At 41.5% G+C, this 72,089-nt stretch overlaps 5 protein-coding genes across 5 annotated transcripts in view; 2 read left to right on the top strand and 3 right to left on the bottom strand.

Annotated features, from left to right (window-relative positions):
- Positions 1-1,116, bottom strand: part of tmem230b (transmembrane protein 230b) — a 2,782-nt gene extending 1,666 nt beyond the window's left edge. Inside the window, exon 1 of the mRNA XM_080765981.1 lies at positions 721-1,116. Coding sequence (XP_080622107.1) covers positions 721-816 — 96 coding nt within the window. The 5' untranslated portion in view covers positions 817-1,116. The remainder of the gene's footprint in view (positions 1-720) is intronic.
- An 852-nt stretch (positions 1,117-1,968) lies between these two features.
- Positions 1,969-4,620, top strand: neflb (neurofilament light chain b; the record flags this gene model as incomplete). Its single annotated transcript, XM_080765762.1, has 4 exons — positions 1,969-3,358; positions 3,583-3,707; positions 3,881-4,242; positions 4,409-4,620. Exons 1-4 carry the CDS (start codon positions 2,327-2,329, stop codon positions 4,618-4,620), a joined length of 1,731 nt encoding a protein of 576 aa, XP_080621888.1. The 5' UTR covers positions 1,969-2,326.
- Positions 4,621-12,554: 7,934 nt separating this feature from the next.
- On the top strand, positions 12,555-61,783 carry dock5 (dedicator of cytokinesis 5). The gene is made up of 50 exons (XM_080766284.1): positions 12,555-12,696; positions 23,315-23,398; positions 23,860-23,900; positions 24,061-24,116; positions 24,402-24,498; positions 24,656-24,804; positions 24,918-25,053; positions 25,163-25,320; positions 25,550-25,631; positions 26,281-26,410; positions 27,447-27,519; positions 30,012-30,154; positions 30,323-30,448; positions 30,710-30,834; positions 31,071-31,169; positions 31,400-31,472; positions 31,742-31,845; positions 32,119-32,299; positions 33,129-33,226; positions 33,315-33,404; positions 33,664-33,764; positions 34,325-34,459; positions 34,741-34,852; positions 35,045-35,115; positions 38,026-38,132; positions 38,672-38,808; positions 39,510-39,605; positions 39,761-39,859; positions 42,017-42,187; positions 42,669-42,769; positions 42,902-42,960; positions 43,745-43,899; positions 44,542-44,763; positions 45,517-45,557; positions 46,964-47,054; positions 48,089-48,208; positions 48,846-48,935; positions 50,231-50,335; positions 50,679-50,820; positions 51,603-51,684; positions 52,335-52,419; positions 52,600-52,686; positions 52,960-53,136; positions 54,143-54,226; positions 54,757-54,894; positions 55,144-55,319; positions 56,172-56,316; positions 57,343-57,493; positions 57,758-57,876; positions 58,026-61,783. Exons 1-50 carry the CDS (start codon positions 12,654-12,656, stop codon positions 58,131-58,133), a joined length of 5,595 nt encoding a protein of 1,864 aa, XP_080622410.1. The 5' UTR covers positions 12,555-12,653; the 3' UTR covers positions 58,134-61,783.
- Positions 61,784-64,467: 2,684 nt separating this feature from the next.
- tas2r202 (taste receptor, type 2, member 202) lies at positions 64,468-66,795 on the bottom strand. The gene is made up of 2 exons (XM_080765761.1): positions 65,294-66,795; positions 64,468-64,969 (listed from the first exon to the last, which is right to left on the bottom strand). The coding sequence occupies exons 1-2, from the start codon at positions 66,051-66,053 to the stop codon at positions 64,476-64,478; spliced, it is 1,254 nt and encodes a 417-aa protein (XP_080621887.1). The 5' UTR covers positions 66,054-66,795; the 3' UTR covers positions 64,468-64,475.
- A 4,083-nt stretch (positions 66,796-70,878) lies between these two features.
- vsig8b (V-set and immunoglobulin domain containing 8b) overlaps positions 70,879-72,089 on the bottom strand; it is a 5,886-nt gene continuing 4,675 nt past the window's right edge. Inside the window, exons 7-8 of the mRNA XM_080766714.1 lie at positions 72,015-72,089; positions 70,879-71,486 (exon numbers count right to left, since the gene is read on the bottom strand). The exon at positions 72,015-72,089 is cut by the window's right edge and continues 64 nt beyond it. Coding sequence (XP_080622840.1) covers positions 71,237-71,486; positions 72,015-72,089 — 325 coding nt within the window. The 3' untranslated portion in view covers positions 70,879-71,236. The remainder of the gene's footprint in view (positions 71,487-72,014) is intronic.

Below are 72,089 nucleotides of genomic sequence, written 5' to 3'. Positions count from 1 at the left end.
TATTTCACTTGTTTGTGTTTTATGTTTTATTCTCCCCTCCTAGTTTCTTGTGTAAAGACTGTATTGGCTATATAGTCTACCGTCTAATGGAACAACATGGACAAAGTGAAGTCCTGTGACTACCTCATACTGCATGACATTAATTCCTCTTATAGCAGTCACTCACTCGTGATCATTCATTTCACTTAATCGATTATTCGCCCTCAGTGATTGGCTACATAGGCTAGAGTTTTTGTTGTTCTTCTATTTTACTTGACTTGTCTAGTACTGTATTTACTATTTATTATTGATTTTATATTTCTGTACAAACAGCACAACACAGCACTCAAATCAGTTTACGAGTTTACATTCTCACTTGAAATAAGCTTGTCTCAAGCTTTGTTGAGTTTGAATCCTTCTGACATATTTGAACAAATATGTTCATATGATTTTTTGTCAATACAAATTACAATCAATCAATCAATCAAACAAACTCTATGATGTGTGTGCGTGTGTCTCTCCAACCAACAGGGGTAGACCATCTCAAGATCAACAATCTAAACAATGGAGAATAATTATTTCCATGGTTACACTGACTCACACATACATGTAGCCTATTCCAACTAAAGGTTTCAAATACATGTACGGTATGCAATATAGGTTTAAAATACATGCATGCACAATTAAGTTTCAAATACATACAGGATAACAACATTTAAAACTTCATTCCCCCAGCCTTACCTGTAAATCAATGTAGCCGTCATCATCACTCGATAATCTGGAATATCTAACATTACTATGAGGAAACTCATTTGACACAATGTTACGAGCTGGCATTGTAATAGCTTTAACGGAAACGGATCACAATGTTATGTTAGCAATCATGTTGCACCTGCCCGTGTTGGAACTTGGATGCCTCGGTTGTGTAGCCAGAAACTTGTGAACTTTAATATATCACGGAGTCATAGAAAGCATAAATCAGCTGAAACGCTTGAAATAACGTTGAAAATGAACCAAATCAATCACAGTTTAATAATGTTGACTACTCCTAATCTTCCGCGTTATTGCCAAGGAGTATTTTGAAGAAGGAGTGGTCACCGAGAAGGCTCTGGTAAGGTTCTATCTATCTAGTCAAGTACAGCCTGGCACTCAGCCTGAATTTTCATTTCGTTTCATTAAGATAAAACATATATGTTTTTAAGGGCGAGGCTAGCGATTCGGAGGCGTGTGACTGTATGTGACGTTTATGACCACTCCTTGGTTATCGATCACCACTGTCCCACGCTATGGTCCCACGCGCTTGCGCGACTTGTTCGCTTCTTGTTCTTCCGCTGAGTTTGGTTTGTTTCCATTTCATTTACCGCCATCTATTGGAACCTTAGAGTATAATAAGGTTGCTGCAGGGCAGGCAACAGTGTGCTCGCGAGCACGGGTCGAGGTTATATTTGACCAGCAGGTCAAGCAGCCCTACACCCCCAGTTTGATCATGTGCATTAGGGATTAGGCCACGGACCCCAATCCCCCCCAGCGTAGCTGTTATCAGTGTTGATTAAACGTGTCAACCAAAACACGGGTGAAGAAAAGAAGGCTACTATACTATACATCTGTAATGTATTCAAGGTACAATCAATCTGATGATTGTTGCAAGTTTGTGCACTGCGGAAGATTTTCTCCTGCAGGACCTGCACAATACATAGACAACCACCAGGGGGCAAAATGTTCCTAATAATGAGTATTTGTCCAGGAAACTGCAAACTATTTTACTGATCTCAGTACAGTGGTTTTAAATACATCTGCATTCTGCATACAGATACATATATTTGATGATGGTGTGATATATTTATTTGTAGTAATTTGTAACTATGGAATTACTTATTCTGCATAGGCTATACATAAAATGGTGCAGGGCTGTGTCTTTTTGGCAGAAACATCATGGTAATTTATTTCTCAGATCAATTCAAAATGTTTTGCATAGAGGTACATGGTAGAGATATGCCTAAGTATTTAAGCTAACAACTTTCAAAATGTATTCTGTTTTATGGAAAAGAATCTTGTTGTATCAGATATGGTTTTGTCCTCACTGACCCTGCTTTTTGCAGTCCCTTGTTGCTACACTGCTTATCCCTCCTCCCCATCCTCCCATGCCCCACCCATCCCCATCTTCCCATTTCCTCTCTCTCAGACTGGCTGGCTGGCACCATTATTGATTCTTTCAGTCAGCATGCCTCCAAAAAATAGCTTACGTCACGGTCATTATGGGCACTATAAAAGCCAGTGTAATGCAGATTCCATAGTGCAGTCAACCCAGCTGCATTCTTGGACGCAGAGCTGTCTTGTCCGTTGAATCATGACTTCCATTGGCTTTGAACATTACTTCCCTTCCTCTTACAAGAGGAAAGTGGTGGTACGCGGAGGAATAGGATCCAGGTCCATATATTCCAGCCATTCTGCCCCGCTAACATCCTATGGATCGTCACGTAGAAGTTATCCAACCTACAGCCGAGCCATCTCAGCTGCTCCGTTGTCCTCTGCTGCTGCCGAACTCAACTTCAGCCAGGCAGCGCAAGTCAGTTCTGAGTTCAAAACTGTAAGGACCCAAGAGAAAGCCCAGCTGCAGGACCTGAATGATCGTTTTGCCAGCTTCATCGATAGGGTCCATGAACTGGAGCAGCAGAATAAGTTGCTGGAGACTGAACTCCTGGTCCTCAGACAGAGGCATGTAGAGCCATCTAACCTCCGGGGCCTGTATGAGCAGGAGATCCGCCAACTCCGTGCTGCTGTGGAGGAGGCCCGTCACGAGAAGCAGGCTGCCCAGAACCACAGGGACCAGATGGAAGACGTGCTGCAGAACCTGCAGGGGCGCTACGAGGAGGAAGTGCTTGCCAGGGAGGAGGCGGAAGGCAGGCTCATGGATGTCAGGAAGGAGGCGGACGAAGCTGCCCTTGGCCAGGCCGAGCTTGAGAAAAGAGTGGAAAGCCTACTGGATGAGCTGACCTTCCTGAAGCGGCTCCACGATAGTGAGATCACAGAGCTGCAGGCCCAGATACAGTACAGCACCCAGGTGTCAGTGGAGATGGAGGTGGCTAAACCCGACCTGTCCACTGCTCTCCGTGATATCCGAGGCCAGTATGAGAAGTTGGCGCACCGCAACCTCCAGTCAGCTGAAGAATGGTTCTGCACCAAGATGAATGTTATGACAGTAGACACTGCCCGTAATACAGACAGCGCGCGTAATGCCAAAGATGAGGCTGGTGAGTATCGCCGGCTGATCAAGGCCAAGACCCTGGAGATTGAGGCCTGTCGTGGGATGAATCAGGCCCTGGAGAACCAGCTGCAGGAAGTAGAGGAGAAGCAGAGTGATGAGATCTCAGCACTACAGGTAAGAACCCAAACAGCATGAAATACACCACATGGTTTTATTTACCTATGTGACATTTCTTTCCTCAGTTCCTAATAATTTATAACCTGTAATTCAAATATAAACAAGAGTGTAGGAGTGTCAATTTATCCATAGTTTTGATTCCTAAATCAAATGCTGATGATGTATTTCACATTTAGAATCATAGGTTTCCACTAATGTGCCAGTTTATTCCTTCTTTACAGGATACAATCAATGAATTGGAAGATGAGTTGAGGACTAATAAGAATGATATGGCCCGCTACATGAGGGACTATCAGGACCTTTTGAATGTGAAGATGGCTTTGGATATTGAGATTGCAGCTTACAGGTCAGAGGTTTCTCAAATATTACTAACTAATAGTAATAATAATAATAATAATAATAATAAATAAAAACAATAATTGGATGTTATGTTTCTATTTTGTAAATCTTGAGGATGCATTTGTAAAAACACCAAGTAGCCATCTCATTACTTATAACCCTTCTCTTTATCAATATTAGGCAGCTGCTTGAAGGGGAAGAAAACCGTTGCAACGTGGGAGGACCCGGATCTGTTGCTTTTTACTCGCAGAGCATGTACCCATCTTTCACACGACCATTCTCTCTGCAGTCCCAGTTGAGCTCTGCGGCACCCTTTCTGATTAGCTCCCGTTTGCCCGTCTCAGCATACTGCGTAGAGGAGACGATATCTGCTAGCCAAGCAGAACACGCAGAGGCCAGTCCTCCTCAAGAGGAGGAGGAAGAGGAGGTGGAAGAGGGAGAGAAGGAGGAGAAAGAAGAAGTTGAGGAGGGAGAGGCAGAAGGAGAGGGGGAGGAAGAGGAAGAGGGTGAAGGAGATGGTGATGGGGGTGAAGATGGAGAAGGTGAGGGAGAAGAAGAAAAGGTTGGAGCGGAGGGAGAAGGTGAAGGTTAGTGCTTTAGAGCTCTAATTGAGCTCACATTCTTGTGTCTTGTTGGTACTTGTTCACTTGTTGTAGGTAGGTTTTGTACAACATTGATTAATACTGACTTACTACCTTTTTTGTCCAGATGCTGACTCAAAAGAAGAGGGGGATGTGGAGGGAGATGATACAAAAGAAGATGAAGAGGAAGGAGGAGACGAGGCTCAACCTACAGAAGAAGAGGCCGACAATCAAAAGGAGGAAGGGGGTGATGCAGAAGATGAGAAAGAGGGGAAAGGAGAAAGAAATGATGATACTGCTGATGAAGCTGACAAGAAAGATGAGACAACAAAGGTTTAAATGTACATGCTGAATAGGGATGTCTACCATGGTGCTATTAGCCTATACACTGAGACCATCCAGTACAATCATATAATGAAAATCCTCTGTGAATCAGGAGCCAGTATGCTGGTGAACACCTCTATGATCAAGCTGTCAGTGAGCCAGAGCATGTACGCAACTACGCATGTATGCGCAGTACCAGCAAATAAAATAATCTAGTACAACAACAACAACAACAACAACAGCAAAAGCTAATCGATTTAACACCATGATTTGCAAAAGCGGATGTACAAATACTTTGTGGAATCTTTGTGGTTAACATGTGCTTTATTGTCACAATATGTTTATAGTTTGTTCAATGCCCAATTTCAAATGCCTTACTCCTCAGAGGGAGATCCATGATGTGCTGCACTAAACTCCAATAAAGCCTTAAAAAATATTAAAATACTGTTGACTTGTTTTCACTAACCCTTTTTGTTGTGTTTTCCCCCTTTGTAAACACTGGAAACGGTAATGAACTTATCAATCAATTTATATTAGGCTTAGTAAATATAGTCAATATGTCTATTGACAGAAAATGTTTCTTTCTGTTTAATTTTGACCAGCACGGAAAAATACTTTATTGAGTCATTAGTCAGTTAATATCTTTTCTGCCTATGGGTTGGAACAGAATGGACCTCTGTTAATGGAGATTAATGGAGACTACAGTATTTGGATTTGCCTTAGACTCCACCCATTTGACAAAGCAGCCCAGAATCCCACTATCCCAGATAGTGTCTTGGAAAGAAGTGCTCCTGATTCTATCACTACTATGCAGGATCAATTTCTGTTCTTGTATGAAAGATTTACAACTTTGAGAATATTATTCCTCACATTCTTCATTATTTACAATACAATTGCCACCTCATCTCATTTTCCCTACACTGACCAAGTCATAAGGAAATAAACATCACAGGATAAAGGCAGCATTACTGTGATGTGCTTGTGTGTGTGTCCTCATCTCATAAGTCAGTAGGCTATAGGTCCTCTATCTATCCAGTTATGCCCAACGTCTTTCTGTGTTCAGTGAGCTGATACCAGGGTTTTTCCTGCTGCCTCACCCTCAGCCACATCATGGTCATAAATCAGGGCCTGCTGAAACCTTTATGACTCAGCTAGACTGCTGCACCAAAGGATCTGGCCAAGTGTCAGCTAATGGAGGACAGCCGAGGAAAGCAATTTCATTAGAGAGAGACAGCCGAAAGGGAGGGAGAGTGAAGGAAGGGAAGAAGGTGGAGAGACAGAGGGAGAATTAACGAAACAGAGAGAGAGGACAGACAGACCGCTGTTGAGTAATAGCTCACTGTACTAAACCTTGACAGAGGACGGGCAGTTTTTTTAGCCATCATAAAGGTAAGCATTCCTTCCATAGTTCCCCCACCCCGACGGTTCCATTTTCACACTCAGACTTAAATTAACAACAAAGTATTACACACACACACACACACACACACACACACACACACACACACACACACACACACACACACACACACGTGTATACATGCATACACATGCATACATATATGCATAGATAAATACATACACTGTGTATATGCATACTGTAAATAGATGATAAATAGGGCCCTATGGTATACAATTTAGGCATTTAGCAGACGCTCTAAATCAAGAACACCACATGGTACATCAAATACATAGAAATAGTCATCAAGTAGCATAAGCAAGCTAAGGACCTAACATCTACCTAGTGGTAGAATATCTGTACAATGAAACTATGAGTATACACTACTAGAGTGCTATTGCTATATGTCTACATAAAATTCTATGTAAGTTACATAAGTATCTCATATGCGTCAAAGAGATGCAACTCCCCCCAAAATATATGCAACTTTGTCCTCAGTTTACCCCATGCCTAAGCAAGATTTCCCTGCATCTACCACTATCCTTTGTCTGGGTAGGAGATACTTCAACTACACTTTAGTGTCACAAATATACAGGTGAAAAAGTGTGAAATTCTAGATACCCATGAGTAGTTGCATCAGTTAAAAAAGAGAAAATAAATAGAGTGAAAATATTGAATATCAAAACAAATGTCCAGTAAAGTCAGATTGCCTCTTCTCTCTTAACAAATAGTATCAGATGTCAAATATAAATATAATGGCAATCGGAGTGTATTCCCAGTCATAATACTGTACATAATGTGATAGGCCTACACCAATATAATAGGAGCATGTATTGTATTGTAAAGACTGAGATGGCTCAGCACCTATTCAGCAGCTTGATGGCGTGGCTTTGTTGTGACCAGAAAGGTTGACTTAGTTCAGGGACACTTACTTACAATATCACTTAGTTTCTTACTTGAAATTATTCAGACTGCATGTGCGCTTCCGGTAGGAGACTCAAAAGAGACTCTTTGAGTCCAGTCGGTTATCAAATTATTGGTTTAGGAATAAAAGACACTCCATAAATTCAAGGCTCCATGGGGTGTGTAATTGATAGAAAATAAGTATTTATTTAGGGTGAACTACTCCTTTAAAGCATCCTTTCAAAGAAAGGTTTTTTTCTTTATTGCTATAATATTACCTTAATGCTTAAATATGGCTACTGTATGTAGGCTACTTGTCTGACATTGGCAGATTGACTGAACAAAGACAGACACATGGACATATGCACACAGTATGAGCCTAGTCATTAATGCTTAGGCTTAGAACAGCAGTGATTTATGCTACATTTTCAGACACGGAAGGGAGTGTCAGGTGGTGCTGATGATAAGGTGGGAACAATGTAATAGTCTACACTAGAGAGCTCTCTCGCAAGGATGGGAGGATTACTGTGTCACAGCTAAGTTACAGCTGTGAATGGACCCATGTCTGCCATCCTGTTGCAAGAATAATACACTTTGAGGAAATCCATCACATCTTTGATGAAAAAGAAGCCGGCATTGCAATTTGTCTTTGAGAACCCCATAACAAGGCTAAACAGTTTTATGTACAGTATGGAGTCAGTGGACACACAATCATTTAGTTTTTCCAACATTTTAACATCTCTCAAACAGGTGACTTGTGACAATGTGACAGGTGCAATTTTGACAATGTCCTTTGCAGGAAAAGGAAAAGAAAATAGCAACACTATGAAGTCGTCCGTGACGGTCCATTGGTATATCCAGATAGTAGGCCTATGCTAAGAGTGACAAATTCTGAGGGATAAAGAAAACAGTTTGCATTGTTTTTATTTAACAAAGTATACATTACACTTTATGTTTACAAATGCTATGGTCATCAAACAAAGCCACAACCTGATAAACATGAGTGCCCTTGTCACACACCAGTGTTGCCACAAAGAAACTATAGATGTTAAATAAGAGTTGTGGCTCCCTCTGGTGATCACTGGAAATCTTCAATGTTAGTCTGGTACAACAAACCATTTAATTGAATGATTTAGAATTTTCTACTTAACATTTTAAATTATGTTGTTTTGTAATCGCAAATGTTTAGTGCTATATGGATGCACAATGGGTACAGAAATGCATTACTGAAAACAAATGAGCCTCCGTACTGTTTTATGCATTTATTCCAGTTTTGATATAATACTGCACATGTACCATAATAAAGGAAATTTACCCATGTATAACTTTCATTGTGTTCTTTACATGTATGGTTTTTACATGTGCAACTATCATGATTGGTCCCATGATAAGTTGCATAACTATTTAGGATATGCACAGCAAAATCAGCTGTGTTTGCAGTTTGCCTAATCTTCTACACTCTCAGTCTCAGAGTTAAATTAACGCAGAGGATTTTACTGTATGGGGTCCTGTTTTATGGAATTCTGTCTGCAGTCTCAGTATGCACTGAGTGTAAATTTGTCACTCACTGTTTTTATTATTATTATACAGGTATGTTGGTTGTGGCATGCTCATCAAACTGTGCTATAACATCAATATAACAACAAGATAATAATAATGATAATACTGGATATAATAAAGAATAAATGAATAAATAAGAAGTTAAGAACGGCATAGGGGTCAGCAATGGGAAGTATGCATGGGAGTATTGGGGGTAAATAATAATTTAGTAGCCAGGTATGTAGAATGTGAAAAAAGGATTGAGCCCTCATTTATCAGGGGCCATCTTCGACTATGACTTTGACTATAACTCAGTCCTCAGCATTGTATCCTGAGTGAGGAGTGAGGACTGTAGACTCACTCCCCATGGTGCACCACAAAACTCACCTCTTCAGACTCGGCCACCTCACCCCGTAGCACTCCTCTTTCCTTTACTTCTTGTTATCTTTTTTTTGTTGATAGACACTAGTTATATTATGCAGATATGTTCACATTTTGTTATTTAGAGTTGTTTTTGCTTTCCCATAAATGCAAAACATGTTATAGGATTCTGTTTAGGCAGATGCTAGCTATTTCCTGGTATCCTGCATGGTTTCTTTCAAGCACTACATTATTTATGTTGTCTTCTATTTATGTGACTATTACCCTGTCATTTGTTGACTGGGGTTCAAGCCACTTACTCTGATTTTGCACTTGTAAGTCGCTCTGGATAAGAGTGTCTGCTAAATGCCCAAATTGTAAATTATACATCTTACATTATGTTGCTTCTTAGACTAGCTTCTATTCTTGCACACTCTTTGCTTATGCAAGAGTATGAGTATGCTGTCGCTTGCTGAAAATAACAGATTTTAAAGATAACAATGCTGCATGCAATGTATTTTGCTTAAACGCGCACACGCACACGCACACGCACACACACACACACACACACACACACACACACACACACACACACACACACACACACACACACACACACACACACACACACACACACACACACACACACACACACACACACACACACACACACACGCTATGAAACAATCTACGGTATCTTTAAAGATCCCATGATTGAACCAGACATGCAGAGGTTAAAATGCTAAAAAAGGAAATACCGGTACACTATTTACACCCTAAATGTAATAGCACAAAACTGTCAGATGGTGGCAATGTTGTATTCTTAATTCACACCAGAATGCAATCCTTGCATTATGTTGCAACTGCTAAAACACAATAAACCACACATAGTAGTGGACCCTTAGGCCTTACGCCTTAGGGGTCTATTTAAAAGCCTTTATACTGTGCACATGCCTGTAATTAGTATCCTGCTGAGTCTGACCTGACTACACTGACAGGAGTGGACATTAATGTTTGGATTCAGAGCCAAAAGGGGAATGTGAGTTGTTGACGAGAGCCTAGGTTTCAGATGAATATTGTATTTCTTCATGATCAATGCCCAGATGAGGTTCCAGTGCAAAACCACATTCAACAAATCTACAAAGTATGACAAACATAAATAGGCTACAAGAGATCACACAGCAGGATGATTTATCTGCATCATTATCCCTGTATCTTTCCACAGGTAGTGTAGTGTCTAGCACTGTGTTTTCATGGCCTATTAAACAGAAAAAGTAATCTCATTCATGTTAAATAAGTGGCTCCTGAGTGACTGTGGCATCTCTTGATCCATAGAAATACATTGTCTACACTGTCTTTCTATGTGACTAATCACCAACAATGTGCCTTTATGAATTCTATACAAGCTTTGCTGTCAAGCAGCCCCATTGCTGATACAACACAAATAAAGAACAGATACTGTATCAAGCTGTTAGAGGGAGCGAGTAACACAGGTATGACATAAACATTACTGACAGCACCATTTGACTGACCATTGGCAGTGGCACCAGCAGCAACATAATGGGAAAACAAAAGTGGGATACCAGGTCCCAAACAGCGGTAAATTGCTTGCTTGCTTGCTTGCTTGATTGATTGATTGATTGAAAATGTTACAACAGTTTGTAAAATAAGCACAACAAAGCACAGTACAATACAAGGTCTGCTAAAAGGATTAAAACCCCCAAGAAAGCACTATGGCTTGTTTCCATTGGGGTCCTCCATTTTCAATTCATCAGAACATTTAATGACATATATAGTGACCAATTTTAAATTGTCCCTTTATTTTTAGTTTCCTTCCAACATCTTGTTTTTAATTATTATTTCCAAAAAACCTCAAAACACATTTCCCCAGTAATAATTTCATGGAGAGGAAAAATAAATAAATAAATAAAAACAAAAATAAATTCCATAAATTAGGTGAATGACTATATTGTGATATAGGCTACCACACTACACAGGCTATGTTGATCTGGCTACTGGCACAAAATAGCCTATTGGATTACAACTGTTGGTGTTTTCAGCATGTAGCTTTGGTACAACACTGTCAAGTCTGTCATATATATTATTATGATCCAAGGCTAATAATTCTAATCTACAGCAGAATAGCACCTCAAAGGCCCTTAAAACAAGGCTCCAGACTTCTCAAAACAAACTGGTCAGGCTACTAATTGGCCTCACTCCCCCAACCCACCTCACCCCTGCCCACTTTGATAGGCTGGAATGGCTTAGGGTTGACAGAGTACAGAGTACAGCATCTTGCAATGGGTCTGGTCCACAAGATTTGATACACCACCAAGATACCCATGTACCTGTCTAAATACTTCCTTAATGTCAACGAAGTCCACACCCATAACATCAGAGGGAGTTCAACAAACCATGTGCAACCCAGATTTGACTCCTTCAAAACCACTCTCAAAGGGCACCTACGGATGGCTGCAATTCGAAACTGGCCCCCGTAAAATCTGAATCCCCCCCAACCCATTTTCCCCCTCACTGTATATGTTTTTTGTGTCCACCAGGCCAAAGGCATGGGGAGAGAGTATATGTTTTGCACGCCTGTGAGTCCGTCCGTGTGTGAATGTGTGTGTGCGTCCTTCCGTCCATCCGTCCGTCTGTCTGTTACCAGCTAATCTCCGGCACCGTTAACCCGGTCGGTGTCAAATTTTGCACGCACACTCCCTGGATGCCAACAATGAACCTCTGCCCCACATTTTCCAGAACAGCATGTTATAGCGCCACCAGGAGGTAGAACAGCATGTTAAAAAAACACATTTTTGGATATTACTCCTCTGTCCAAAAATCCCGCAAATCGTTACACAGTATCTCTATAGTCATGTGTTCAAGACGGATCTGTCAGATATTTCATATTCCATCCTAATTGGCTAACATTGTCTTTCAAAGTTTGCAGGATTGGCTCCTTTTGAACAAAAAGCCTCAAATCATGAACGCAGCGTGCTTCTTTCCTACTAGGCTGAGGAATATATCCCACCCTTTTCACATTGGCCTGTTATAGCGCCACCAACATGTGGATTTTTGGAACCATATGCCTCAAATCATCCAATTGCCAAGAAGAATGGCACCCTTTTCACATTGGCCTATTATAGCGCCACCAGGAGGCCACAACCTGACCTGCCCTGGTATAAACCTTAGAGAATGACATAGACCTGTGCTGAGGGACACTTTATCTAGTTTCCCCATTTTACCCATGATTATTTCCTGTTTTTGGCTTTATAGTAGTGGCTCAGCAAGGCTACTTATACTACTAGCCTACTAGTGTATATCTGTAGGCCTAAGTCTCTAAGTCTAAATGTTATGATCATGAATTGGACATGGTGGACCCTGTTGTAAACAAGTGTAATGTTTTATGGTGTTGTCCACAGTTAACAGTTTTGTATTGAGTTGTGCTGGAAATGTACTGTAATTCTCCAATCTGTTAATAAATAGTTAATCAATGAATTAATCAAACTCAGAACATAGCCAATAAAATCAGTAGTCGAATCAAATAGCTAAATGTTGATAAATAATAGCCATATTAACATTATGTATATAATTACACGAAATAATCAATTTTATCTGATGATTTCGATTCATATTTTTTTCTCACCGAGGTCTACTTGTAACTTGTCTGTCATACCTTTCTACGCCAATCCCTTTGGCGTTCACGCACAGTTTCCCCCCTCTCTCCCCTCCCCCTTTGAAGTCATGATGGCGGAACTCTAGAATTCGGGGCGAGAAAAGTGTGCCACTCTCCCAGTTCAGCTATTTTTTTTATGTATTTATTTATTTATTCGCCTTTACTTCCCCCGTAATGACCCGTTGGATCCCAACTAAAAAAGAGAAATATGGCGTTGGTAAGTTTCTAAACTAGCCTACTAGATGTTATTGAAACTCCGACGTGGGTTTGTTTTCTTTGCTCTGCTGCAACTTGGCTGCCTTTGCCTCCAGTCCTGTCTGTGAAACTTGAAAGCGGCTCTGGAACCTCTGGAGACGCGCTTGTTGTCATTTTTGTTGCGATTTGGCGATGAAAGAACCCCATGCAGCAAACATATATGCGACGAATGCAATATAACGCGTTTGGACACACTGGCGCTCTGAATTGCAGTCTTACCAGTTCAAGTTATGAAATGTTTAAAGTTAGCTGTTGATTGATTAGAAGCTTTGTCTGTTAAACTTATGGCTTTCGTTACAACATTACAACTAAAAAGATTGTTTCGTTACAACATGGTTGTTTAATTGTACGGTACTTTGTGTAGTTGTAAGCCAGGGTTGCCACGAACCCACGATCGTGTGTGTGTGTGTGTGTGTGTGTGTCACTGTGTGTGTGCGCGTGCGCGCGTACTATCAGGTATGCCTGCCCTCCACGCCCTCAAGGTAAATCAGTGTTACTGTTGTTACAGGAAGTGGGGAACTTCAACTTGTGATGACACCAACGTTGGTGAACAGTGCGCGTTCAGTGTTAAGGGCTAATAGTGAATGCAGTTGAAACGTTGATTGATATAACATGTATTAGCAACTTTAAGATAAACACAACGAAAGGCCTGAATAGAGCACAGGCCCTAACTAACTTACTGGCTACTAACCTGTCCTGGATCACATTACTGCTTTTTATTTTGAAAGGGAAGTATTCAGTTGCCACTATTGTCTACTCTAGAGTAAAGCACACATTTCTTTGCAGAAATTCCAGTCAGGTTTAGTCCATGGCACAAAGACCCTCCCTCTTGGTTAATATAGCATGATCTTTTTAGAAGCCGATGTTGAGGAATTTTCTCTCTTAATCCTTGTAGAGCCAAACACCTTCAGCACTGTTGCTCACTTCATTCTGTTTGACGGTGTAGAGTAGATGCTCTTGCCATGTGTCTCATACATTGATCAATTTGACTCTGTGTACTAGACTTGCCTTGTACTGGGTGTGATATTTTCATTTGGGATTTGCAAGGCTCAGAGCATATCTATAAATGAGACATCACTTGAGGTTACAAGGTTTCTGATCATATCAATGAATACACAGGCTCTGCCTCATTAATATGGAAACTGAGAGAATAAACCCAGTTATAATGGTTACACTGTCATATAACTGAATGGCTTCCCTGGATTCTCTACATGGCGACAAATTAAGTATCAGTAGCCGAAGTGAAGAACTGGAATCAGCAGATAAAGAATATAATATGCATACTTCTTGTTTTGTGTTTTCCTTCGGACGATGTAATATTGTGTATGTTGATAAACTGGCTAGTGAAGTGTTTGTTGGCACAACTTGAAACATTACAATATATCTCAGAAAAGTTTCAAGCTAAATTGTACTAAACTACAATACTGTATGTGTAATGTGTATCCACTATCCATCCATGGTTGGATCAGGGTCAGGGATGGCCTAAAATATCTTATCGCAAAATTACAGTTACTTAACAGTACACTCAACACAGCAGGGCCTATGTCCAGCTTTTGTCCTAACACAAACATGAAATGCCATTGACAATGATGGACAATTTTGAGTATTTGTGTATGTAAACGCAAACGTATTTGTGCAGATGTCAGAACATCATTGTGATGTCAGAACAGGCCGCCAGCTCCATATATGGATGACACCGGACACTGTGGTGCATGGTGTGGAATGCGTGTGTCAAAAAATTGAAGTCGGTGGGGCGAACGGTTCTCGAGTTTTGTGGATTACAGACGTAATGCACAGTGACACATACGTACTACGTACACATGTACACACAGAGACGTAGTGCATTTATATTAGGATATTGAACCAAAGTGAAGGTTATATTATGACAATTAATGTATGTTGTGAAATAGAACACTGCAATTGGTGTGATAAGCAGGCCCCCATCCTTTGGGTCCCCTGCAGGTGCAGTCATCCTCTGCACTGCCTAGATTCACGTCACTGATGCTGATGCCTGTGCTCAATGTACTTAGCTGGATGACAAACTCTTGTCAGGTGATGTGAACTGGGTACATTTCATAAGAAGAGCTTCACCGGGGGAACATGCTTTATGTGCAACACAGACTTCCAATTTAGTTCCGTGGACTGGTTCTGCCATTGAAATGACCAACATTAGCTATATTTTCATTACAGTGCCAGTATGTTACTGGCTGTTTTTCTTTGCATAACTTGCTGGAATGGCAACTAAATTGAAATACTGTTCTGTAAAGTATCCTACAAATTACATGGGCATTTCTTCAGGGCAGTAATACAAATGGCAAAATACTCAGTCATAATTAATAACTAATGGAATACATTTCAAATACATGTAACTGAAATACTGCCCATGGCATTAGCTTAGCATATGCATACACTGGAAGGAGTGGGTTCATAGTAGGGCAGTATAATGCTGTTGATCTTAAGTTTGACCCCACCATTTCTGAGCACACTGAATGAAACACTTTTTACAGACAGAGGAACTCTACATATTGCGTGTTATAACTCCAGAGGATTTTCGCACACTGTGTATTTGTGTATTATTTACTGGGTATTTACAATATTATATCGCAGACAGTATAATTTCAGTGATGATAATTTACTTGTAATGTGATGAAAACCTACTTACAGATGCCTGTAATCCTTCTTGGAAAAAACTTAATGCAAAGGCTTAGTGTCTCTTCTGTACAGTAATTCCTTTGCTTTCTAACTTGTAGATATACGGTATATAGTGAGGTAAAGAGGGTATGCGCATGCATAAAGGGAATGGTAAATCGAGTGGCAAATTGAGTGGCAATGTGAGTGGAAAAGTGAGTTAAACATTGTTTAACGTCATTTAATACAATCAAATAGGACTTTTCTGTTTGGATGTATGGGCTGTCAAGGCCAGAAAGTAGTTTTTTTTACCATTCAGTAGGTGTTCCCGCATAACTTCCAGATATGATGATGTCACGCGCATACCCTCTATAAGGCCTGAGCCTTGGAAATACAAAATAGAGTGGGTTAATGTATTATTAGAAATTGTGTAGTATTTTACTTGAAGGAAAGGGTTTTGTAGACTATCTGATGTTTATTTTGCTAGTACACTACATGTGTGTTGTCAACTTGGTTTAATGTAAATTGTTTCAGATTCCTGCTGGTCTCAACACAATATCCATTCTCACTCTGAGAGTATCCGTATCGGAGTGAAAGTGTGTCTGAGCTGCCAGCAGCCTAGTCCACCTTAAAAGTTACCTGAGTGGATATGAAATGTTTCCCCAAACGTAATGATAATAAATTACCTAAGCCCATAGATATCGCGTGCCAAGTACGTAACAACATTTTCTTTTTCCAGAAGCCCACACTGCCAACGTAATTTTGACACGTCGTGTGTTTTTAGTTTTCACGCTAGATGGCGCTCTTCGCTAATCTATGAGTCACTGTTTGAGTCTCATTGACGTCTGCTTTCTAACCGGACCGCAAAAGAACATGGAGGCGTGGCCCTTGCGCCTAAACACAGGCCCACGGCCGTCTTGAGTGACAGGCTGACAGGCAGCGCTGTTAAGAGCCAGGCAGGCAGATTGTGACATTACACAAACTTCCGTTTTTAACATGTATTATAGTTATTCTATTTATAGGCCTATGCGTCTGTCTGTTTTTTCAATTTATTTTTGTTAAGAGGATGTTAAACCTAAGAAATCACTTTGGCGTTTCCATAGGCCGGTCCAACTTCCATTCATATGAGAAAATCAGGAAATCACTTTGGCGTTTCCATTCATACGAGGAAATCGCGTTAAAATATGAACTAAATAACTACTATATATTATAATATACTACTACCAGTAAGACGCGCAAACGCGGGAAGCGAACGCAGCTCGTACATATTTAAGTTAAGTTATTTTTAAGTTAAGTTTTTAACTTAGCTATAACCATATAAGGAGTCCCCAAAGCAGCTATACGTCCAAATATGGAGTGTGTTGCATCAATCACAAACAAATCACTCAGCTCCATATATGGGCACAAAGGTGGGACACACAGACAGACACACACACACAGACAGACAGACATGATCTGCTAGGTCTCATAGTAAGTGCTCATTGCTTTCGCAATAACTAATAACGGAAGCTTGTGTAATGTCGTGATCTGCCTGCCTGTTCTACCTATCAGCTCAAGACGGCCATGGGCCTGTGTTTAGGTGATCCACATGTTCTTTTGCTTTCCGGTTAGAAGGCAGTCCTCATTGACACCAGGAACCAGGAAATCACGTGAGCGCAAAAATACAGCTCCCATCCAGATTTCACTCCTTGCTCAGTGAGCATGCCTGTGCAACTACTAACTTTACAGCACTCTGCCTGCCATATTGGAATCTCTGGCCAACCCTCCAGAGCATGGGAACTTGGGAAGCGATAGCAAACAAACCAATCATCAAAAAGGTGAAATGCCCACATTTTGAAGAAACGCTGCTTTCTTGCAAAGAAATGCCCCTTTTACCCCAGTTAAAAAGAAAAAAACCTTGGGTTATCTCTAATCTTTTATGTTCTGTACAGGCAGGGACGGGTGGTAGGTGCATTGTTGTGTACCTGGATTTCTGTTGTGTCATGTCTGCTTAGACCTCCAGATATTATTCATCCAGTTCAGTTCAGTGATGGCACATTCTAAATCCTGCTGAGTCTGACCGTACCAACATTTAATGATGACACTGCACTTGGACCGGCTAGGAGAAAAGTTTTATTGGATTCCTATAAGAAAAGCCCTGGGCCTCTAACATTTCTCTGGTGTTCAACAAGTCAATGTTGGAAATGGTGTGTCATAGATTTGCTGTTGCGCCACTGAGCTGTGCTGCTATGAGTCTACTGTCCTTAGTGGAGCATCACATCATGCTTGAATGGATAGATTGGCATATCGCCCTGCTGTTGCCTGGCCTGCACACTGTGTCAAGTTGGTGAATGAACCATTGTCACTCTCGGCATGGCCAGAGAGGCAGATGCCATTTCTTTAGTAGGTTTTTTTAGGAGCTTTGTGTGAGGCTTCATAAGAGAATGAAAATGGTGAATGTTGTTTTTAAGGAGGTTATGATGTGCACAAACCTATTCAAAATAGTTTTATATCATTGTTTTACTTTTGAATGGCCTGACCCTGCTCTTTGCCCAGTTAGAGATCAGGACACAATGGCATGCCGGCATGGACATGTTTAAATGAATCAAAAGAACACTGGTGGTTGGTATGAGGCGTTTTTAGAATCCTTAATCTGGATTTCTGATCTTTGCAAACGTGGTTGTGGTCATGAGGGTTCTCACAGCAAGGTGTTATCAGCACAGACGATAAATATGCTTATAGAAGACATGGGCTTCCAGTGTATTTTGACCATTTGAACCATCAATACTTGGTAAACTTCACCTGAGTTGGCTCTGTACTTCATCCACTTACTCTTCCCCCCGCTATACCAAATCTCAAAAATAGCAGATCTACAAGCTCACAGCTCATTTCATTGTGAGGCGTTTAGGACTTGTAGATCAGCTATTTTCAGTCAATGTTCCCTCCAAAATAAGGATGCTATAGGGTTCAACACAGACACAAATGATGAAATGTAAGTCCACAACTAAACCGTTTTACTAATGTTTAAGACAATTTAGTTGAGAATTGGGCATTATTACATTAGTCTATTCATTCATGTGAGTTTAAGAAGGCAAGACATGGCATCAACGGGGGATAAATGATGGGGGACAGAAGTAGTGGTCACATTCATTATTCGTGGTGTTTTGGTATTCAGACTGAGAGGTGTGATGAGCTGAGCCAGTTGAAGCGTGCTTTGAAAGCCCTAGCCTCTAGCAACAAGGATTATCACCATGCAAGTCAGGGCACAGCTCCTGCTCATAGCTGCTGTATCTTGCTATGAGTAGTATGAGTATGTGTCTGTAGTCTCTGTAATGACAAAGAACTGAGCTACAGTGTTGTTTGCAAAAGGTTTCTCTTGTGTTGCAATGCCATTGTTGTGTGTGTGTGTGTGTGTGTGTGTGTGTGTGTGTGTGTGCGCATGCAGATTGCAAAATGTACTTTACTGTATGTGTACATACACGAGAGCTTGTATATAGTCGCTGTCGGGCAGAAACCTTGTATCTTCATTGGTTTGTCGTACAAGCGCGTCACGCAAACATAGCCATCTAGTACGAGCTCATAACGCGTCACGATGTCATGCCTTGTGAGCTTGTTTGTGCATTTCCCGTCAGTCAGTCACGCCCCATATTTGGTCATACCTTGTGACATCACGTGATCATCATCAAACCTTGTACACTCAAGACACTGCCCCCGCTGCCACATTTAGGTCTCCATATATGGAGCTGACCTGTTCTGACTTTCCCTATGTTGATCTGACACCCTGTACACTCAATACACACTCCATATATGGCCAATACAGAATTAATTCCATATGTTGATCTGACCCCCCATGCCAAAGCGCCAGTGCTCGCCCAGCAGTCTGCTGTCACCCAGGTGGATATGTTGATCTGACCCCCAATTCCAAAGCTCCAGCGCCGCCCAGCAGTCTGCTGTCACCCAGTCTTCTAAGTGGAAGTTGTGCGTGTCTGCAGGTTTTTTTGAGTGGTGCAACCACTCCCTTACGGAGCTCTGTGTGTGGGTGGGTGGGTGCCTGGGTGGCTGGGTGTGTCTGAGCACGAAAACAGCATGGTTGTTTTTCACCACCTGTGCACAACCTAACACACACACAAACACACACGCAAATATTAACTGTTTATATGATGATTTCATCATATAACACTGCACACACACTCCCTGGATGCCAACGACTAACCTCCGCCCCAATTCTCCCACAACGGCCTGTTAAACTTATAACGCCACCATGAGGCCGATTTTAACAAATCACATTTCTGTAATTACTCATCCACATTTCATCCATACATCGCAAATCGGTATACACTATCTCCATAGTCATGTGATCAACACGGCCATGTCTGCTTCCCCATATTCCATCCCCATTGCCTAAGATTGCCTTCCAAAGTCTGCAGGATTTGTCCGTTTTGAACAAAATGCCTCAATCATAAACACAGCGTGTGATTTCCCTAAAATTATGCACGCACATTCCCACTAGGCAGAGGAACAAATGCCACTAAAAAAACACATCAGCCTCATGGTGGTGCTATAACAGGCCAATTCATGTTTTCACCTACAGTATACCTGCACCGATCTATGGACAACTTTGTGTATGCTCGCTCCCTAGAGACGAGGAAAAATATTTGCCCTGCATTTTCCACATCTGCCTGTTATAGCGCCACCATGAGGCCAATGTTTTCCAAACCTAAATGCTATTATCCTTGTGGAGACCTGTGCCCCGAGGGGCACTTTTTCTAGTTTTCTTTCTTTAGTTTTAGACGGAGACGACATGCATGTTGTGCAAGCATAGACCTATGCTGAACAGGCAGAAAGAGGTTGCAGTACTTGGAGAAGGGTGTGAGGCTGGGCAGTAGTACGGTGGAGGAGGGTGTGAGGCTGGGCAGTATACGGTGGAGGAGGGTGTGAGGCTGGGCAGTAGTACGGTGGAGGAGGGTGTGAGGCTGGGCAGTGGACACATTATGTGCTCCTAGGAGGGTGTGAGGCTGGGCAGTATACGGTGGAGGAGGGTGTGAGGCTGGGCAGTGGACACATTATGTGCTCCTAGGAGGGTGTGAGGCTGGGCAGTATACGGTGGAGGAGGGTGTAAGGCTGGGCAGTATACGGTGGAGGAGGGTGTGAGGCTGGGCAGTGGACACATTATGTGCTCCTAGGAGGGTGTGAGGCTGGGCAGTATACGGTGGAGGAGGGTGTGAGGCTGGGCAGTGGACACATTATGTGCTCCTAGGAGGGTGTGAGGCTGGGCAGTATACGGTGGAGGAGGGTGTAAGGCTGGGCAGTAGTACGGTAGAGGAGGGTGTGAGGCTGGGCAGTGGACACATTATGTGCTCCTAGGAGGGTGTGAGGCTGGGCAGTAGTACGGTGGAGGAGGGTGTGAGGCTGGGCAGTGGACACATTATGTGCTCCTGTGTGCATGATTCCTCCCACACATTTGGAAACTTAGAATAGCTGAGCTAGAGCTGCCCCCAGGAATTATCTTGAGTTTGTAAACTGAGGGCAAGTGTAGAGTAGGGCAGAACTTCTGGTTCACCCTGTTGTCATCATCGCGGAGCCCTGTTGACCACTGACCAGAGGCCGATATCAAATAAAATTAAAAAGGGATATGATGTCAGCTGTTCTTGAATCTGTACTTCTGTTTTAGTTTATGTTGTAACAGGCTTGTAAACTACCAGATCCAACAGTGGCCATTAACTATACTGCAGAGCTATAGCCTTAGCCTCAGGGCGTCAGTAATTCCAATCGACAGTCATTAAAAGGAAACCATAGAAGCTTCAACTCACACACGCTTGCACACAGAATGTGCTGCTAATTAAGTAGAATAAAACAAAGACATAAATCAACTGATGTCAAGGGCCTTTACAATTGCAAATGCAGGCTTCTGCGATAAAGGCAGGGTGATTCATCATATCTATTTTTTCTCTGATCATCTGATTCAAGGTTGTCCTCTTCTAATATCACTAGGCCCATCTTATCTTCACTACTTATTTAAAAGGCATCACAACACCGTCTTATTGGTTTTAAGAATGATTGGGCTGTAAGCAAGATTTAATTTTCAAACGGGGTTTACTATAAAAACGGATAAAAAGCACCACAACATACAGAAACTGGAATTACCTAGTGGCATCCTGATAGGCAAGTGGTTAGGGTGCATATGCATACCATATGGGTGCAACTGCTGTCCACAATAGACTAGAGCACCAAAGTCTGACATAATCTACGCAATCTCACTTTTTCCCCCTATTGTGAATTCCCATAGACCTTTTTTATACTGCGTCAAACGAACTGTGTTCCAAAAATAAATAAATGGTCCCAGCCATGCGGTTTGACTCATATGGATTTGAAGCACATATCCAGCTGACGGCGATAAAACGCTAATGTTAAAGGGACATTTCACAGCTGGGAGAAACTGCAGTTACTCAATGTTAATAGTATTTGTAGTACATAACAGTAGCACAATTTGAAATTTGCACCCTATGGCCAGAATAATTAAAGTCTGTGTGTTTGACTAGGGTTTGACTGGATAGCTGAATTCCTACAATGACTAAAATGCTTTGGTGCACTGCCCCTCCTTGTGGAGAGGGGGGAGGCTACGTGGAGGTGTGACTTGTAGTCCAGGAAGGAAGTGAGACCACATTTTCATGACAAGTTTTGAAGATTGATGAAGATAGATGCTTCCAACTCGAGTAGAATTATTAATGTTTCCATGACAAAAATAAAAAGATGTGGAGACAATAAAGACTATTATTATCATTATTATTGAAGGTGGTAACAGTCCAGGCATTTGCTCAGTACAATATTTCGGGGGCATATTTAGAATGTGTGCAGGCTTGAGTATGTTGTTTGCATAGTTTGCATTAATGAAGATTTAGTTGACACAATGAAATAAAATGGCGATAGTATCCAGTGTGAGGCAGACGGTCTGTCACAGCCAAATTTGGGAGAGCAGAAGCTTTGTTGTTGCGAGGAAAGCGGTAAAATTAGACTTTCGTGGTTGTTTTCGTCTCAGATTTAGTCTGACGTAGCGTCACAGTATAACTCTATGGGGACACAAAAGTAGGACCCGGAAGTATCTCTGGAGGGGGAGCTCACGTCATGGCTAAAATACTGACTGACTACGCCCCCCCCCCCCCAATACAATAACCAAAATGTGGTTATTGTAGAGCCTTTAAGTATTGCGCGAATTAAATACAATAAAACACTTTCAGATCCACAGAGATCTTTAAATTAAAATAAAAGCCACCTTGTGGCTTTACTGTGAAGTGCACCTACACCATGTGTTTATATGTCAAAACTGCATCGCCCACACAATCGATATAGCAGTCTCTATCGATTCACATTATCGTCCGGAGTATATCGATATATTGCCATGTCGATTAATTGAACCCACCACTAATTATTGTATGGGTGAAGTAGGCTCTCCAGTTACAATATAAATGATGTAGTGCAAGTGCACGGCTCGCTGCATACCGGTACTATCCTCAAGTCCAAGTGGATGTTTCTGAAAAATGTGAAGAAAGTCCCTAAAAGCGTCCTGATATATCACGTTCACGAGGCTGGGGCAGATGTACAGCCTGAAATATAATGCCATGGCTTTCGCCAGCGGAGGCATAAAAACTGTAACACTGGTTGAATATAAGACCATACGGCTATAGTCAATAGCTTTGATACTGTAGTGGGAGAAAGCAGCAGGCAAAATACAGTACTGTCAGAAGATGGCAAGACGCAGCATCATCTCATGCACATATAAAGCAATCTAGCCTAATTGCAATCGGGACAAGCAAATCCCCTCTTCTCTGAACTCCTTCCAACTGGAGTATTGGAATTCTAAAGCCATTCATTGGTTCATTTGCTTTCATTTGCTGTCACCCGAGGCCTTTCTTTTAGCAATCTCTTCGTATGTTGTTTACATAATAAGACAGTCATGCTTTTTCTTTCTCCCATAGCAATCTACAATTATGATCCCAGAGGCCAGCAGGAGCTGTGTCTACAAGTGGGAGACACTGTGCACATACTTGAGACATTTGAAGGTGAGCAAGCATGTGCTGTTAACAGGCCCCAACATATCCCTTCGTTCCTTACACCAGCGAACTGACACAGAAAACTATGGCGAGCCAACCAGCGGTGTGATGAATCTATTAAAGGAGTAGTATATATAATAATAATAATATCTCTAATTTGTATAGCGCTTCTAAGTACCCAAAGATGCTATCAATTAGATACCCCATGACTCTTTGAATTGACAGACTTTTGTTTTTGTCGCATTTCTAACCCAAAGACTCAAAGAGTCTCCTACTGAGTCTCCTATTGACTGATTATTGGCTCAGGAATGGGACAAAAAAAACAAAAAAAATGCTTTTTGGTTTGTTTTTGTTTTCATTTGGGGTGAACTACATAAAATGTGTCTGCATCTCTCTCATTTACCCCTTCCCTGTTGCTGTAATGTTAATATATCGCTGTCAACCTATCAAACTTCTCCATTTCTCCTCAGGGTGGTACAGAGGATACACGCTACGGGACAAATCGCAGAAGGTATGGAAGCCATTATCAGTGAAACAAAGTGTTATCAAAAGTGTTAATTTAACCAAACGAACAGAGGATTTTAATGTGCAAGTGGTCTCATAACAAAATGAGCATTGTTATCTAGATTTCCTTTTTGTTTCTGAATACTGTACATTCCATCTGTCCTCAGGGTATTTTCCCAGGTTCCTACATCCACCTGAAAGAGGCGAGAGTTGAGGGAATCGGGTGAGCTCAGTGATCACTAAATAACACGACACTGTGATGATAATCCACTTTGCGTTTGCTCCGCTCCACCTCGTCACTTTGGCAATAACATTATGCTGCGCTTGTAATTATAATCAGCAAGGCCTCCCTCAGTAATGCTTTTGTTGGCTTTTAGAAGGGAAAACGATCAACTATTTATCATGTATAGAATAGAAATGTGTCCAGAGTCTATCCTAATGATATGACGTGATTTGTGAATGATGGACCACTTTTCCAATATCGTATTATTCTCTTTCTGGCCGGTAGCCAGCAGGAAATAATTATCCCGGCAGATTTACCCCTGGTGCAGGAGCTGGGGGCCACCCTGAGGGAATGGGCACAGATATGGCACAACCTCTATGTGGTATGTGCAGATTATCTCTATTTCCCCACTACCCCAAATTCTCTGCTACTTTCATCATATGCATTGCACACCCTTGATGTTTTCTACTTTGATACCAGGGCTCTTCTCTGTGATGGTGGTTTGTTAATGCATAGCATGTGGCCTGTTTATCTGACAGACCAACAAGACTACGCAGTTCAGGGTTGTTCAGCAGATGGCATATAGTCTCATTGAGTATCGATCTCAGATAGTGTCAGGCACACTCCCCAAGGATGACCTTGTAGAGCTTAAGAAGAAAGTCACCGCGAAGATTGATTATGGAAACAGGTATGAAGCCTATTGCTTTCTTCTTGTGCTGCACCAGAATGCATTCCGACATAGGTTTTTAATGAATAACATGAATTGCGGTGCTCCAGATAAGCCTGTGTTTTGATGCTCAGGATTCTGGGGCTGGACCTGGTTGTACGAGATGAATCGGGGAACACGATGGATCAAGACAGCACCAGCACAGTCAGTCTGTTCCGGGCCCATGAGACTGCATCCCGCAGTATTGAAGACAGGATACAAGAGGAGAAGGCATGATTGTTTTTCAGTGATAACGTCTGTCACTTCACTCCCAACACATTGGTGTGTCTGTCCATGTGAACATTTATACCCATACACCTGTGTCTTTGTTCTTCTGCAGACACGACTGCAGAACCTGGAGATGAGGCGTCAGTCCCTCTTTAGTACTGTGCACACCTACAGTCTTCTGATGAACCTGAAGAACTTTGTGTGCAACATTGGAGAGGACGCAGAGCTGCTCATGTCTCTCTATGACCCTGACCATTCTGAGTTCATCAGGTCAGGTTGTGTCCATCTTTACCCTTCCATTCCACCATCAATCTGAGATTTGTTTAGTTACAGTTTTAGTTGGCTTTAGTTTCAGATTTAGATTTAAAGTTTTATTTGTAATGTATTCTTTAAAAAAACAACATTTTTCTATTCACACATTGCATTTCCTCTTCCTAAGGTTAAAATATGTATTAGAAAAGCAGATGCCTAACTGTGCTTGTCATTGAAATCCGTGCAGTGAGAACTTCCTGGTGCGCTGGGACAGTATGGGCATGCCTAAAGAAATTGAGAAACTCAACAATCTGCCTGCGCTATTCACGGTAACCAATTATCACGATCCTGACTGTACGTCTGCACTCATTGATCTGCTACAATACAATGCAACAGCCAGAAATCCATTACACAAGGCATTTTGGCATATTACATATTACATTTTGTCACTGAAATTCTTACATTCATGACGCATATTTGAATCAATATGCGGCCAAAGCAGGTTTCTGCTCTTGTCTGCTCTGTATGGACGGCACATCCAAGCACTACTCAAGAATGATAAATGGATAAACCCCCTATTTACTACCTGGAAATAGTAGATCATCAAATGTGTTTGCTGTTAAACAAAATTAATTTAGACAACAATAATCAAATTGTTTATTTGGTATATGTCAAGACTTTTACTAACGCCCAAAATCAATTTGAGAAGCAATACAGTTTTTTTCATAAATCTCCTCATTTTCAGTATAATGCTATGGCACACTGATCCAAAGCACTTCTGGGGTACCAGGGTGCCGCTTCTCTCTACAGCTACAACTAAACTATAATGTCACACTGCCTGAAAGCATTACAGTGATTGAATACTGTACCTATTGTGCAATATGTCTAAGCACCTGTTGGTTGAATACCTTGCATTTTGTCCTTGAATGTGCTGTGGGTCCCCAAATCACCACACTTGTGGTTGTTCACGTTATCCAGGACCTGAGCAGCAGTGACCTCATCAGACAACGCCTGTTCCTAGTGTGTCAGATCATCAGAGTGGGCTGCATGGAGCTCAAAGAAGGCAAAAAACACACTGGAGGCCTAAGAAGACCATTTGGTGTTGCTGGTAAGATTCATAGTTATTTATTACATGGTTCTGCTGGAGTCTAGCCTACTTTAAGAGGGTCTGTCTGTCTGTGGGCGTGATGTGACTTCTTTTGTCATGTTTATAACGCACAAGATACACAAGCAGCTGTGACAACAAGCTCTCAGGCAGACTGACCGACCAACCAAAACAAAAGTGGCCGTGATGTCTATACTTTTTATAGACTCACGATGGTTGAATTTATACCCTACAAAAAGACAGAATCAGTGTGCTAGATAACATTGGCACACCTGCTTAATTTTCTGATGTATAAAATGCCTTAACGCTGCTTTGGAAACAGAGTCAGTGGAAATGAGTTTAGCAGCCCTCTTTATAGAAGATTAATGGGCTAGATGAGAAAATAATTTCCTTTGCTGTAGTAAGAAATAAGCAACTCCCATTATTCATAGCCAGGAAAGAAATATGCCAGAAAAAAAATCCTGGCTGAAATCAACAATTTAGAAGCATTATCCATTGCAGCAGAGGATCAGGGTATTTCAGTCTGTCTGTGTTTTGGCTGTATGCACCCCCTGGTGCTAGGCCCCCAGGGGAACAGAAACTACAGTCTCTAATTGCTGTTGAAAGAACTATAAAATTATAAAATATCATACGGTACCCCACTACCCCCTACCTCCAGTGTGGAAGGCACACTTGTACCACAAGGACATTTTCTTGTACCTATGGGTGCTTTGGTTGGCCATTGGGTGTGTAGACTTGAGTGTGTGTGTGTGTGTGCGTGTGTGTGTGTGCGCGTGCGCACGCACGCACACACATCTTGCATCACTACATAATGTGTTCATAAAGGACCGCAATGGAAATACGCAGCTGGATTTGACTATATATGTATTTTATGGATATGGAAGTCAAATCATTTGCAGAAATAGTAGTTGTCAGCAATAGCAGTAGTACCTAATAGGTGAATTGTATTGGAGCAGGCAAATTAGCTCTTCCTTGACAGCCATCAACTGACAAAAGCCGATGGTACCATGGTGCTCCAAATGCATTATTGTTTTCACAGTGATGGACATAACAGATATCGCCCATGGGAAAACAGACGATGAGGACAAGCAGCATTTCATCCCATTTCAGCAGTGAGTCCTTCAGTGTTTTTGACAGCAAATTTTGATTTTAGTTTTAGTCATAGTCTCTTGAATAGTTTTAATTTTGTTTTAGTCACCTGGAATGTTTTAGTCTGTTTGTGTTAGTCTAGTTTTAGTCGACTAAATCGACAGTTGATTAGTCGACTAAAATGTATTTTGGAGGGCCTTGATGCCTGATTTTACACTTTTTTACACACACTGGTCAGCTTGCTATTTTCCGCATGCAACCAAGTTTATAATGACTTTTACCTATACTGGATCTCTTGTCCACTAGTCCCTTGACAATATATTTAGTCATAGCTTAGTTTTAATTTAGTTTCCATTTTTTCGTCATAGTAATAGTCGACGAAATCAAGACCGATTCAATATTGTCATAGACTGCTCATGCTTATGTAAACATGTGGAAAAGTACTTAGCGATGTGGTGCCTGTCACTGTATAGGAAGAAAACAAAGGACACAATGATGTGAGCTCTCTAGCACAGTATATGTTTGTGAGGTTTTAAATATGCTATGCAAGTTACTTATATCTTATTTCAAGATATACCATACTGTATAGGAAGAAAACAAAGGACCCAATGATCTTATGCAAGTTACTTACCGGTATATCTTATTTCAAGATATATTGTGCAAGTTTCAATGCCATCTGCCCTCCTAACAGCTGTTTGTCAGGTGTTGGAGGAGGTGTGGCATATTTTATCACTGGACCACAAGCAAAAGAGTACTTGACATCTAAAGTTAGCTTTAAGAAAAAAAAAAGATGTTATCCATTTTCTTTTCACTACCATTTTTATTTACCATCATAAACCATTAATTCAATCTTCATTATTTATTTACAATATATTTATTCATTTTATGATAGTGTGATGAAATTTGAATACAATACTTTAGCAGCAATTCATTGTATCATCATAAATATATATATATATATAACCTGGCTTAGTACATCTAATTTCTGTTATATAACAATTGACAGTCGGTAAGAGTAGCATATTTCAGAAGAACAGAGATGAGGTAACACAGGAAACCTTATCAAACTTCCAGATGTTATGTTTCATTTGGTTCCAAATTAGATCACACATCTGTGTAAAGAAATGATCACATAGTGATATTTGTCAGGTGAAAGAAGCGCTGTCTCCGTTGTGTTCTCCCCCCCCCTTATCAGGATTATTGCGTGTATGTTTGTGTGTCACAACCCAGCGCCTCGCGGCCGCTGTCTCCGTTGTGAACCCCCCCCCCCCATATACAGTAGTATGATTATTATTTTAGTAACATGACTGTTTGTCACAACCTCGAGCCTCGCGGCCGTTGTTTCCGTGCACTGTCTCCGTTGGGTTCTCCCCCCTGCACTGTGTTGGGGTGAGCTCTTTGTTCCTTCCCCGTCACCCTGTGAGTGTGAGCATGCTTCTCTGCTGCGTTGCTCTCTTTCTGCAGCCTGTGTGGCTGCCAGGGATATTTGCCTCTCCCCTTCCCATTGGCCAGAGGGCAGCTTTGCCATTGCTTGGTTTCTTGAAAACGATAGTGCACTTTATGCACATGTTACTTTAGTTACAAATCTGTATTGCCCTATAAAACGGTGTTGTAGATGCACTTTATACCTTTGTACATTGTTCTTGTACAGTATGTATGTTTTTAGGCTTTGTTTACAAGTGTAACGTGTTTCACTGTATGCCTGTTTTGTTTTTATGTTTTGTGTGGGGACTGCGGATGTAAACTAGAAGCTTTGCTAAATCTGGTGTATTTACGTTGCATTTATATGTAATGTCCCGTCGAAATAAACAAATAAGGTAAAGTAATGACAGGAAACGGGAAAGAGTCGTGGAGAGGCACACGCAGCAATGGTCCATCGGGCTCGGGAATCGAACCCGCAACTCGCTGTCAGGCTGCCTCAGAGCCCATATGTGATACGTGCCTTAATCACTCTGCCCTCAGTGCCCAAAACGACATCCTTTTAATGTAGAAGTTAAACCAACCACAAATCCATTTGTATAGAATGTATAAAATTGTGTGATTATCAATGTCTACACTTATTTTGATAGGGCAGTGTAGAGAGCAGAAGCTGAGGGCTGAGAGGGGGGGACGTCATGAAACGCAGGTCTGCAGCAGACGTGTGTGTGTGTGTGTGTGTGTGTGTGTTAGGCTGCGCAACACTTAAAAAAGGCAAATAAGTTTAGGGATATATGGCGAATATAGGGCCCTTGGTATTTTGAGCAATTATACACAGTACTCTCCAAACATTTGACTTCTCCAGACATCTCCCACGGTGGCAGTGAAAACAAGGTTCTACAGTCCTCACTTAAAGTGAAAACAGTGTTGGGCCGGGGGAGCAATGTCAAGGCTTGTCGGGACTCCAGAGACCTAGATTTCCCAGCTGTTGCCTTGCAAATGCAGCTGTAACCGTTCATTTGTTTGTCACCCGTCAGGCAAGTTGACAGCTGATTTCTCTGTCTCTCTCTCTCTCTCTCTCGTTCCATCCTCTCCACAGGATCGCCATGGAAACCTACATCCGACAGAGGCAGCTCATCATGTCTCCGCTCATCCCGTCTCGTGTCATTGGAGAAAACGAGCCTCTTGCTGCCGTCTTCAACAAAGTGATTGCCACTCGGGAGGTCAATCACAAAGGCCAGGGTAAAAGGACAGGCGTTCACACCGTACACCGTGTCCCCTCTGAATACAGAAGGCCTCGCTACCTGAAGTGTCTTGTTTGGGGAAGATAAATGGTTGTACATGAGGCTGCATATAGTATATATCCTTTGTGTTTCTGGCTCATTGAATTTCCTTACGTGTCCCTGACAGGGCTGTTTGTGACCTTGAAACTCCTCCCTGGTGATCTTGTCCAGGTCAGGAAGGACTACCCTCACTTTGTGGATCGCACCACGGCCATCGTCAGGAAGATGGGATTCCCTGAAATTATCCTTCCAGGTGTGTGCAACGTTGTTGCTGCAGAGACAAGGGAGATGTGCATTGTAGTTGTGTGTGTATATAAATAAGGGTTCATAAATCTTGGGGGTACTCTCGTAACCTTGAAAGAAAGCCTCTGTATGCCCACCTAAATACTGCTCGGCGGTGTCATGCAATGGAAATCTACATAATGGCAGAGATCACAACACATTGCACTGCAACGCATTTAATAAATAAATCTATACGATTAGTCTATCTATAAGTCTGTTTCTCCTTCTTCAGGAATTGTGAGGAATGATATCTATGTGACTTTGCTGCAAGGAGAGTTTGACCGTGGAAAAAAGAAGACACCCAAAAACGTTGAGGTCATTGTGAGTGTGCACGACGAGGAAGGCAATCCTATGGAGGTGAGATGCCAGGCACTAATCTATAGGCTGCTCTTTACTTTAACATCATGTACAGTATGTATATTTGTTCTTTCAACTATCTTTATGTGACATACTGTCTGACAGTACACCCGGTGGGTCATACTAATTGTCATACTTTGATATAAACATTTGTTGTGCTTTGTTAAGAAAGGACCCTGCTTTAAATTGTCATTCTTGATATTGTGTAAATATGTTATCCTTCCCTTCTCTTGTAGAAAGCAGTATTTCCTGGGGCTGGGTATGACGGGATCTCGGAGTACAAGTCTGTCATTTACTACCAGGTGAAGCAGCCATGTTGGAATGAAACGGTGAAGGTAAGCCTATGTCCAGGACGGACACGTTGTGTTTTCATACTCTACACAAGAAGCACCCCACAGAATGTCTCAAGCTTACCTATTACTTCCCCAAATGGATTTGTAATGTAATGTAATAATCGTCTGGGGGAAGTTAGTGGTACAGAACGTGCTTCTCATAATAATAATAATAATTTAAAAACATCATCCACGTTTTTCTCAATCCCACTTAACTTCCCTGCCTCTGCAAGGTGACAATACCCATTGAGGATGTGTGCCGCTGTCACCTGAGGGTGATGTTTCGGCACCGATCATCCCAGGACTGTGAGTTTCCTATTTATCAGAGAGATTTATCAGCACAGTATCATTGATTTTATTCTTTTCCCCACTTTTATTTTTATTTTTCAATAAAAACACCTAACTACAACATCATATATCGTATTATATCTCATATCACGGTCAAGTAGGTTTATAATCACAACATATCCAGACTTCAGCATTAATGTCACAGTAGTTAAAGTGGTGGTTAGCTTTGGCAGAAACCTGTTGGTGGTCAGTTGTGTTCTCCTCTGATGTTCCTATATTCCCTTTAGCCAGGGACAAATCTGAGAAGCCCTTTGGGATGGCCTTTGTCCGTCTCATGAAGGGAGATGGGACCACACTGAGAGATGGCAGGCATGACCTCATCGTCTACAAGGTAGTTGTGCCTGCAAGATTAGCTAATTACATTTGTGTACTGAATACATTTTAATAGGCTGAGCTCTTTAAAATAGACTAGAGTAGATAGTTTATTGGCTTTATTTATATACAGTACAGTACAGTACTGCACACAAAATGGCACGTTTGACAAGCTGACAGTTGTGCATGGATTATGCATGAATCTCACACTCAATCAATAAATATCAAATTAGATCTACAACGATCAATGTAGGTTTCAAGATTAATTTCCTATTTTATGACTTTTTCTCAGGTTGACGTGAAAAAGGCAGAGGATGCAAAGGCGTATCTCACCCTGCCAGGGACCTGGGCTGAGGTGGAGGAGAGAGAGAAACAGACGGGGAAGCAGTATCACCACTCAGGAGTGATCCCTGTGACTAAAGACAGCTTCCAGATCTCCACACTCACCTGCTCCACCAAACTCACTCAGAATGGTAACGTAGTGGTCGCGTTTCTGTGCGAATCAGTGCATTATGGGATATTATAACAGCTTCACTGAGTGAGGAAATGTCAATGTTTATTAGACACACAGCACACATGCAGCCTAATATTTCACAACATGAACAACAATAAAGCTTGTTTTCAAGTACAAAAACATTGGTATTGGTGTGCTGTGAAGTGTCGTAGATGTGCACATGATGACCATTATTGTATTGCTATTACACCACAGTTTTATACAGTATTACACCATTGTTTTTTATTTAAAAAATGTTATGACCCTTTGGCCGGGACACTGGCGTGGGTCGCAAATGTCTGACTTACTTTGGTATGAATCGGAGTTTGTCCTTGTCAATGGCGGTTACGGTTAGCAACGGTTGCTAAGTTAGCATTGGACAATTACTATTGTGGGGTAGGGCTCAGTGTCTATTCATTAATTAAAGTAGTATCTTTAGTCACACAACATTCTCTATTCCTTTGTTGACCGGAGAACCCCCAGGGGTGTATACTAGGCATAGGCCCTCTACTTTTTCGCCATAGAAAATAAATGTTTTCCATAGAAAAGGGATGGGTCCATGCTGTTAATGCAACGCAGCAGGGTCTAGGATTGATAGCAAGACCCCCTCTCCCTTCCAAGAGTGGCTTGAAATTCACTTTGCTTATCGATGTTATTAATAATTTGCTGATGTGTTAATGTTGATTGATGCAGATTTGATTAGGTTTTAATGAGCTGCATCCCCGAACCTTGATTCTCATGCAGTAAATTAAACTTTAACGAGGAGAAGTATTAACACCCATCTTTCCCGGTGTGGTGATGCATTCCAGTGGATCTACTTGGCCTGTTAAACTGGAGATCTCACCCTGAGAACTTGGAGCAGAACCTTCAGCGCCTAATGGAGGTTGAGGGAGCAGAGATTGTCAAGGTGAAACGTGTGCTTCGCAGATTTCACAGCAAATAACGTTATGTTTGTTTTATAGAAGGTTTAAAATGCCCATGTGTTTTATGCTCAGTTTCTTCAGGACACCCTAGATGCGCTTTTTAACATCATGATGGAGACCTCGGAAAAAGAAACTTATGATACCCTGGTGTTCAACGCATTGGTGAGTTTCTCACTGACTTGTCTGACAAGACTTACGTAATATCTTACTAGATATCTTATTAGAGTAGTATTCAGGGACACAGTGCATATGCCTTGTGTCAGAACCTAAGCCTGCCTATTTTATTTAATTAATGTATTGGTTCTTTACTTATTCCTGTGTTCCACTCTTATGTTGCTGTGGTTTATCGCTGAATCATTTATCATTTCAAACGGTATGTCTCGGGTTAAGATTCTGACTTATCGTTCCTTTTCTTGAACAGGTGTTCATAATCACACTGATTGGCGACATCAAGTTCCAGCACTTTAACCCGGTTCTCGAAACGTACATTAACAAGCACTTCAGTGCCACTTTGGCCTACATGTGAGTGTTCCATCTTTCTGCTGTGGCACACACCCCCACAGGCCTTTATATATTTTTATCACTTCTCATGTTTGCCCATCTCCTCCACCCACACACAATTACCGGCATACCTTGATGTCTCTACTTTCCAATGGTGTAAAGTAACTAAGTACATTTACTTAATTAAGTACTGTACCTAAGTACCATTTTGAGGTATTTGTACTTTACTTTTACTACAATTTCCAATACTTTTACTTCTACACCACTACATCTCAGAGACAAATATTGTACTTTTACTCCACTACAATTATTTGAAAACTTTTTGTTACTAGTGACTTTGTAGGTTTGGATTATTACAAAACTTACAGTGACCACTTCAGCCCTATATACATTTCTATATACATTATTCCTATATACATTATTATACAGTACGTTGCGATGCAACGCATTGTGAGCTTGTAGATTTTTATATGTTTAAAAATAAATTATGGGACATTCTGCATAAAGATTACTTTATACTTTTGGTACTTTTACTTAAGTAATACATGTGAGTACCTTTTCCACCACTGCTACTTTCTCAGGAAGCTGACCAAGGTATTGAACTACTATGTTGGCCATGCTGAGGAGCCTGCCCTTTCAGAGAGACTCTATGCAGCACTCAAGGCCCTCAAGTACCTGTTCAGATTCATTGTCCAGTCCCGGGTTCTGTACCTAAGGTATCTGGACCATTGCTGTTACAATCATGTGATTTAAGAATGTTATATGGGATTACTTATCAACACTTGTGTAGTAGTTACCAATACCGGTGTATTAACTAAGATACATACTAAGAAGTAAACAAGAAAGGTAGCAAACTAACTCCCTGGATACCTCACCACAGTAACCCATCACAAGTTATCAGCAAGCATCTTTTGAATGTATCTTAACAATCACTTTATTGGTGAACACCACCAGTTGCCGTATATAACATGATGTCTGACATGTGCTTGTCTTTTAGGTTCTATGGGCACAGTGAGGACGGTGATGCATTCTTCAACTCCATTCGCACACTCTTCCTCTCCTTCAACACACTTATGGACAGACCACTAGATGAGGGAGTGAAGATTAAGGTAGGGTATTTTAGAAGTTTAGTTGATTTCATTTTTTCACAGTAAATTGGTACTCTATATTAGGCCAAGAAAGCGCTATTGTTTAATTCCTGGCTGTGTTCGATCAGAAAATGGATGTAGATGTTTAACAAAATTGATGCCAGCAAACACTTTGTTTCATGTCCTCATGGGAACTGTTGATTGTCTTTTTAGGGGGCGATACTGAAATACCTCCCAAGCATCATTAATGACATTCAGAGTGTCTTTGATCCCATTGAGCTCAGGTAACTCCCTCCAGGTTTTTCAAAAATGGAAAAATATGATAATTGCCTGTCACGTCTCATTGCAAATTTCAATATGTACTCTTCTACAGCAAAGTATGTGGTCTCTTTCAAAACTCTTTCAGTGTCTCACTATGGGGAATGCTCTCTGTGTCATCCTCAGAAGCCCGTTTATTGATGTTGCCCAAACATAGGGACCCACTTTGTGTCTGGCTAATAGCAATGCTTTCCATAAGGACCGGTTACTAGCCAAACAGCCGATTAACTCAATGAAGTCCAGTTGAAAGAAACTGAACTGAGTTAGATACATTAGGCTTAACATAATACAAAAGTGTGTGTGTGTGTGTGTGTGTGTGTGTGTGTGTGTGTGTGTGTGTGTGTGTGTGTGTGTGTGTGTGTGTGTGTGTGTGTGTGTGTGTGTGTGTGTGTGTGTGTGTGTGTGTGTGTGTGTGTGTGTGTGTGTGTGTGTGTGTGTGTGTGTGTGTGTGTGTGTGTGTGTGTGTGTGTGTGTGTCGTGCGTGCGCGTTTACCTTACATCATGATCAGTCAGCCAAAAGGGCCTGATGCAGTCGCAGTGTTACTGGTCATTCAAATAGCTCTTCTTGCTTCACTCAGAAAGCGAGCAGACTACTCTCTGCCAACTTGCATGCCTACAGTAGCTTAACAGCATAACAAAGTGAGCTAATCCCTTGGTGACTGGGTGGGCGCTACCGTATTGGTTGGTTCCAAACGTCCTACTCCCTTGACTGTGTAAGTGTTAGAAGTTTGAGGCTGAGCGCATTGGCTGCCACCACGCAACTGACACAGTGTTCGTGTAGTTACACACTAATAGCCTCTCACTTGGCTACTGTGTGTTTCTGCCAGTCCCTATACAGTATACTGTGCTCCTGGTGGTTGCGAAGTCTCAGGGATGGACACTCATACAGCGTGGGTTTCATGCCTCGAGTTGTAACATGCCCCTACAGGCAGCACTGTCCTCCTCTCTCTGCTCCTGTGAACACTGTGGCTGTTTTTACCTCAAAGAGCCTCTGTGGCAGCCTGGCAGGCTAACCTGCCTGGCTGCAACCTGATAAGGGAGGCTGCCTAGCTCACTGCTTCCCAAACACTGGGTTGGGACTCAGGACCCATGTGTGGGTCGCGGACACATTTGTATGCGTCAGCTTATAAATCTGCTATCTGCTCTGCTTGTAGATCTGCTATTTTCACTCGTTTGGGTCCCTGGAAGACATTGTATTTCTCTTTTGGGTCACGGGCTAAATAGTTTGGGAACCACTGGCCTAGCTGGTCTGAGCAGCTAGACACCGTTCTCCTGTTGTCGAATACTGGCAACAGCTGCGGCTAGCGAGGAAGATATTCTGGATGCTGTTGAGAATATCTACTCTTAATTACAACAAGGGTGTATCGAAGTATCTCTTGAAGAATGAAGGATATTCCTTCTGGCCAAGTTTCCCCACAAGGCTGAAAGAAGTAGCAGACCAATAAAGCCCGCAAGCTCATACCATGGAATGTTTGACATTGCAAAATGCAGAGCTGAAAAGCATACGGTGAGGAAGAGTAGAACTTATTTTGAATGAGGGCACCGAGCCAATGACATCTATGGACGTAATTTCAAATCCAACGTTTCACCACTATATATAGACAACGTCATTTGGTGTTTTCAGTGTTTACGGTATAGGGCGTTCTTCCGCTACCTGTGAGTTAATCTACGGATCAGACAACAACCGGAAACTAGAAAAAGTACCCCTCGGGGCACAGGTCTCCACCAGGCCAGGTCAAGTTATGGCCTCCTGGTGGTGCTATTGTTCTTCTTACGCTTTGATGGCAATTGGATGATTTGAGGCATTTTGTTCCAAAAATGTGTCTACCTGTTGGTAGCGCTATAACAGGCCAATGTGAAAAGGGTGGGATTTGTTCCTCAGTCTAGTAAAAAAGTGCGTGAAATTTACATGCTGCATTCATGATTTAAGGCTTTTTGTTTAAAACGGGACAATTCTGCAAGCAGCCAATTAGGATGGAATGTGAAATATCGGACAGATACGTCTTGAGCACATGACTATAGATATACTGTGTAACAATTTGCGGGATTTTTCGACAGAATCTGGAGGAGAGGAAAATGCAGATCAAATTGTTTGTCCTTGGCCTCTAGGGAGTGTGCATGCAACGTTTCACGCAGATCGGTGCAGTTATAGGTAAAAATGTGAAACGCTGCCTCATGGTGGCGCTATAACAGGCCGTTCTGGAAAATGTGGGGCAGAGGTTCGTTGTTGGCATCCAGGGAGTGTGTGTACTGCTTTGGCAATGTAAACGTATGTTTTCTCATGCCAATAAAGCCCTTTTAATTGAATTGAATTGAATTGTGTACAAAGTTTGGCATCGTCCGTGTCAGCGGTGCCGGAGATTAGCTGGTAACAGACGGACGGACACACACACCTATGCAAAACATACTCTCATGCCTTCGGCTGGTGGAGACAAAAACATGATTGATCAAAACAAATTGATCACCTATCAATTTGGTCTTGAAAGATTAGTCAAAAATACTGGCAGTGTTTGCAGATGCAGTGCATTCCCCATGGTGAGACACCTCAGTCATTTTCTCAGAGAACTGGGGTTACGGAATAGTTATCCTTAATTTATACTGTCTGCAGTAAAATTACTTGTCATGTCTGTCCATCATCGATGAGAAATAGTACCTGCTGTGATAAATCAACCGACCCCACATGCACTTTCAAAATACAACGTGCCTCAAAAATTCAGCCGGTTGTGGATGCAGCTTTTCAAAATTCCAAACGAACAATGCATTGAATCCTATCAACTTCAACCTAATTCTCTGCCTCTCATAATGTATGACTCGTAACTGCTTCTGATATCGTAGCATTTTCCACTGCTTTACCATAACTCGTCTTTTTCCTCTAGCGTTCTCCTGACCAAGTTCATAGAGAGTATTCCTGACGCTCAGCTCGTGCGGCAGAAGCTGGGCTGCATGTGTAAAATGGTAGAGAGTGACCTTTTCAGACAGCCAGGTAGGAGCAGGCTCAAACATGTTTTGAGTCTAATAACATTTCTCTTGAAATGAGAAGGAAATGGCAAAAAAAAAACATGGCTAGATTAACCCATTAAGAGTAAGACCTCAGAGTTTACAGAAAAACGAATGTTTCTATGTCCGTGGTTCACAAACTTTTTCATGTCAAGGACCCCTAGAATGATATATACTTTGCCGCAGACCCCCCATCTCAAAATAATTTGATCCAGAAGCAAAGATTTGAGTTTAAAGTGTTCGCTGTGAAAGATTCAAAGATTTTCAAGATGTCTCAAGCTCGTGAGCTTGTATATCTGCTATTTTTCAACGGCTTAAAGTTTAAAATAATGGTTAAGGTGGTTAAATGCTAAGGTGACACAGATATACCTTCCAGTCCAGGTCTTAATGGGCATAACATTATAACATTTCTCTTGAAATGAACGGGAAATGGTAAAAAAAAACATGATGACAAGATGACAAGTTTCTCCCACCTGCTAATGTACAGCTCCGTGATGGCAACGTGTCTCTGCTTCACCCCCGTAGACTGTCGAGATGTTCTCTTGCCGCTCGTCACCGACCAGTTAAGTGGTCAGCTGGATGACCACTCCAACAAGCCCGACCTAGAGGCCTGTGTCCAGCTACTAAGTACTGTGCTGGATATCTTGGATCGCAAAGACGTGGTGAGATGTTGGAGGACTACATTCTACAAAATGTCTTCTAAATCATCACAGTTTTCTGAAAAACCTGTTTCTGTCGGTGGTTCTCAAAAGGACCCCCAAAAGTTATATGTATTTGGCCGCCGACCCCTATCTGAAAATATGTTGTTCCAGGGACCACCCAAATGCAAAGATATGAGTTAAAAACGTTCACTGTGCAAGAACATATATTAAAAGATTTGCACACGTTTTTAAGATTTTTCAAAAAATAGCAGATCTACAAGCTCGTAGTGTGGCACTCTGTACCGCACTATGAGCTTGTAGATCTGCTATTTTTCAACAGCTAGATCTTAATGGGTTAACTACCATGAACATGCAGTAGATGTGCACACGTACGCCTTTGTATTACTGTACATGTGAGTCAGGCCTGGAATTTTGTCATGTAATTCTTGCCCTAGCGTGAGGCTGAGCAAGTCAAGATTTTATGCCGATTATGAATGCCGATTTGACCTTTTTGAACAACAACCTAAAGACAGAGTTATACTGTACTTACTTGAGGTGTCACACACTGAACATATGCATTGTGAGCTTGTAGATCAGCTATTGATGTGCGACTCCTGCACGTAACTATACAAATCAGGCATATCTCCAACTCGAACCCTAATCCTATTTTGTTTTAAATTATAGTAATATAATACACAGGTTTTGTTGTTTTGTTGCTGCAGGGTCCCACCAGGATCCACGTCCAGATGATAATGGAGCGGTTGCTTCGCAGAGTAAATCGCACCGTCATCAGCATGAGCAGATCTTCACTTCTCATTGTAAGGCACTGATTGTCTGGACAATGAAATTAAACACAACACACTTCTATAAAATGTCACACGGCGTATTGTTCGACAACTTTTGTTTTGTTGAGCGACATGTCGCAGACGCATACATCAGACTATGATATGGCTTCTCTCTGTGATTTGGGCAGGGCGTCTACCTTGCCTGCATGACGGCCATCTTAAGACAGATGGATGACCTGCACTACGCCCACTACATCAGCACCTTCAAGACCAGACAAGATATCATTGTAAGTGTGCCGTCCCCTCCCCACCACCCCTCTTGGTTATATCTGTTCCGGAGGCATCTCGTCAATTGCTGGCATCGAACCACCTGGGCTAGTTACCGTTTCTTAAGTGAATATTGATTATAGACATTTAACACAACGAATCAGACTGACATGATAAGGATGTCACTGGACTCACATTGTCCTGCATTACTGTTATCTGTTCCTTAGCTGTTGGTGAGATCCCTTGGACTGGCTCCTTTAAGTTTGGCATTTTCATGTGTGTGTGTGCGTGTCTCTCTCTCTCTCTCTCTCTCTCTCTCTCTCTCTCTCACTCTCTCTCTTTTTTTTTAGGGCTGTCAATCGATTAAAATATTTAATCTGATTAATCGCTGATCGCAAATTAATCGCATATTTTTTATTTGTTCTAAATCTACCATAAACAGATATTTTATTTAAGTTTTTAACACTCATCAACATGGGCGTAGACAAGTGCTTTGCTTTATGCAAAAATGCATACAAATACTGTCCAGAATCTTCAAGTAACAAGAGCATGGTGAAAAGAAAGGGAACAAATCAGACCGAATCAGAAATCAGCCAGATCTGATAGTCTTGGTTTGACTTGATTTGGACCCAATGGACACGTCACTCCAGGTCCTGTCAGCATGCTGACGGACATGGAGAGCTGTATCCTGACCTAAACTATACACAGTATGTAGGCCATATAGGTAAAATAAATAATTATGCGATTCATTGCGATTAAAATAATTAATCGTGATTAACATAACGGTGAGTTAATTGTGATTTATCAAGTTAATATATTTGTGGCGCTCCTTAAAGGGAGTACTGAATGCAAGGAGTGGAATATGACATATGACATATCTGACTAATAAATCTTGAGTGACCATAACACCAGAGATAATCCCTAGTAGATTTAGTATCTATTTGAGTTTTGGATAAAATCTGTAGTAGTAGTACTAGTAGTCATGTCATGACATGATCCAAGGAATTCAGGGGAAAAATTAAGAAATGTTCAAAGCCTTATGCTGAATAATCCATGCAGCACTCGCAATTAGCTGCTCACGGACACACACACATACTGTATAGCTGCCCCCGAGCCATTCCGGCCTGGTGGAGATAAAAACGCACTTCTCGAGACAAACTAACGAAACTAATCGCTAAGAAAATAATGAATCTCTGCAGCCCATATAGTGTACTATAGTATTATACAGTGTGTACATACATACATTATTCCAGAGCCCCTGCAGCTCAGGAATAATGTGCCTATACACATCAGAGCCGTGCAGTCCATAGCTATTTTAAATCCTTGCTAAAGACTTATTTCTTTTCCCGGGCCTTCAGTGACAGTCGGCTGATGTAGCCCTGTTTTCACTCACTGGTGCTATTGTTTGTTTGTGCTTATTTCATTGTATGCTAATGTCTGCTTATATTGCATTGTTTACTCTTTGTTTTTTTAACTTGTATATCACTTTGCTTGACCTGGTCATGTTTAAAAAAGAAAAAAAGTTTGAGTTGAGTTTGTGTGTGTATACTGATATTATATATACATATACTATGTGTGTGTATACAAACAAACAAATAACAGCGTCTCACCATCCAACCGATTTCATCCCCGTTATCTTCCTCTTCTCATTTTGCGCTCGTCTTTATTTGACAAAGAATCACTCTATACCACTTCTCAGTTCTTGTCTCTTATTTCTTATCCGTAGCACAATCTGCCTCGCATGATCATTTTAGGATCACAGGAACTATCTAGCCATCTATTTTAGACTAACCTTTGTATTTCTTACTATATTGGCCTCTTGAAGTGTTAATGACCTACATGCACATGAAGTTTATGCTACAGTTGTGTGCCTGTTCAAAGCCACACTGTATAAGTGTGTCAGCTTAAAAGGCCTTAAACATACCCCTGTGTTAAGCTGATTGCTGTTTCTCTGCCCTTGGGACTCCCTGATAGAGACATTCATCATGTTTAAGGGCCTGATTGTGAAACTCCTTACTATTGGTTTCTTTGTAATGTTTGCAGTCTCAGAATTTATTCAGGCTCGTTTTGCAGTTACACCTGTTCTGAGTGGGATAGTCTGAATGAGAATGCCAGCTTAAATGCCCGAAGCATAAGATGTATGTTAAACTAACTGCTCTCCCCTCCATTGCCTTCAGGACTTTCTCATGGAGACATTCATCATGTTTAAGGACCTGATGGGGAATGTCTTCCCCGCTGACTGGATGACCATGAACCTGCTGCAGATGCAGGTTTTCCGCAGGGCCATCAACCAGTACTCTGAGGTCCTCAACATGTACTTCCTAGACCAGGCTCACTTTGAATTGCAGGTATGTATGTATGCATGAATGCATGAATGCATGTATTTATGTATGCCTCACGATGCGATGCATTGTGAGCTTGTAGATCAGCTATTTTCAAATCAAGTCAAAAGGTATATAAGGCTTAAGTGGTTAATGTATGTTTTGTAATAATAATCTAAATCTACAAAGTAACTAGTAACTAAAGTTTTCAAATAATTGCAGTAGAGTAAAAGTACAATATTTGCCTCTGAGATGTAGTGGAGACTGGAGTAGAAGTAAAGGTATTGGAAATTGGAATTACTCAAGTAAAGCACAAATACCTCAACATTGTACTTAAGTACATGCACTTAGATACTTTCCACCACTGTATATATATGCATGTATGTATGTACTGTACTGTATGAGTGTATGTATGTTTGGATTATTTGCAGGTTCTAATTAATTAGTAATCGAGAAAGGCAATGCTATGACAAGGTAATTATGTTTGAAAATCTGGCTCCCCTTGCAGCTGTGGAATCACTTCTTTCATCTGACCGTGGCATTCCTCACCCACAAGTCACTGCAATTGGAATCCTTTTCTCAGGAGAAACGGAATAAGATACTGAACAAGTATGTTTTTATTATTGGTTTCCTAGTCGTGCTAATATAACATCACAATTACCCCTTGGGGATCGATAAAGTTAATGTTAATTCATTCTCTATTTGACTGTTGAGTAACATTTAAAATTATTTTTTCTACAGGTATGGAGACATGAGGAAAGTCACTGGATTTAAGATGGGGGATATGTGGTATAATCTAGGTGAATATTTTTGCACTCGTCCATTAAAAATATTGCACTCTCCAAGAGAGATTTGCGGAACTGTTTATTCACTGGCCAGCGGTAATAAGAATAATAACAAAACAATATTGTTTTACTGTCCAGTTTCACAGTGCCTTGTTGGTTTTGTTTACCGCTTTATTAGTTTTGTCTCATATTTATTGAGAAGTGAAGATGCAGCTTATTGCCTTCTGAAATTACACTGTGTGTAATATCCCTGGATGATTATCCCATTCAGGACGGGAACCCCTTTTGGTGTTTTAAGCATTATGTTATACTTTAGCTATTGAAGAATAGTAGATCTACAAGCTTGTAGCACGGCAAGCTCGTAGCTTGAAAAACGTGCACATTGTTTAACATATATTCTTTCACAGCAAACATTTTTAACTCAAATATTTGCTTCTGGGGGTTTCCCTGGAACAATATATTTTGAGATTGGGGTCCGGGGCCAATTTTATATATATACACCCGTGTGAAGTGAGGGGCGCTGTTCTACCAATGTATATATACATCTTTTTTTATGTCATTATCAGACAAAATGGACAAAACAAACAATAAACTCTGTCCATGTCAATGGTATTTTTAATGTTTGTTTAAGGAAAAACAAACATTAAACCTGTATATAGGAGGGGCTAGCGCCCCTCAATAATATATATTCTGGGGGTCCTTGACATGAAAATGTTTGAGAACAACTGACATGGGTATTTCCAGGCATTTTTCCGAATCGGCCTCAGGTCTAAATGGGTTATACTGTGCTTTCTCTCAGGGCCCCACAAAATGAAGTTCATCCCTGCCATGGTGGGGCCCATTCTAGAGGCCACGTTGGTTCCAGAGCCTGAGCTGAGAAAGGCCACCATTCCCATTTTCTTTGACATGATGCAGTGTGAACACAATTTCAGCCCAGCACGCACATTTGAAACGGTAAAAGGCTAACTACAAAAAAAAAAAATATATATATATATATATATATATATATATATATATATATATATATATATATATATATAGTATATATATATATATATATATATATATTATATATATATATATATATATATATAATATATATATATATATATATATATATATATATATATATATATATATATATAATATATATATATATATATATATATATATATATATATATATATATATATATATATATATATATATATATATATATATATATATATATATATATATATATATATATATATATATATATATATATATATATATATATATATATATATATATATATAAACCTAGGCTTCTAGGAGCCCATTGGTGCAGCTTGTTAACACATTATGTGTCTTTCAAAATGGTGACCCAGGGTGCCCACTTTTTAGACCCACTTTTTGAAAAAAAAACAAGACTGAAGTACCATCAGTGTTGCATGCCATTTCAAAAGAGAAACAGCCGGATTCTCCGCATGATGTGGTCGTTAACAGTAGAAGAGATGCACTTCCTTCCCTGTTGAGCTCTACTATTAATGATCCATTTTGAGGACAAAACGACTTGGGTCGGTGCGGCGTGTTGGGTTCTCTTCATTCTGCGCAGATTACTGGAGTACTGCCGACGCCACAGATACCTGTCACAGTGCTGGGTTCTCTTATGCTCTGCAGATTACTGGAGCACTGTCGGCGCCACAGATACCTGTCCCTGTCCGGAGAGGAGCTGGCTCTGCTGCTCAGCAGCCTGCTGGAGAAACTGCTGGCGTACCGGACCATCACCCAGGACGAGAGCCCCGAGCACCGCATGAGCTGCACCGTTAACGTTCTGGTACGTATCACACACCCAGAGCACCACATGAGCTGCACCGTTAACGTTCTGGTACGCAGTGGTGGAAGTACTGTACTGTACTGTAACGTTACTGGAGTATTTCCAGTTTTCAGTACTTTTACCTCTACTACCACTATGTCTCAGAGGCAAATCCATCCATCCATCTTCAACCGCTTATTCGTAATCGGGTCGGGGGGGCAACAGCTCCACCAGAGTGCGGAGCTCCCTCTAGAGGGCAACATTAGTGACTTCCTCTTGGAGGATCCCGAGACATTCCAAGGCCAGTGAGTCGATGTGTTTCCTCGATGTGTTTCCTCCAACTACGCCTTGGTCTGCCCCAGGGTCTCCTCGATCTACAAGCTCACAATGTGTCTCATCACGACACATTGTGAGTTTATAGATCTGCTATTTTTCAAAGCGCCAAGGGTTTTATACATTTGAAAACGGGACATTCTACATAATGAGTGCTTTTGGTACTACATTTTGATACAGATACAGATTTGATACAGAAGTACTCAGAATTTTACTTGGTAAAGTAAAGTAGTATTGATAATTGAACATTTTGAGTACTTTTCCAACCACTTCTGTTACGGTCCACAGGCTGACTGGCCGGGGGTGGGGGCTACCAGTTAACCAGAGGTGTATACACCTACAGTACAATGCTTATTAGCCTGCTTTCAGTGTGAACTGGTTAATACAAAATGAGTAATAAATAAATGTTGAAGTGTATTTTGTTTATTCCATTTTTAATAGAACTTCTACAAAGAAAAGAAGAGAGAGGACATTTACATCCGGTGAGTGATATGAAACAAGCACACTGGTTGGCCCACAATGGGTTGATATGAAACAAGCACACTGGTTGGCCACACAGTGGGTTGATATGAAACAAGTACACTGGTTGGCCCACAATGGGTTGATATGAAACAAGCACACTGGTTGGCCCACAATGGGTTGATATGAAACAAGCACACTGGTTGGCCCACAATGGGTTGATATGAAACAAGCACACTGGTTGGCCCACAAATGGGTTGATATGAAACAAGCACACTGGTTGACCCACAATGGGTTGATATGAAACAAGCACACTGGTTGACCCACAATGGGTTGATATGAAACAAGCACACTGGTTGGCCCACAATGGGTTGATATGAAACAAGCACACTGGTTGACCCACAATGGGTTGATATGAAACAAGCACACTGGTTGACCCACAATGGGTTGATATGAAACAAGCACACTGGTTGACCCACAATGGGTTGATATGAAACAAGCACACTGGTTGGCCCACAAATGGGTTGATATGAAACAAGCACACTGATTGGCCCACAATGGGTTGATATGAATCAAGCACACTGGTTGGCTCACAATGGGTTGATATGAAACAAGCACACTGGTTGGCCGCACAGTGGGTTGATATGAAACAAGCACACTGGTTGGCCACACAGTGGGTTGATATGAAACAAGCACACTGGTTGGCCACACAGTGGGTTGATATGAAACAAGCACACTGGTTGGCCCACAGATGGTTTGGAAATCGTACTTTTTTGTACGTTTTTATTGAAATTTAAAATCTGTCATTTTACTTTTGCTTTACTCGATTTTTGATGATGTATCGTACTCTACAAGAGATAGTTATGCTGTTCTGTTATACAGTATGTATCGTACTCTACAAGAGATAGTTATGCTGTTCTGTTATGATTATGTATCGTACTCTACAAGAGATAGTTATGCTGTTCTGTTATGGAAAAACCATGAGATTCCATTGAAGTGTTTCTTCGAACCTCTTCCATCATAGCCTGGGAAGCATTTATTTCCGGGTTTATGATAAATAAAATATTATAATAAAAGCCTTGATGTGGCGTATGAATCTGACAAGTAGGTCTTGGAATAGTTTGTTTGGTATATCCATATTTTATTCCAACTCGTAGCGACTAGCGAGACTAAAAACAAACGGGGGGACCAAAAAAAAGCGACACAGAAAAAGCCGGAAACCACAACGTTTTTTTTCTAGACCGGATCACACAGCAATTTAAAAACACAGATCAGGCTTGCTTAGTTCCATCATAGTGCAGTCTTTTGAGAAGGATTGGTTGGAAGGATGTTGAGTTGACCCACAAGTAGTAACAGTACTGTACTTCAACTTGAGTAGGATATGTTGGCACTCTTGCTTAACGGTATACTGTTCTCACAAACCAACCAGGTACCTTTACAAGCTGCGAGACTTGCACCTGGACTGTGAGAACTACACGGAGGCAGCCTACACTCTGCTGCTGCATGCTGAGCTTCTGGAGGTGAGCAGGTCTCGTATAGTCCAGTGCTTCCCAAACCTTTTAGCCCGTGACCCAAAGGAGACATTTGATGTCTCCCCGGGGACCTAAGCTAGTGAAAATACACGTTTTAAGCTTGTAGATCGGCTATTTTCACTACTACTTAAACATTTTTTTTCTAATTTATGGAATTTATTTGCTTTTTCTTTGATTTCTTCATGAAATTACTGAAAATATATATTATTAAGCCATTAAGACCTGAGGACCCGATTCTACGAATGTCTTTTTAAATCCTACCAGTTTTCTGAAAAACCTATGTTTCTGTCAGTGGTGCTCAAACGTTTTCATGTCAAGGACCCCCAGAATGATATGTATTCTTTGTCCGCAGACCCCATCTTATTATTATTTGCAGGGTCATATCTGCCGATACCGGTTCTGACCGATTCCGATATTATACAGAGGACCATAATGGAAAAAAGCCTAGGCCCTAGGGGCTTGGCCCAAAGACTGTTAATACAGTATTCAATCAATCAATCAATAAATAGCCTATACTCTTTTCCAAGGGTCTGAATGACTACTGAATGAGATGAGTACACAAATTAAAGTTTATTTTTACTTAGGATTCTACATCATATTTGATTTGGCTTTTGTTCTAGACTAGAGGTAGTAGACATCTTTGATTTATATTCAACTCATTGATGAATTATTACATTTTTCATTTTCTTTTATTTTTGCTATTTTAATCTGGATTATTTTGAGACCAATCCGATACCGATATGGCATTTTTATGGCCGATTCCGATTATACTACTAATTATATTGTGCATCCCTAAAATATTTGAGTTAAAAATGTTTGCTGGGAAAGAGTATACATGTAGTATATTCAAAGATTTGCACACATTTTCACGATCTTTCAAAAATAGCTATTTTTCAACAGCTAATGTAATACTGGTTAAAGTGACACAGATGCGTTCAAGGTCTTAAAGAATTAAAATGGTAGTAAAGGCGCTGCCCGTCTAAATGTTGAATGTCTAGTAATGTGTTTCCTGTCCCTGTCAGTGGTCTGACAAGCCATGTGCGCCCCATCTGATACCTCGTGACGGGCAACACATATGGACCCAGCAGGAGCTGAAAGAGAGGCTCTTTCAGGAGATCATGTGCTACTTAGACAAGGGCAAGGTAAGCATGAACCATTTTTAAACCCTATACGTTCTTGACCGGGATCCTCTAGTGCCTAGACATCTATACTTGGTCCGTTCTTTTTTCTCTTTACACCAAATATCTTCACAGAAAAGAGCCAATCTACAGTACAAGCTCACAACGCATCTCTATTTTCATTGAATGTTTGCATATCTTTGCATAATGTTATGACATGCCCAGAATTGGGATGCTAGGGTTCACTAAAACACATTTTTGATCTGAGCTGATATCCAGGTGTTGTTTTGAGACGGGGATTTTCATGACCTTTTCATGACCTTTTAACTTCCTAGCCTACAAACCTCTTCAGAACATGAAGGAGGCCACCCCTATGAGCTACTGTCACAAGAGCTAGTCAGAATTAACTATGCTGCTCTTTGGATGCATTACAACCATATTTCACTTGTTGACTTACTACAGAGCTTCTTGTCAGTTGTTTCATTTATTTATTTTTGCACTTAACAACCTGGCAGCGTGCGTGCATGCGTGCGTTAACTGAGGACTGACCTTAGAGACTGACAGATGGGGCATCATTACACTATGCTGTTTTCTCCTCTCATTTAAGTTTCATGTGGGGTTTTTTTAATCCGCTAATTGAGCAGCGCACATGTCTTTTCAGATGTGGGAGAAGGCCATAGAGATGGGAAAACAGTTGGCAAAGATGCATGAGATCCACATGTTTGACTATATGGAGCTCAGTCAGCTGCTGGTAAGAAAACCTATTCATAGTAAATGGTGCATTTATATAGCGCCTTCATCCAAGGCGCTTTACATAGATTGTGCATTGCATTCACCCATTCACACACACACACACATTCATACACCGATGGAGGGGGAAACCATGCAAGTCACCAACCTGCTCATCTGGAGCAATTAGGGATTCAGAGTTTTGCTCAAGGACACTTCGACGCCAACTCCCAGGTTCGAACTGGGAACCTTGTGGTTCCCATCCGGCCACTCTACCCCTGACCCACTGCCGCCCTCTAGTAGTATATACTAATTAGCAGTGGTGGAAAAAGTACTCAAATGTTTTACTTAAGCAAAATTATCAAAATGGCCATATAGAAATACAGTAAAAGTCCGGTATTCAACATTCACTTGAGTAAAAGCACAAAAGTAGCACAATCTGCCATGAAGTTATATCTAAATAAGTTTGACTGAACGAAAGCTACAGTATAGTATTGTCCTGTAAGGAGAGATTTGGTATGCAGACAGTGTTTGCCAAAAATAAATAAATATACGTAAGAAAATGCATGCCTAGAGTCAATAACTCAAATCTGTGCTAAAGTTAATCGACGGTAGTGCAAATGCAAAGTTCTTATACAAGCAATTCATACTACGTGATTCTCGTTTTATGTGCAAACTATACACGATAAGATGTTCCATAGTAATTAGTCTGTTGCTTTGGGATATTCAGTAAACAATAATGCATAAATTAAAAATATATACAAAAACAAATGCACATAACTAAACATGGACCCTTTTCATGGGATGGCTTAAACACAGCTGAAGTTAATCACATTAACTTTGAAAGACACACTGGGTTGTATTTTCAATTAGGTGTGCCAGCAAAGACTGTCTATGATGCACCCGCCACCCGGTAACTCAATTTGTCTTAACATCACATACTGTAACATCACTCCTAGTTTAGACTACATTGGCATGTCCAAGCCAATGTAAAAAAACAACTCCAGGAAATGGGAAAGAGATAAGAGTTGCTGTCAGAATTGTGTGCAATCCCTTTTAGCCAGCCCAGTTCCACACACAGACAGACGGCGCCTGCTGTGGCAGTGGTCTGAGCTGTTTTATGTGCACTCTTGATAAAACCTCTGTCTGTTAATGATCCAACCTGATCAGATCAAACTGATCCACACAGGTCCTCGCCTGAATTTCTGAAAATGTTGTTACTTTGAGCTCAACAACTTTCATTGTTGCTAAATAATACATAAAAATATCTGTAATAAACATTTCTTTGCTTTCCCATTTCTCTACTGCCATGCACAGAAACAGCAAGCCCAGTTCTATCAGAACATAATGCATGCTATGCGGCCCCAGCCGGAGTACTTTGCTGTTGGATACTATGGCCTTGGTTTCCCCTCTTTCCTCCGGGTAAGGCAACCTTATTTTCAAAGAAAATAATTAGTGGAAATAATGTAAGTCTTTTGAGGCTCTGCTTATCCAGTGAGTTGGATTTTTCAAATGCTACTCGGGGCAAGGTGCAATACAAGTCATACAGTAGATGTATGCCACTGCTTTCGAAAACTATATTATCCTGTCAACCAGGCTATAGATAGATAGCTGTAGAATAGATGATTGCCACATAGCTGTAGATGATTGCCACACTTATATTTTGTATAATACAATGTAATACATGTTGACGTGTAATATTCTATTCAAATGGGAGTTGTTGTCACTCCTTATAATGTTCCCTAATATGAATGTGGTGCTGCAGAACAAGATCTTCATCTACCGAGGTAAGGAGTACGAGTGGCTGGAAGATTTCAGCCTCAAACTGCTCTCCCAGTTCCCCATCGCTGTGCGGATGACCAGCACGGCGCCCCCTGGTGACAACATCGTCAACTCCCCAGGACAGCGTATCCTTAGACTTAAACTTGGCGGCACACAAAAACGTGTTATATCAAAACATAATGCATGCTATGCGGCCCCAGCTGGAGTACTTTGCTGTTGGATACTATGGCCTTACATTTTGTTTTATTGCCCTGAATATGATGACATAAGATAAATACTGGTTAATTAACAAGATGTCTTCTATCTGTTGGGATTTCCTTGAGTTAAATTATTCTGAAAATATGGAGATATCTTTTGCTAAAGGAGCTTTTGTTGTGGCAGATTTCATTCGTCAAGCTTGGGAGAGAAGACAGAATACTCTGTATAACTCTGTAAAATAATCAATCAATGTTGGGGGGGGGGGGGGGGGGAGACTGGCAACTACTCCCTGGCACCTTTTTCACATTGGCCTATTATAGCGCCACCAGGAGGCCACAGCCTGACCTGCCCTGGTGGAGACCTGTGCCGAGGGGCACTTTTTCTAGTTTATTATTAACCCATTCAGACCGGGAACCCATTTTGGTGTTGGCATCATGTCATGCTTTAGCTATTGAAAAATAGCAGATCTACAAGCTCATAGCGCGCCACCGAGTGGCGCGCTACGAGCTTGTAGGTCTGCTATTTTTTTTTAAATCGGAGAACGACTGACATTTTTAGAATCTGATCTCAGGTCAGAATGGGTTCATCAGACCAGTGTGTGTCCAGTGGAAACCTCGTATGAATCTGATCTCAGGTCAGAATGGGTTAAGATGCCCCAGCAGGATGCTGACTCCTCGAGCCTATTGTGTCCTTAACTGAACCACAACAGACATCCAGTGCTTTACCGTCAAGCCGGTTCTCACGTTGCCACAGCAGTTCAAGGACAAGGGGGTTCCGGAGCAGATATTAAAGTACGCAATAGATGACTTGACGTGATGATGATTTATTTTCTCATAATAAAGATCCCTGGATAATATGGCCACGGTATGGCGCCTGGTTGGATCTAATTGACTGGGTTCCCTAACACTGGTCAGGACCCATTTGTAGGTCGCGGACACTTTTTGTATGGTTCTCTTTATTTTATTTTTGTTTCCTAAATTTTGTTTTTTGTTAAAAACATTTTCACAAAATATTCCCCCTCGAAAAAGCTAAACTGTTTCATGAATTAAACCAAAATTCATGAAGAAATAAAATAAATCAGAAGAAAATAACTATAGTGAATATAATAATAATAAAACTTTATTTGTATAGCACCTTTCATGACATGAAATGCAGCTCAAAGTGCTTTACAGAGCAATGGAGGAAAAAAAAGAAAAGCAAGGCAACGACATTAAAAAACAAGCAGTAATGCAATATAGTGAGGACATGAATAACAAAAAATAAAAGATCACAACATGGCACGAAGCGATGTATGGGTCCCCAGGAGAATGTCTCTGTTCTGTTTTGGGTCGAGGGCTAAATAGTTTGGTAATTCTAATTGTCCCCTCTTTCCTTTTCCTCTCTTTTCTCTCAGCTATTACAGATCCAATAAACTCTTCCTTTTTCCTATTTTCTCTCACAGCTATTACAGATCCAACGAAGTGGACCAGTTCCAGTATTCTAGACCCTTCAGGAAAGGGGAAAAGGACCCCGACAATGAATTTGCAGTGAGTAATATGTTTATTTTTTCATAAACTGGCGTGAGTGCACGATGAAGAAAGAATATTGTATCTACCATTACTACTACTCCCATCCAACACGGCCTAACACTGGAGATTGATTATTAAACTTGTTAAATTATTACAGCTTCGTGTGTTGAATAATTCTATCCTGTCTCCACTCCACAGACCATGTGGATCGAGAGAACAACCTACATTACCCTCTATCGCTTCCCAGGAATCCTGAAATGGTTCGAAGTGAAATCTGTCTCTGTGGTAAGAAGAAGTGATGTCAAAAGCCTTGTTACTCGTTTTAATACAAATCTCAACTTTTCTCTGTGCTTCGCCCTTTTTTCCTCTTCCTCTGTTATCTCTCGTCATTTACGCATCTTCCTGACAATGTCCTGTCAGCATTGGTGGAAACTAACTAAAAAAGTACATTTACTTAACCACATCAGCCCTATATACATTTCGGCCATATTTGAAAATAGCTGATCTACAAGCTCAGAAACTAAAAAAACAAGTACTTTCTTCACCACTGCCTGTCAGGAGGAGATCAGTCCCTTGGCGAACGCTGTGGAGACTATGGAGCTGGCCAATGAGAAGCTGAGCAACCTGGTGCAGCGGCAGGCCTGTGACCCCTCCACCCCCGTCCACCCTCTGTCCATGATGCTCAATGGCATCGTTGACCCCGCCGTCATGGGAGGCTTCTCCAACTATGAGAAGGTTTGGTTGTTTCCAGGTTGTTGGTCACGTCATGGGAGGCTTCTCCAACTATGAGAAGGTTTGGTTGTTTCCAGGTTGTTGGTCACGTCATGGGAGGCTTCTCCAACTATGAGAAGGTTTGGTTGTTTCCAGGTTGTTTGTCACGTCATGGGAGGCTTCTCCAACTATGAGAAGGTTTGGTTGTTTCCAGGTTGTTTGTCACGTCATGGGAGGCTTCTCCAACTATGAGAAGGTTTGGTTGTTTCCAGGTTGTTGGTCACGTCATGGGAGGCTTCTCCAACTATGAGAAGGTTTGGTTGTTTCCAGGTTGTTTGTCACGTCATGGGAGGCTTCTCCAACTATGAGAAGGTTTGGTTGTTTCCAGGTTGTTGGTCACGTCATGGGAGGCTTCTCCAACTATGAGAAGGTTTGTTTGTTTCCAGGTTGTTGGTCACGTCATGGGAGGCTTCTCCAACTATGAGAAGGTTTGGTTGTTTCCAGGTTGTTTGTCACGTCATGGGAGGCTTCTCCAACTATGAGAAGGTTTGCTTTTTTCCACGTTGTTTGTCACGGTTGTTTCAGAACTCGTGGTTCTGAAAATGTTTCATGAAGAAATAGCAGATACTATAGCAATGAATAGACATCGTTGTGTATAGGATTCTTGGGAGATCTGAATATAATGTATAATGTGGTAAATGATTGTTCAGTAGGTAGTTAGGCCAACTTTTTCATAAAGAATCACAATTAATCAGACAGTAGCTCTTCTGTTTATTTGGAAGTAAATGCTGGTAACAATGCTGGTAAATGTGATCACAACACATTCCTGGCTCTCATGAACCTTACAGTAGGTGTGATTGCTCTGGCTTGTTTTGTGTAGTAAATAATTTAATTCATAAAGGTAGACAGAGAGTGTCCTTGTAGTTACGCTCTGGTAACCTGGAACTGCTGCCCGTAGCTGTATTTGTTAGTATTTACGTTATCCTAAAATGCTACTAAATTTCCACAATATTTTATTTCATCTCTAAAGGCATTTTTCACGGACACCTACATTCACGAGCACCCGGAAGACCTCGAACAAATTGAGGTCCTCAAACATCTTATCGCCCTGCAGGTAAATCCGCTGACTCCGCTGTCGGCCTTGAACGCTAGAACATGTTTACTATTGGATAATTTATACTCTTTGTACTACGATGTCCTGCGAAGTCACAGGACACTGTACAAGCGGTGAGAGCTTGTAGATCTGCTAAATCACTGTTTCCCAAACAGTGGTTCGGGACCCATTTGTGGGTTGTGGACAAATTGTTTGTTTCCTACATTTGGTTTTTAATTATAATTATTAGAAAACATTTTCAAAAACATTCCCAAAAAGGCCAAACTTTTCATGAATTAATAACAAAATCCAATGAATTTTCAGTAATGTCATGAAGAAATGTAAGAAAAATCTAAGAAATTCCATAAATTAGAACAAATATTTGTGAAAATAGCTGATCTACAAGCTCACAACGTGTCACTTCGAGACACGTTGAGACTTGTATTTTCAGTAGTTTGGGTCCCGGGGCGAATATCTAATTTCTGTTTTGGATCATGGGCTGAAAAGTTTGGGAACCACCGTCAGCTAAATTACACCCGTTCTCCCCTTAGATTCCTGTATTGGCAGATGGGATTCGCATCCACGGGGAGAAGTCGACGGAGGAACTGAACCCATTACACAACCGCATGGTGACTTGCTTCCAGGACCTGCGGGAGAAGGTTGAGAAGCATTACGGCGTCATAACCTTGGTCAGTTGCCAGCCGCAAACTCAATTTAATGTACAAGGGTGCCAACTCAAGCTATTGGCTCCCTTGCCTCCCCATCAAACTCCTCTCATTCAAAGCGGAGTGTGCATTATATTGGTGCGGGGCCATAAATCTCCCTCTCTAGGCAGTCCGTTGTGGACCAGTGTTTTGTGCCCGTCACTCTGTGCTCCTCTCCTGCCAAGTTCCCTCAACGACGTTTAATCCTATTTGTGTGTCCCTCCCCCAACCCAGCCCTGCTCGCTGGCGGAGAAAAAGAAGAGTCGCGTGGGCTCTGTGGTGATGCCCTACATCATGTCCTCTACTCTGCGTCGCATGTCCACCATCTCCACCGTCTCCAACGCCTCCTCGGGCATCTCCAGTGGCTCTGTGTCCTCCGACGGACCCTCCTCCCACATCTCCTCTCAAGAGTCAGTTCCTCCGCAGCTCCTCTCTTCTTCTAGCCTCATTTATTTTTGAGCGGTGCTAACCATTCCTGTGTGTGTGTGTGTGTGTGTGTGTGTGTGTGTGTGTGTGTGTGTGTGTGTGTGTGTGTGTGTGTGTGTGTGTGTGTGTGTGTGTGTGTGTGTGTGTGTAAGCACACACCACCAAGTGTCACCAAGTACAGCACAGCACCACTCAGTTCAGACGGGTCTGAAGCATAGATTAGGCTTGACTAAATTGTAACCACTTGTAATGAATAAAGTGGTTATTTGTATAAGTGTACTTAAAATTCACTCGTAGGTTTGTTTATTTACATTTACTGTAAGTGTACTTTAAATGTGTATAGTTTTAACTCTTCCTCTCCCAGTGTCCATTCTGCTTTTCCTCACATTGTGTACTTTCTGTGCTACTTGTAAGGCAGTGCTTCCCTAACGTTTTAGCCTGTGACTCAAAAGAGGGATTAGACGTTTGTCCGAGACCCAAACTAATGAAAATGGTCTACAACGCATCGCTTCACGCCACGTTGTGAGCTTGTAGATCGGCTATTTTCACTACTTCTTCATTATTATTTTTAGTTTTCTTAGATTTGTTTTTGGTTGTTTTAAAATGTGTAAAAAAGTATACAATATATATATATTTTTTCATCTGTAGACCAAGAAACTCTAGTCATGACCCATAAAAATTGGTCCGTGACCCACAAATGTGTCCCGAGTCCCGACCCACTGTTTGGGAAACAGTGTTGTGAGGCATGGCAGACCGTGACGTACTGTGCATTGTATCTTGATAATTTTTTCTTTTTTTTTACACGTCTCTTTCTCTGGCCCGATATTGACCTGCAGTTCCTTGTTGTCACGTCCCAGCGATCGCAGGGCCTCCGTTTTGTCCCGCTCAGAGGACGACAACAGGATAAGCCGGAAGAACCGGAAAGACTGGAGCATGAGCAAGTCGCAAGTTCTGCTGGAGAGACAGCCAGACATTGATGAGGTAAGACCCGGCGAACACGTGTGTAACGAAGACCTTTATCTCCATTGCCACAAAGCATTCTTAACGTAACCTGGGCTATGGTCAAATATACACTATGGTCAAATATACAGTACCAAACCATACCCCCAATGTCTTATTTTGTCTGTCTTGTGGGAACTCCGTTTCAAACATGGCATGTAACTTCCCTGAAAGGGCAAACAAGCAAACCATCTTCAACATTCCTTGGTAAGAGACACAGGCCAACAGCCAGGTCTACGTATGTGTGTGTTTGTAAATGCATTCTTAAGGCATCGGTGAAAAAACAAGCACTCGGAGTGTTCAGTTTATTCTGAGCGCTGCACTCTTGAGTGGCATGGCTGAGGACAAAAGGCAATGGCTGTGACTACGTTTGAATAAACTTAACCCAAAGGGTCATCTTGTTGGCAGGCTAACAAGCATATATGTGTTATATGTTGGTATGAACCATTGTGTGTGTGTGTGTGTGTGTGTGTGTGTGTGTGTGTGTGTGTGTGTGTGTGTGTGTGTGTGTGTGTCATAATGCATATATATATTGTTGCTTTCTATCATGTCAGTTTGTGTTTGATGAGATCTGATCATAGCAGAGTGTGATTTTACAAATGCATCCTTAGCTCATGGGCTTATTCCCTCCCACGTAGCGGGACATAATTGGGGGCGGGTAACTGTGAACAGGTGCGCCTTGATGGGTCGTCCTTGGCTCGCTTTCCTTACTCGAGCTTGACCCTGCAGCCTACATCTGCTACAATGTTATCCCTGCTGCTTTTTCACCTATTTAAAGATACCTGGGCGCACGGTAGAATCCTTGTTGGATGTTAATGGTATTGTTGTACTTCAATAAATTGTTATATAAGTGAGGAGGACAGTGTGCTACTTCTGTTTTTCCAATGATGCCAGATTGTAAATTGTATGCAAGTTATTTTCAGTACAGTTAATTTATCGTGGTTGAACATTTGTGTGTGTGTGTGTGTGTGTGTGTGTGTGACACACATGTGCCCCCCTTCATCGCAGACCCCTGAGAAGCAGCAGAGACCTAAGAGCTTACAGTTGGGGGACCGACGGCTGACTCTGTCCCTGTTCCCTGGCGCGTCCTCTCAGCTCAACCTGTCCAGCCCTCTGAGTCCCTTACCTGCGTCTCCACAGCAAACACTACGCAGCTCCAGTATGTACAGTAGCACAGCCACACACCCACCCAGTAAACAGCATCCATACTGCATGTCATCATTTAATTTCATCTTGTAAGGAAATCTGCTTTGCACACAGAAACGGAGAAATAACCTGCATACAAAGCCTGTGTAAGCATAACCTGCTCTGTAGTCCTAATCGGGTCACGCGCACACACACGCGCACACACACACACACACACACACACACACACACACACACACACACACTGTATGGAATGTTTTTATTTTCTCTCCTGCAGGCTATTCGTCTCTTCTCAGTGAGAATGATGCAAACTCCAGTGACACGCTGGGGCCCCCCCCACCCATGCCTCCAAAGAAACACCCACATGAGATCGACGGCTCCCATTTCCCTTCCGAGGTACATGCAGGACTAGGGAGGGACGGGGGAGTGGCAGAAAATAACACCTCCACACACAAGTGCATACCAGTGGTATATAAAGTAAAACGACAACGATACAAAGACTGAATATTTTAAATCTCTAACTACGTCCTCTCCCCCCCATACAGTTCACTCCTCCGCTACCTGTGAAACACGAGAGCAGCAGCAAGCCTCCCCCGCCTCCGCCCAAAGCACGCAAGTCAATGTTCCCCTCGTATGAGCACAGTCCGCAGTGAGGCTACCTACCAGCACAGCACACACTCCACTCCTACACACACACACACACACACACACACACACACTCCTCACTGTTCTGTCAACTGCCTCATCGCCCACATGGGATTAAATGCACGCTTCTAATTGGTCGTGCAGCCGTCAGCAGCACTGTTGCAGGACCTTGTATTGTATAGTATGTGGCATCATGTAAGCTAGATTTAAGGTGGTCATATTTATGATGCAAGGAAGCCACTAATAATTCTGTGTCAGTTGTTGTCTGTTGGGATCCTATGTTTGTAAGCCCTAAAAGGAAGCATAATACTGTAAGAACCCCCCCCCCCCCCCCCATGCATACTTTTTACAAATTGACAAAACTGCGGTTCCACAATACTCCCCTGAGGAGAAGTAACACTCAAATATCACTTTAATGAAAAAGGGAATGACCAAAGCTGCAATGTATTTTTTATTTTATTATTATTATGTGTTGGATTGACACTGGATCACCTTCATTTTCCCCTACCTGTTCACTGGCATTCCATGATGATAGAACAGGAAAGTGCTGCATAACATAACCAGTATGATCAAATCTTTATTTAGGTTGATCAAGGGCAGGGAATAAAAATAGTGTACAATTTTTCTATTTTATTTTTTATTATAGTTTACCTGTTTGTGGTAGTGACTGAATGATTATATCCATAGCAATGCTGGTCTTTGGAAATGTTAGGAGTGTTAGGACTATGTATACGCGATGAAAACGTTTTTTTAAGCCACAACGTTTCAGAGACACTGGATATGGAATTCATGAATGTTACACATGTTGTGGATTTGTTTAGCTGTTTCTTAAATTACAACACACTCAGCCTAAAGGCCCTGGCTTGCTCGAGGCATCACCGGTGCAAGTCAGGGGAGTCCCCCCTGCTCGCATCGTCTATTTCATTTTAAAACATTACACATTTCTCCCTTTTCTAGAACAGTCAAACAAGTGGGGGAAAAAAAACCCTGGTATACAAGTTTGAAGTAAACAGTGCCTTTCTGCATTACTCTCAACTCATTTTTAGATGGACTTGTCTGTGCCGCACGTCAACGCTCCAAAATAGAAACTGAAAGACTCGGTCTTGGAGTGGAATGCCACCAGTGTGGCTAGAGCCATTGTAAACAATCTAAAGAGTGCATTTGAGGACGCAACAAGCATCTGACGCTTTCCGTGTGTCAGTGCCTTGGGTTTTACCCTTAGAGTATATATGAATAGAGAAGGCACCCAGTTCTCCTCCCATCCACTTGCATTAAGTTGCTCTAAAGCGCATGAGGCGATTTCACTCCTCCTTCCGGGTAGGAACAGAGTGCATTCTGGGATGGATTGGGCCCAAACACATGAACGCGCTGCCGTTGACTATCATTGCACGCGTTCATGTGTCATCATGAACGTGATCGTGATGATCGTGATGATCGTGCACAATGATAGTCAACGGACCAATGCATTCATGTGTTTGGGCCCACGCTGCAATACCAAATTCGGCCACTATGTCCATTTCGCCTCAGGGTTTCCTCCGGGTGCCGTCTCTATTCATATACACTCTAAAGGTTTTACCTCCCACCGGCATCAAGTTGAAGTGTAAGACTGTTTTATACTTAATCATACGACGGTGTCCTGTGCCAAAAATAGGCTTTTGCAAGTAGCTATTTTCAGAGCAGGACACCATCATAAGACAGAATAGGCATTGTAAACCTAAGTTGTGTCTTGATTATCCTTGAACACTGTATGGTACAGACATGATTTGACTTCGGTTCCGCTTTTCAGGTGTTGGTACAGTACATTTCCTATTTTCATTTTGATATATATTTCTTTTCTTTCTCTCATGGATTCATTATCGAATACTTTAAATTATTTTTGTTGAAGATTTCATTCAAGATTTTTATGGTTTTGCACACTCAAGGAATACAGAGTTTATTTTTAAGCTGATACATTTGAATCTAACCATGTATTATCATTTGGTGTTTTTATAGCAATAGTTTATTTTGTGTCTTCAATGCTAAATCTATGCATGCAAGCGTTGTTCAAATCCTACTTGTGATCAGTTTGAATCATTAATTTTAAATTGCCAGTATTTTAGTGTTGATAGATATTGTCAGATGATTTACAAGGGACTAACTTTTTGTACACCAGGCGTTTCATAATGAAGATCAGAGAGATTTTCTGATGATAAAATGTATTCTATAATATTAGCATGACGAGATCAAATGAGCTGTTTATATGAACAAGACAATAAAGTTGACCAAGAGAAAATAAAGACAAATTGCTTTAAAATGTTATAGATAAAGGCTAAGGTCACACTGCTCAGGGGGATGTCTCCATATCCACACAGACCGCCAAACACTTGGATGGCATTAACATTCAACAGTCAACACATTTAAAGCATTCACCCCCGTCCAAAGTACTGTGCCCATTCCAGTTCCACTCGTGTTACAAAAGTTCCATTAATTCTCAAAACATTCAACACACGGAAATGGAGATTTTCCCATTTGCATGTTTTTGAAACCAAGCTTCAGTTGGTAATCTGGCAGCAGATGGATGGTGCGTTTGGTATGCATCAATTCTCTGGAAACGTGCAACAAACTCTGTGTAAATGTTAATTAAAGGTCAATAGTGTTAGCTGTAAACAAAATGGTGCCTCTGACATGCTTTTTGGACCACTGTTTCCCAAACAGTAGTTCGGGACCCATTTATGGGTCGCGGACAATTGTTATGGGTCCCCTTAGTTTTTGTTTCCTGCATTTTGGTTTTTAATTCTTATTTCAAACCATTTAAAAAAAAACATTCCCAAAAAAGCTAAACTTTTCATGAAATAACAAAATCCAAAGATTTTTTTTTCTTCAGTAATGTCATGAAGAAAATAAGAAGAAAAATCTATGAAATTCTATATGAGAACAAATATTGAAGAAGTAGTGAAAATAGCCAATCTACAAGCTTGTACTATTTTCACTAGTTTGGGTCCCGGGCAAATATCTTATTTCTGTTTTGGGTCACGAGCTGAAAAGTTAGGGAAGCACTGTTTAGACTGGTATTTGTTGCGGTGGGTGGGTGGGGGTATGAAATGTTCCCATCAGTCTTGTGATGTGTGCTGGTCATGCTAATCTGGACGGCTAATGGCCTGTTCCTTCCTGTCAGATACCAGGGAACGGCGTATCACTCTCCTCCTGTACAGTTACACAGGGAGCACAAACTAGAAGGTCTAGTCAGCATGATCTGCACTGTGATGTTTGCCCATGCTTGGGGAGTAGTTCTGTAAAGTGCCAACAAGCCAATCCTGATCTATATCTCCATGGTAACCACCTCCACTCTTTTTTTCCCCCTCTCGTTCTCCTGCGGTTGGTTTGAAGTGTTTACAGCCCTGTCCTGTATAATACGTGCAGCTAATTTATTGCTTTATTTAATACTGCAAAGGGCAACCAGAAGCTTCTTGAGAAGTGACGCCTGTCAAATTATCTGCGTGTGGCTCGGGGGTTTAGTGGGTAATTTAAGTCACGGTGGTTCCCAAACTTTTCAGGTCGAGACCCAAAAGAGAGATTAGATATTTGCCCAGTAGCAGATCTACAAGCACACAAGACGTCGCTTCGTGCCGTGTTGCGAGCTGGTAGATCAGCTATTTTCACTACTTCTTAATTATATTATTTTTATTTATGGGATTTCTTACATTTGTTTGTTTTAAAATGTATGAAATTATTTTTTATTTTATATTTGATATGTAGGCTATATATATATTTAAATGTAGGAGAAGAAATGGGAGCAATGACATTTTTTTACTCTAGTCATGACCCATATATCTTTGTGTTTAATGTTTTGTAATACTCAACATCATCAACATTTACAAAGTAACTAGTAACTCAAGATTTCAAATAATTGCAATGGAGTAAAAGTACTATGTTTGCCTCTGAAATGTAAAGGAGTAGAAGTAAAAGCACAGAAAATGTGGCATACTCAAGTAAAGTACAGATACTACAGATACTCAAGTACACTATCTTAAGTAAATGTACTTCCACCACTGCACATTACTTTCTCGTGAGAGAGACAAGGATAGTGTGGAGGGAATTAGAAGCAGGACTGAGTTACCCTGCATCAAAGACCAAAAGATGGCTTTTCCTCCTGCGTCCATTTAGCTGCTGGAGCTCTCTATGGGATTAGAGAACTCCATTGTATCTTCACTTTGAACTTCACTAGGTGGTGCCAGAGGGTATGAACTAATGGAGCCCTGCAAAGACACTACACACATGCACAGTTTGCGCGCTGCACACACATACAAATGTTTCTTCCCTCTTATTTGTTTGACTTTCACCTATTTCTGACTGTTCCTGTCTGTACAGAACGTATTTATAGAGTCAGAGATGGAGATATAGGAGGATGGATAACACACAGACACACATGATTTTTGCCTCCAGATTTTCATAGCTGGTGCATGAATTTGAACCAACAATCCTTCAGTCACAAGCTTCTTTCTCTTATATTCAGGCTACTGTCGTCCGCCCCATTTGCAGCTGTGCCCGAGAATATTGGATAAATACAATACTACTTCTCTTCCTAAATTGTATCAAATATATTAAAGATTATATACCTTTTAATACCAGTAAGACGCCCTGAGTGCGAGAGGGCGAGGTCATGTGCACGCATCTGCCTGGCTGACGGCAGACTGCTGGGCAAGCGCTGGTGCTTTGGCATGGGGGGTCAGATCAACATATGGAATTAATTATGTACTGGCCATATATGGAGCGTGTCTTGAGTGTACAGGGTTTGATGAGGTCTGGTCATATATGGAGGCTGGAGCGTACAGGGTTTGATGAGGTCAGATCAACATATGGAATGTCTGAACAGGCCAGCTCCATATCTGGAGATCTATGGGTAGCAGCGGGGGCAGTGTCTTGAGTGTATAGGGTTTGATGAGGGCCCCTGTAGGACAGGGCCTTAATATTCAGGTTTGATGATGTCAGAATGACATATGGAGCGTGTGATGACACGAGGCGTGATGGACTGACAACCATATATGGAGATCTAAGTGTCTCCATGATGTCACATGGTGTCACGAGGCGTGACCATATGGACGTGTGATGTTACGAGGCGTGACCATATATGGAGGTGTGATATGGCCATAGAACGAAAATACATCGCATGGATGCAATGCAACTGGGACGTATCCTCAGTGATGTATCCAAGGTCATCGGGGTTTTGGGTCTCGCGAACATCATACCCCTCACTCAGGTGACCCAGCCGGGGTGATAAAGTCCCGACTTACGTCCCAGTAGCTACCCTCGATCAGACCCACTAGGGAAAGACCAGGGCCACACAATCCGTTGGAACCACTCCGGAGCTACTATGCCGGGACTGAGACATACAATTCTGGCATACAGTATATTATATTCCATTATATGGAGAAGGGCCCTTGGCAATGTCGTCTACGTCGCGACTATATGGAGATCCCTGATGATGTCAGTTGATGTCACGATGCATGACCATATATGGGGGCGTGACGGACCAACGGGAAATTTTTCATAGTAAATGTGACTTGCGGTCGCAATAAAATAGAAATTATCTATGGTTCTTTGTAGCATCCGCTGTTGAATGCAGACAAATACAATTTAGGTATTTAGCAGATAACTCACAATGACCGTACAATGTGGAAGGTCAGATTAAACCCTGATTTATACTTGTGCCGGTGTTATGCACCGAACATAGCAGCTCTACAAGCTCACAACGACTTGTGCTGTACCGCGAATCAATGACCTCCATCATGTGTTCCCAGGCCATTGGATATTTCCAATGGACATTTTTAAGTAAACTTAAGATGGACCGACCAATCGACTGACCTGCTTGCTAGCATGGCTAAAATCCACTTCCTAATCAAATCAAGACAACTATTTTAACATTATGGTAACCCTTTATTAAAAAAGCTAATTATGATACTGCACTTTTAATAATCACACAGAAAATATTCATGGCTGTAATTGCTTCACAACAAAATCCCACTAATCGTCAAGGATAACAAGGATTCATTTATTGTCAACGTGACCAAAAAGATCTTTATTGAAATTGAAATTACAAAAATCTCAGGTGCAGGTAAATAAGACTATGCTGCTGAACACCCCACGCCCCTCCCAGACAAAAGGGAAAAACATTCTCCCCTCCCCATATCCCAATTTGATAATTAAGCCAATTTCAAGTTCCCCTGCTAACCCCCACAATAGGTAATTTGAAGGGTGAAGATGGCCACGAGTCTCGTCCGATACCTGGGCCGTCAAGCCACCATCTTCTTTTCACCTGACAGTGAAGGGCCTCACTAGGGGGGCATAGCACATCAACACGACAAACGTAACGGTTAACTTTCAATTTTCTCGGGGGGTTGGACTGTTTTCACCTTTAGACAAGACAAACACGGATAGCCATCAAGCCAGACGTTATAACCGTGGATCAGAGCTTTCCAGAGGGTCTTCTTCCCGTAGACCAGCACCATGGCACTGACGGTGGTGTAGACTGACGTGAAGAAGAAGGTGAGAGCGATGGCGCTCTCGTGGTTGACCGCGATCTCATAGTGCACGTACAGGTCGACCACCACGAAACACAGGAAGGCAAACACCAGTGACAGCGTCATGCGGATCACCCTCATCTGTGCGCCGAGCTTCGGCCCCTGGGCCAGGCCGTTGGCGCTGGCCTTCATATTGCGCAGGTGGATCGCCAGGTGAACGGAGATGGAGAGGCAGCATTTAATCATCAACAGCCCCGGCAGTATGTCGGCAATGACCAGATACAGGGCTTCATAGACCTGACCAGGGGTGGTATCGGGTATCATGATCCCGCAGTCTTTGCCTGGTAAATGGGAAATGGTGCATTTATAGCGCTTTTATCCAATTTACAATTTACAATTTAGGCATTTAGCAGACGCTCTTAATCCAGAGCGATTTACATTAAGCAAGAACAAAGCGCTTTACATAGATTGTGCATTCACCCATTCACACACATTCATACACCGATGGCGGAGGAAACCATGCAAGGCACCAACCTGCACAGCGGGTTCAGTGTCTTGCTCAAGGACACTTCGACACCAACTCTGGGGGAGCCCAGGTTACAAATCTCACGGTTCCCATCGTGCAACGGTATTGCACCAACAACATTTAAGATGATAAATACTGTACATACCTGCAATGTCGTTATCGTGATGGAGAACCACCAGCATGGGCATGCACGTGGCGAGACCGCATACGGGAATGAGCGAAATAATCACGTTCACGTGTTTCAGGATGGCCGCTCGAATCTTAGTGTAGCACTGATTGGGCGTCGCCACCAGCTTGGTGCTGTAGTAGAAGGTGAGGAAGCCCGAGGTCCACATGATGGCGAACTTGAGGCTGAACATGAGCAGCAGCATGACGGAGTAGGCCGTCTGGGAGAGGTGACACTCCCCGTCCACCTCGTCCATGGTCATCCAGAAGTAGCAGAGGAGCTGATGGGCTCCGTTGGCCACGGACAGCGCCGTGATGATGGTCTCGCTCGCCGTCCAGCGTTTGTTTTGCCTGTAGTGCCACAGGCTCATCAGTAAGATGTATAGATTGAAGAACACCGTTGACACCGCCAACAGGCCTGTCATTGCCCAGATGGCTAACTTATTAGTACCCAGCATGATGCTGCTCTCTTCGCTTTCCCTAAACCTAAACAATGCAGAGGAGATATTTGATTTATTTTTGTATTTATTTTTCTGATCGGCCTTTGTACCACTTGAGCTAACATCAGCAAGATGTTTTGGGAGGGTGCAAAAACGATGGACGGAAGAAAATCTGATTGCAGTGTTTTTTTTAGAGGTGTTCAGGAAAATAAATCCTCGTTTCAATGGTTTCAGCACGGTTTTGTCACTTTGCCTGGGGAGAAGAGACACACATTTAGCTTTGTATAAAGATCCACACATTTAGCTTTGTATATAAACCCATTCCAAATTTTAAAGTTTTTAATTATGCTGCAATAACATAAATGTAAACATAAAGGCATGTCAAATGTGCATTTGAAAAATTAAGCCCAATATATCTGGAATATATTGGTAGAAGCATTCATAGAACTGTCATGTTAAAACACATACAACTCTACCTCATATACAGGTGCCTTTGGGTTGGATCAGGAATTTCATCGTCTCAAACCTCATTAAAAAGTCTTCGTTCTCTTCGTTCACTTTTCTCATTCCTAATTGGATGGGTTGCAGTCTGACTCAGATTCTTTGTTTGTTTAACCAGTCGCCTGAAGACTTTTATTAGCTGTGGCACTGCAAGGCAAACACAACTGCCATGCCATGATCCTTTATATGCAAGCTTCTACCGTGATTTGCATCTGTGTTGACAGTAGGGAATTGTGGCTAAAGTATTTGCCTGGCCATAGGGTGAGGTCACAGGATGTGGAAGATGCGCGTTTATTATGCATATCCGGACAACATACTGTAATGCAGTGAGGCTGAGAGCGCAGTGGTGCTAAGTAACTAAGTAGGCCTACATTTACTCAAGTGCAATTTTGAGGTACCGGGTACTTGACATTTTATTCAATACTTTTTTCTCAAACTTGAACTGATTACTTCACTACAATTACTTGAAAATGTTGTTACTTTGTATATTTAGATTAGTATTACAAAACATACATCTACCATTTAAAGCCTATATATTTTATCTGTTCGCTTTACTGTATATATAGACAGACACTCTTGATGAAGGTCCAGAGGGACAGAAACGTCAATGCTTGAATACAGATTGCTGCTGAGCAAGAGCAGTGTGCGGGATTTTTCTTCATGAATATTTCTTCGTGAAGGGTAATTTGTTACTGTCCAAAGCACCTGCATCTGAGCTGAGAGTCCATGTATAGAATATTTACTTTTCATAGTTTATCTATTTGAAAATGGCAGATTTTCACAGCACGTCACATGCGTTATGGGCTTGTAGATCTGCTATATTCTAAAACATTTTACAAATTTGTGTAGTTTTACTTTCGTATATATATTCTGATGCCAATACTTTTGTAATTTTACTCAGGCCTAGGCCTAAGTATAGCGCTTAACACCAGGGGTCATCACCATGTTGGCTTGTGGTGGACATTTTTGTCAAAATTAAATTTTTGCCACGGACATACAAAATGAGCGGACAGTACTTTTACCAAAAACACGTAAAAAGCTAGCCCTGAATGGGTCCATTTGGTAATGTACCTTGATTTATATACTCTCAGAGTTCATAAATGTTTGAGAACCACTAGTACTAGTTGGACTCCTGATGTCATAGAACCTTGACATGTATCAGTATTTTATAACTATAACAGAAAACATCACATGGATGCACCTGGGACGTATCCTCAGTGATGTATCCCAAGGTCATCTGGGTTTTCGGGTCTCTCGAACATCATACCCCTCGCTCAGGCGACCCAGCCGGGGTGATCAAGTCCCAACTTACGTCCCAGTAGCTACCCTCGATCAGTCCCATTAGGGAAAGACCAAGGCCACACAATCCGTTGGAACTACTCCAGAACTACTCTGCCAGGCAGGGCCGGTTCTAGGCATAGGCGAACTAAGCGGTCGCCTAGCGCCTCAACCACTGAGGGGGCCTCGTCACAGGCTTTTTTTTTTATGTATCTCTTAATTTTGATCTCAAAGTGCACCAGATTGAAGCATTTTCATGGCAAATTTTCAATTTTTTCTGGACCCCTGGGGGGCTAGCGCCCCCCCGGACCCCCCCCCCCCGGCATGGCAAGGCAGGACTCATACAAATATGTCGCTTGGGGCCACAAAGGCCTAGAACCGGCACTGCTGCCAGGGCTAGGAGGTATGTTTCTGGCGCATGGAAGGACTAGGCTCTGTGGGTTGACTCCTGTCCGGGCCCCTCCTACGTCTAACCAGGTCCACTCCTGCTCTCACCAGGCCCAGGACCTGTGCTTTGCACCAGACTCCCAGCACCAGACACTTGGAGTGGTGGATTCCTAAGCCGCAATGGTTCCGCAGACTCCACCTGAGTGGCCTTGCGGCTTGAGTGGCCCTCCTAAAGGCCTCACTGAGGGTTTGTTGGCCTTCCTCCACATGGAGGACACAGGCTGGGGCGCTAACCCATACTGCTCACCCGGGTGCCGTCTACATTCCGGCTGTGTTTTAGTATTATGATCAAAATAATGAACATCATAATGGTCTGTAAAAAAAGAAAATCTAAAATTTGCCATGCAAGGACAAGGACAAGTCTTTGCCACAAACACATTTGTCCGTGTACGGACATATTGATGACCCCTGCTTAACACCCAATGCAAATTACTATTCCTGGAGCATGACCACATATTTACAAAACACCATAAAACAGAGAACATTTTACATGAATATAGGAGGGGACATCACCTTTGGCTTCGAGTCACCTTCAGGACCTGTGTTTGCAGACCTTTTTCTTGTTTGTTTTACATTCTGTACTGCATAATTAAAGTAACACCCCTGTTTATTCAAGCATGAAGTTGGTTTTTACAATGTCACTAACTTTGTTGTGACACTAAGGCCTTATTTATTTCAAATGAAAATGTTATCAAGTTATTGGTTTATTGATTACAAAACCAGTCAAAAGATGATTCAGGGTGCTTATCCTATACTATGTACACGGTAAAATACTGTTATATATATATAATATATATATATATATATATATATATATATATATATATATATAATATAATTCAGACAGTGCAAATGTAAGGGTCCAATTGGTTATGTTCGTAAACTCAGTTGAGTTAAATTAACACTCAGGATTTTATAGTGTAAAAAAGGGAAGTATTAGGTTTAGAAGTTCCTTCCTCGTGGGAATAAATACAACCTGTTTTCATAGTGTTTTACCCCCATATTTGCTTCTAGAAATGCGATTAACATAATATTTAGACCGTAAACACTGTCAATAAAACTTTAAAGGTTTATGTTGTTTTTTTTGTTCGTTTTTTTATTTATTTCTGGGGCAAGTTTCTCGAATTACGGTATATTTACTGAATTCATGTGGAATAAATTATTTAGGCGATAGATTTGTGCATCAATCACACAGATTATCTTGTTCTCATCCTCCCTTAAAATGATGAACTGGTCATTTACAAGATGAACTGAGCAAATCCAAATTATGCATGCACACACACACGTCACCCTGATAGCCTTGAGCGGAATATAACATACAGCAGTTATGGAAATCAATATTTTGATATTTCTTTAACTTAAAGCCAAGCATACAGTAGTTTGTATAAGGATCCAAGTCATACTGTAGCTACTCTACAACTGTAGCTGGCCTTTGTTTGTGTAGGAAATGCAACCTCAAACATCTTTTTTTCTGCAACAGAAAGCTTTTTTCTCTCAGAATAATTGTTCACATCGTCGAGTATTATCCAGATTAAAATAGCCTACTGTATAGCCTGACTGTGTGTGTGTGTGTGTGTGTGTGTGTGTGTGTGTGTGTGTGTGTGTGTGTGTGTGTGTGTGTGTGTGTGTGTGTGTGTGTGTGTGTGTGTGTGTGTGTGTGTGTGTGTGTGTGTGTGTGTGTGTGTGTGTGTGTGTGTGTGTGTGTGTGTGTGTGTGTGTGTGTATGCAAATTAGTGAGTCAAATTATAGCCTGGCCTTGAATGTGATTAGCAGGAGACAATTTGGTCAATGCATAGCGATGGATGTACAGTATATTCATTGATAGACTGTATGGAGATCCAGTGCAGATACCTAGTAGCGCAGCATTTTGTTTAATTTTCACTTTCACTGCTGTGACACCTGACTTTCCCTCCGGTGATCAATAAAGGTTTATCGTATATCATTTTGAATTATGTCAGCATCTCCACTGAACATGCTCTCTTGTGCTGCAGGCTATAAAAACCGATGACTGCATATGGTTGCGGTCACGTGTCTTGGCCTGCATTTTGAATTAATAGGCAACGGCAGAATATCAAGTTTATATTAATAGGAAACTGTAGAATATAGATTCAGCCACTTTAAGTCCCTTTTGGTTTCCTGCATTTTTTTAAATTTATTTTTCATAAAATGTTCTCCTGGCAACGATTAGAATGTTGATCTAATGGATTTTCTTTTATTTGGTTAAAGTTTGTTCTTGTCTGATTTAAGTAAAAGTAATCCGTTACAAATTTGACTTGAGTAAAAGTAAAAAAATAAAGTATACAGTACCAAAGTAAAAGTACTCAAATCTACAAACATGTTGCATTGTGACTCTTGCAGATCGGCAATTTTTTTAAGATTTGGAAACATTTAGTGCCTTTACTTTGATATGGCCATTTAAGTAAATAATATATTTAGAAGTTTAAAATATAAAAGGAATCTTGGTGGGAATGACGTGATTACAAGGTCAGAATAGAAAATAATCACATGGTGTAAATACATTCCTTCAATAAAAAGTTAAAATTAATTAACCACTTAAGGCAAGCCACTTCAATTGCAGTGGGGGTATCAGATTTACAAGCTAACTGATGAGATATGCTGTGAGCTTGTAGATCTGCTATTTTCAGTATTGTTTCTCATATATAATTTCTGGAACATTGTCAATATTTGGGGCGAAATGTCTAAATTTAAATACAGCAGTGCATTAATGTTTAAAAGAATCTCAGGTGTAAATGGCTTGACTATTGTTTTGTTACATCCACCAAGATTATCTAAAACAAATCATTCGAGGCGATAAAAGAAAGCCTTAATGCACAGCAAAAACATAATGTACCTTGAGCTAGATGGACTCACATTTTAAAATACAATGTAATTGTGTAAAAGGATTTTTATTATACAAAGATAAAAAGCGTTATATACACACATCTTTCAGCGTATGCCTTGTATAAAACAAATATGCATCAAAGATCCTGATAATTATCTATATACACATTTTACATACAGGATTTACAAAATAAGACTTGAACATTATTTTGACAAGAGCACAGTGGATCCCAGCAGCTAATAGCCTGCCATTTAGCATCCAGTGGGCTGTACCCTTTCTATGCAGTTAATCCATTGCACCATTCATCACATACAGTAGGCCTAAATGTCCCTTCCAAGATGTATTCGTGTACTTGAAGCAAAATGTCTCAATCCAACACAGTTTAATATTCGATACTTCCACATGATCCGTGTCCTCACACAGGGTATCCGTATTTACTGTCATATTCGTATTTCTGGGGAGGGGTTGCGTGGTCGCCATTGGTTAACTGTGGCGTGCCGTTGCCCTTGTCTGTGTGGGTGGTACTTCGGTCAGACTCGGTCCTGCCGGCCTGGCCTCTCCTCGCCGAGCTGTACGCCACCCCGGGGTGTGCGCGATACCCCAACACTGAACGGAAACTAGAGTTTCTGCTGGAGGGCCGACTCTCTGGCGCTGTGACGTCCTCCCTGAGGAAAGAGCACCACACAGGGACTCAAAACTGCACTTTTTAATTTTGTTTGTTATTTAAAGAACGTTAGGCCTATGGGGGGGGGGGGGGGGGGGGAGGAGAGGGGGGCATGATTTACAATTCTGTCACTATCAGTGTCTATTTTTATTGCAAATTCTTAAATTGTTTAGTCTTAGTCTAAACCTTAGACTTTTAGTATTTTTAAACAGCAAATTCTTGATATTTAGTCTTTTGAACACCATTAGTTTTAGTCCGATTTAGTCACCTGAAATTGTTTAGTCTCTAGATCTAGTCTTCTTAGTTGACTAAATAACAAAAACCTTAGACTTTTAGTCATATTAGTCAACAAAATTAACACTGAAACTCGGACGGCGCTGAGTCGACTGAAGGTGACTTCGCAATGCTTGGCATGGCGACTTGCTCGCTTTAGCTCGCTCGGCGAGGCCTCACGTGGCTCAAGTCACCTTCAGGCGGGGCGCCTCCGTCGGAGAAACTGAGTGCACCTTGTGTGTATAGTTTCACAAACCTGATTTCATTGGCAACCTCCTTTACGTAACGTTTCTTACGACAGCAGCAAACCAGGAGACAGATGAGTAGCAGC

Source organism: Protomyctophum bolini (assembly GCF_963924005.1).
Source record: "Protomyctophum bolini genome assembly, chromosome: 6".
Lineage (NCBI taxonomy): Eukaryota > Metazoa > Chordata > Actinopteri > Myctophiformes > Myctophidae > Protomyctophum > Protomyctophum bolini.
The sequence above is the reverse complement of the archived record's forward strand: the minus strand, read 5'-3'. Positions and strand labels throughout refer to the sequence as shown.

Coding starts and splice junctions, on each gene's coding strand:
- dock5 (XM_080766284.1), top strand. CDS start 12,654: ATGACCCGTTGGATCCCAACTAAAAAAGAGAAATATGGCGTTG. Junction 24,499..24,655: donor TATGGCACAACCTCTATGTG/GTATGTGCAGAT, acceptor TTTATCTGACAG/ACCAACAAGACTACGCAGTT. Junction 26,411..27,446: donor AAGACCATTTGGTGTTGCTG/GTAAGATTCATA, acceptor TTGTTTTCACAG/TGATGGACATAACAGATATC.
- tas2r202 (XM_080765761.1), bottom strand. CDS start 66,053: ATGTGTGGATCTTTATACAAAGCTAAATGTGTGTCTCTTCTCCCCAGG. Junction 64,970..65,293: donor TCACGATAACGACATTGCAG/GTATGTACAGTA, acceptor CCATTTCCCATT/TACCAGGCAAAGACTGCGGG.